Raw genomic sequence first — 71,381 nt, 5'->3', positions numbered from 1 at the left:
GCCTTCCTTTTAATCATTTGCAGGAGGGATCTGTGTCCATTCTTGCTGAAAACAAGATTTCAGCTGCTAACAGCCCTTGTTCATTGTTGTCTGATTCTGCTCTTTATGATGCTCTATTTATTTTCAATGGGAGACATATTTGAACAGCACTGACAGTACTTTCACACATATGCCAGTCACCCATGTTTGCACTTGTATCTTTCATATAAAAGTCTGTATGGTCTTTCTCATGCATGACATGTAGCACCCACATCGATTGATTCCCAACAGCAGATAAAACGTGGACTCATCTGACTACAGAACAATTGTCCACCATCTTTCGGCCCAGCTAAGATGAGCTCAAGCCGAAAGAACCCCACAGTGTTTTTGTACAAGGTTGAGGTATGGCTTCTACCATGTATGATGTTGTTTCAGGTAACATTTCAGGATGCAGTGGTAGACTGGGAGGGAAAATGTTTTTTTAAGGTACTCCCAAGCCTATGTGGCTATACTTATCATAGTGGTATGTTGCTATCTCAGGGAATCTGGATTTCCACAGACTCACAATATTACATACTGTAACTTCTAAACTGATCAACAGAGTTAGGCACAAAGTGGTGAGCAACAACTCATCAATAAGCCTTCAGTGGATGCTCCTTTTATACACAATCCGGACACCCTCACCTGTCACCAATCAATCTGCTGAATGTTTAGTCTTCTAGAACAAAGTTACTTTTAAATTCTATAAAGTACTCTTCTTTGCCCCTCTTCCAACTTTTCTGAATGTGTCACAAACATCAAATTCTATATTTGTTCATTTATTTCTAAATGCAATGACAAACTTCATACAAAAAAATAGAGAAAAGCAATGACTTCAAGTTATGTTTTTCCAGGGTGTTCCATGCTGTAATTATTTCTCAGCTAATAATAACTGGGTGCGGTGGGACCATCTGGAACATCCATGGTGCTCCAATGAGTATCAAATTTATCACAAATGCTATTCATTTGATTAAATGTCTGTAATTGTGCAGAGGATGCCTTATTCATACAACTGAGCATATGGAATGGGACCACAAAAACTCACTTGATAGGTAGTCATAACAACCTTACTTTTCTTTTAGTCAAAATAAGATTTTCATTATTTTACTCAGTAAGCCAAACAGCAGTTGTCGCTTAATCATTTGACAGCTAAGTGGTCTTCAGCCAGTCCTGCATTCATTCACTACTGTGAATGAACTTAATTCTTAACTAATACCATGAAGGGATCACACAAGTAGGTAAGACTGACCGATTAATACATCTACAGTTGAAAGATCTTTAAAGTGGATTTAAGCCAACTATTCTTTCACTGAACAGGAGTGCATGTAAACATTTGATCACAGTTCACAGCTCCACGGAGCCACAAACGCAGCACAGAGCATGACGGCTTTGCACTTGTACACCTTTGTCTTGGTTTGACAAGGCAGGCAGCACAAATCTTTAATCATCTTTGATATCCAAAATACACTACACTTAATGCACTGCACTTTCCATCATTATTATTTATCATTACTGTATTGTTTTTTTATGATCATGTCATTAGTGATTATATTATGCATGTTTATGGGAAGAAAAAGATGTTACTTGGAACCATAACCATTATTTGACTGGAGGTTGATGTTTGCCTCTTACTCACCGCTGCCCACCACCAGGCATCTGGTATGCTGCTAAATGGTGTCCCAGGCTGATCCACCTCCACAGAATGCATCAGGGCAGAGAAAGTGAAAATGCCCATAGCAATGAACAGAAACAAGCAGCAGACCTACAATGTTACAGAAGAGTACATGTTAACAGCAGTGCTTGCTGATATATGTATCTTAAATACATATATCAGCATGTATATATTTTTTACATTCAGGTTACAAAAAGAAGAGCTGTGTGTTTTTATATAGGTTATGATGATTATGATATTTTACAAGAAAAAAAGAGAAAACAGAATCTTGGAGTTTTTTCTTTTCTCCTCTCTTTACTTCTTCTTCTCTGGCTTCTTTTCACTTTCTTCACACAATGCTGAAAGGTGGCCAGAAATCTTTCCTTACTTTGGGATTTTTGCATACAAATTTCTTCGGACTTCTCCTCTGTATCTTAAGGACCACCGGGAAAATGTTTATATGATACAAAGTTTTTTAGAGCTTATGTCATGTAGGTCAAAGGTCCAGTGTATCAGATGAACTGACATCTTGTGGGAAGTTTAGTTAATGTAAATGACAAAACTGGAAAGGCCTACTCTGAAGCAAAGGTTTGGTTTGACCCCTCTAGGCTACTGTAGTAACATGATAGTGAGTGGTGGAAAGGGAATGAGAGGAACCTGCAACAGCTTTGAATATAAACTGGTGGAGCTAAGGTAATAAGAAGAATTTAAAAACTCCTATTTTTGTGATATTCTGCACGTGTAGTGAAAATTATTCCTGCCAATAAACTGTCATAAATGTGACACACTGAAACTCAGCAGATGTTGATAAGATCCTTTGATATTCCACCGTACCTGCTCAGAACATTGGCGGATGGTGAAACCAAATGCCCTCATGCCCGTGGAGTGACGGGCAAGCTTCAAGATACGAAAGATGCGCATCAACTTGACCACTTTGAGCACTTTGCTGACTTTACTGACTCTTGAAAAGGCCTTCAGATCGCCCTGTGCACTCATGTCTTCTGAATCTAAAACAAACGTCTCAAACATGATCTGGATGAAGTAGGGCATAACAGCCACCAAATCAACAAAATTTAGAGCACTCTTGACAAAATGTTTGATGTTGGATGTGGTGAGTAACCGCATAAAATATTCAAAAGTGAAGAAAAGGATGGAAGTAACCTCCACCCAATCCATATAGGTTTTTCCAGCAAGTTTATACTTCCTAAGCTCTTTGACTGTATTTAGTGTCATAGCGACAATAGAGATAAGAACAAAGAGACTGGAAAACACAGCAAAGCCTTTGGCTAGTAGAGATGAGTAAGGATTCTCCATCAAGTCCCAAAGGATTTTACGAACGCCTCCAAGAAACATGGACTTGTAAATGTTTTCATCATGGTGAGGTTTAATCTCGTCAATCAGCTCCTGGTTAACCTTCAGTTGGTCTTTGATTTCATCAAATTTCTCCTCAAACAGAATGCGGCAGCACCTATGATGGATAAAATAATTTGATAAGTGCTTTTCAGAACCATGTTTGAAACACAGAAAAAGCAACATATCATGGCCCAATACAGACAATGAGTATTAGGTATCAACAGCTTACCTTGGTGTGTCTTTCAATTTAAGCCCCCAGAATGACATCTCTTCCTCAAAGTTGACAGGGCAGAGACTGTCCATCACCCAAAGGACATTGCTGCAGTAGAAATGAAATATGTAATGGAAAAACAAAGGGTCCCTGTCGAAAAAGAACTCGTTGTTCTTAAAATTATAATCGTCACAGAGCGTCAGACGCTTAGTTGGATCATCACACAGAGCAAGGACTCCAATTCGGGTTTTTGGGTATCGGAGGACCAAATGTTTGGGAATGTGAAAAACCTTTCCACCAATATTCAGGTTGACAATGTTCAATTTCATTGGGTTTGGTGCATCTTTGATCAGATGTTTGATCTCTTCACAACTGTCAAGGTTGTCCATTGAAGTCCAAGGTTTTACTGAGCTGTCCTGCGAAAAAGGGAATTCATAATCTTCTTCCTCGGTGCTTTGTGTAAAGCTCATATCCCGCTTTATGCTCGCAAAAAGACTGGAGCGACGCTTTTTCAGCACTTTCACACTGGGCTTTATAGTCGTCATTGTGTCAGCCTCTTAGCAGACCTACCAGTAGGAAAAATTTAGTGCCAGGTTTAGATCAAGTCAGTAAAAAACAATAAGACCAAGAATATTCCGCAAGAATTCCATTTGCGCAAATATGTTCCTCTGAAAAGATCTTGAAATAAAGATGAAGAAAGTGATACCAAGCTTTTCAGTCAGAGTGCAAGAAGATAAACTGCGTGAGTTAGGAAGTCAGTCTCTTCTCTGATTCTCTAATCCTATTGCTGTTCTTCTGTCCCAGTGGAAGTTAAAAATACTGTTCACAAGGATTAGTGCTGTGATTTAGGCTTTGAGTTCTCAGAGAGCAAGTAAAGGCATGACAGTATTGCACTGCAATGGAGACGACAGAGAACTTCCAAACAAGATCACAAGATGTTTTTTTATGATTGCTGCAGGTAGATTACACAATATTTTCCCAGCTGTTGTCCATTTCAACTATTAAAAGAAAGTTTAACTTTTTTTTTTTTTAAACACATACTTTTTTTTCTTCGTTACAAAGGGCAACGTCCTTTCTGTAATGTGAAGAAAATATTTTCCTCTTTTTTATGTTTAAATCCCTGGACCTCTTTAAAATAACCAAAATAAGTGAGTTCATTTTAAAATGAAGTCAAACTTGGTCAAAATAAAATTGTAATTATTACAACTTTGAAGAAGGCTATAAAAGTGCATTTAATAAAATTGGCAAAACTAAGTTAAACATTTCAAATTTACACAATAAATAGTGCAACAATAAAAAAGACAATACTCAGATTTATATAGTGATTTGTATGTAGGAAAGTTGTAGGAATCTAGGGGGGAGGCGCGTAACAAAGGAGGGGAGGGCTTATAAAATGAGTAAACACTGTTAGCTCACTTTAGTGCTCCACTTATGCACACTGATGCTGATAAACAGAAACTACTAACTCTGCAAACAAAACTTGATGGGATTTATCTTAAAAAAGCAGAAGGAGCTTACATACGATCCAGAGCTAAACTCATTTAAAACCTTATTGATTCTAAACCAACTATGTACAGATTCAACCTTGATTACTAAGGAAATAACTTACTTTTATAATAAATTATACTTGTCTACCTTTTCTGTAACTGATACAGATTTTTTTCAGCCATATCAAAGATCTTATCCCCTGGATAGATGAGGAGTTTGCAAGGCTGTGCGAAGCTGACATTTCTATTTTTGAACTAGACAAAGCTGTAGATAGTTTGTCTTTAAATAAATCGCCTGGCTGTGATGGCCTTACATGTAATTTCTACCGTCACTTTTGGGAACTATTAAAAAATCCTTTTGCTCTCATATTGAAGAAGGCGACTGATAATCATTTCCTCCCACTATGAAACAAGGTATAATTACTTTAATCCCCAAATCGGGTAAAGACTCCAAAATTTTGGATAATCTTAGACCTATTATGTTGTTGAACACTGATTATAAGATTGTAACCCTTGTTTATGCCAATAGATTAAAAAGTAACCTACACAAAATTATAAGTGACTCCCAATCTGGATTTATGAAAATAGATCCATTCACAACAACATTTGTTTGATAATTGATCTCCTTGATTACAATCATTTAATAGAAGATGATGGCTCTATTTTGTTTCTTGACTTTTATAAAGCCTTTGACTCAATTGACCATTGGTTTATTTTTCAGTGCATTTAGGCTTTAGACTTTAGGAATAAATTTCAAGCCATTATAGAATCTCTTTATGATGATGCAAACAGCTCTATTTCACTACCAGGAGGCACATCACCAAGATTTCCTATCAAACGTGGAGTCAAACAATGAATGCTGTCCCATTTCTCCATTTCTCTTTAGAATTGCCACAGAAATGCTTTTTATTCTTATTAAAAATTCAAACACTGCTCCTTTAAACATTATGGGGTTACCTGTTGTCATCAGCCGGCTTGCATTGAGTTTTTGTTAAAATGTGATTTTAATATTCTGAAACTATCCCTGTTTCACCTGCAAGTCCTTCTATATTGTAAACGCCCATATGGAGCAATAGATACAGTACAAGGTAAAAAAGTTGCTGTATATCAAGGATTGGATGGATAAAGGTATTTGGTCTGTAAATAATTTAGTTGATGGTTAAGGGTGACATATGAAAATATTTGCCTCAAATATAATCTGATTATCAATCGTAATTCCTTTGCATCCATAATGAAAGCCAGCCTAAACCTACTTTACATTTAATTCAAGGGATTGTTTCCGACTCGACTCACATCACTCCTTATTTTCCACTTCTTCTCATTTGAAATTGTGATTTTGAAGGTATTAAAATTCCTAATAAAACAATTAGAAAAATGTTTGATGACATCACCCACTCTTTATTGTCATTTCGTAACTCCATTAAACAAATTTTCTCCAAAGAAGACATATATTCGTTGCTTTCTAAATATTTAAAATTCCCCATTAATCCCAAAGTAAAAGAAATTCACTTTAAAATCCTAAATGGTGTATTTCCACCCGGAGAGCTATTGAAACGGAGGTTTGGTTTGAATCGGATGGATGTGTGTTTTGTGGAGAGGATGAAACTTCTGTGTGTGCCTCCGGGGCATTCTGGATTGACGTACATGACTGGCTGCACATCGGAATCCGTCTCAAACCCTTTTCCCTAAAAGACATTGTTTCTGGTATTATTATGCTTAACAGTGAATGGGACTTTCTGGTGAATAACATTATTATTTGGTAAATTTTTTATACATGAATGTAAATATATGAATGTAAAAGCCAGTTTTTTTGTATTCCATAAAGATTTTCTTTCCTTTACCAAAGCCCTTAATATGAAACTTTTTACTTGGCTTGAAAAATACGATTTGCGACAAAAGCCCGAGCTTTTATTTTATTTTACTTTATTTTACAAAAAATATTTTATTTTACACAGTAAGAATTGGTTTGATCCAAGTTTTCACGATGATAGCCTGGCTGAATGGTATTTCCCAAGTTATCGGAAAGGGAAGTTGAACGTAAGATAAAGTATCAGGTTTTTTTTAAACGTTTGTGTTATATGTGATTATTTCTATTAACTATTTATATTTTAGGGCTTGCATTTTTATTTTATTTTAAGAAACGGGATCAAATTGTGTTAATCACCAAGATCACAGTTGCAATATTTCCGGTCGGTGCACGACGTAACTTCCTTTCTGGTCTAACCCGACAACATGGACGCCAGCCGCGTGCAGCCGATCAAGCTTGCAAGAGTAAGAAAACATATAAGCCTGTGAAAATAATCTTTTTTTTTATTACGTACTGTTAGTTTATTGAATATGTTTCCTAATGGTGATATATTTTTTAAGCTAAATTAACGTGTTTGTAAGTTCATGGAAGACATCTCTTCTGTTCTCGCGCCTCCATCATGGAGGCCCGGCTATGCTACAGTTTTTGCTAGCTGCTTAGTGGCATTTTGTGTATCTTTGCACTGTTCTTAGCTATGTGTGGGATCATCAGATATTAAGCTGTAATATTCATGTGGCCATTGTTTTCTCTTCAGGTCACTAAGGTGCTCGGCAGAACTGGTTCCCAGGGACAATGTACACAGGTATGGTAAAATGGTTAATCTCGAAGCTTTTAGTAAGCATGGGTCCATTTATCATCTGTAATAGTTGATGCAAGCTAACCGAGCCAATGTAGCCTCCAGATTCCTTCCAACTATGGCATAAGTGTCGGCTGTTGGTAAATACCCGAAAAGCAACTCATTTTGTGGATCGATTGAACTTCATTCAGATGCATCAGACTTTCAAATCAATTCCGCTTTATATGGCGCCAAATAACAACAAATATAATCTCTTGGCACTTGAGGGTATCGGTTCTGTTGTAAAGACAAACCCAGGGATCCTTTGGAAGTTTCTGAACGTTCTGTCTATCACATTTTTGTAATTTAATGTAAGAGAGTGCTGCGGTTCTTTGGAATGTCTATATATATATATATGACAAATTAGGCAGATTATCTCTAAATTGTCAACTACAGAAAGATTTACTATCAATGTGTGATTAAAATTAAACAGCCACTTTTTCATCTTAGCGTAGGCTATAGTATAAACATTTTACTTATATTAATATGAATGTTAAATAGTCTTTATTATTATGACCTATAAACCTATCATACCGATACATAGCATGATGAACTATTTGTCCCTGAATAGATCCTTTGTTGTGATCTCTTCTCACATGCTTAAAAAAAATTGTAGGAAGTTTAATCTGTTGTTACAGTTTGATGTATGTTAAAGCAACTGTTTATACATTTATCATATTTCTAAAGTACATTAGTTTTATTCTTAATCTCTGTTAAGTCAACATTTACAGAACTTCTAAACTTGGTTGATGCTAATAGTTTACTAATTTTTAAACTGGGCTGTTGAGTGGCGGTATTTTGGTTTGATATTGACATTTGAAGTTTGCATGGTTTTCATTGGACAACTGCCTCCTTTTTTTCTTTTATCCCATCTGCTTGTTAGTCTGTTTTAAATGGTATTTTTATATTTATCAGTTGAGTTTTAGGTGCTTTTCTGTTTTGTTTTTTAAATTTATTTTTATTTAATAAAAGAGAATTTGTCAGTTCTTCCTCATATATCATGTCACCAGAGCTGAACCCATCAGTTTTGTCATTATTGTATGTCATAAGTGTTGGTGGACTTTCAGGTCTGGAGAAAATTATTTAAACTTTTATAATAAAAGACGTTGGTTCTTTTGCTTTCCCTACCTCCAGGTCCGTGTTGAGTTCATGGACGACAGCAACCGCTCCATCATCAGGAATGTCAAGGGCCCAGTAAGAGAAGGAGATGTGCTGACACTTCTGGAGTCTGAAAGAGAAGCCAGGAGGCTGCGATAGGTGAGATTGAGGGGGGAACAAGCTGTTTGACATCTTTTAATTTTTTTGAATAGTGTGGTCACTGTAATATAAGTTATTACAGCCAAAAATGTAGAATCTGATCATCAAAAAAAGAAACCTACATTGAAAATTCTATTAAAACTACATTTGGAAGGTACGGCAGGACCCTGGCATTGGAATGCAACATATCAAAAATGGAGTATCCACAAGTTCCTTTCAAATAAATATACAATGTACATTGCAGTACAGTACAAAACAAAAACTAATGAAGTCTCTCAAAGACAGTAAATTTTGCAGGTGTGATAATGTATTCTTTATCAGAGTTTCCCATTAGTCTTATCGTTTAGTGAATCTTCATCGCAGTCCTAAGTAGACTTGTTGCCCACTGCTGATCCAGACCGCTGGTGGTTAGCAGGTTACAGTATCGTCTTTGAAATGTAAAAGGTGTACGTCACAATCTAAGCTGCTTTCACTTTATTCTGGTCCCTGATGAAACCAGAACCAATTTTTACAATTTATGAACAGCAGAACACCTCTGATATTTTCACTTTATTTTCTAATCTTGTCGAGTTTTTAAAAAAAAAATTAAAAGCATCAGGTGACTGACATTAGGCTAATTTGTGCTCCCATTTCATGCGTAAATCGGCACGTTCGTTTCAACCTGCAAGCATCACTGCGGGTTGTAGGTAATACATCCACCAGAGGGCAGGTCTGAGTTCCGCCATCCGTTTGAGGGAACGTGGAGATCATGATAATGCACCTTTTACAGAAAGGGACAGCACAGTCAGCCTCTCTTCAAAAGGTTCCACCATTTAGTTTTTTATCTTGTTTTTTTCCCTTTTCGCTGGTCACACGTGAGCTACACTGCAACACTGCGGTTTCTGGTGGTCCTTCACGGTTTTCTGCATTTGGCTACGCATCCCAAATGTACCGAAATGTGCACAAAATGAATGCAGAGGATGGACAGCAGTCTCTGTTCGTATGCGTCTGCATATTTAACGTCGAGCATAAACGAGCCTTTTGTAGAGTGTTGTCATTTTTGAGCTGGTGTGTGACTGAGCTCTTGTCTTCACAGTGCCTGTTGAAGCTGAGGTGCCAATCCAGTGCTATGGAGCTGTGGATGGTGTCCATTTCACTCGCAGTGGACTACATCTGTTAAAATGTTTTGAAATAAATTTGGGTATCAGCTTGAGCAGCAGTCCTGTGTTTATTATTTAATCAAATGAACTTGCTTGTTCCCTCACATCACTGTTAAAATAAATGTATTGCACCAGTAAAAGTGAAGTGACTTGTATGATGCAAGTAAACTACTTTTAGTTTCTCTGGTAGTCAGTACAAGCATTTATGATATTCAGGAAACATTCTAACCCCAGTTGCAATGAAGTTGGGACATTGTCTATATAATTGAATACACTACAAATACATTTAATGTTCAAACTCATAAACATTGTTATCTTTAGCATTCTCATTTTTTTTTTTATTTGCCTGCAACACATTCCAATAAAGTTTGGGCCAGTTGATCTCAAACACCTGAATGTTTGGAACATTCTACAAGCAAACAGGTGAATGTCATGATTGGGTATAAAAGGCGCTTCATTCACAAGCAAGGATGAGGTGAGGTTCACCACTGAGTAAATAGTCAGATGGTTTAAGAAGAATGTCCTGGATGTACAATTGCCAGGAATTTAGGGACGTCATCATCTACAGTCCAGAAGATGTAGAGAATCTGGAGAAATTTCTGCACGAAGGAGCCAGGTCAAAAACCATGGGGTGTTGCCAGACTTACTAGGGCACAGGACCCCATTACTCATCACAATTTCTTTTGTAAAGACTGGCTATGTTTACAAAATGTGCAATGCAATATGTTCCATGAACTTCCCTTGCTAAACTCTTATCACTGCTACTGAGCTTCCTGCTTCTGAAGAGTGCAGACGTGTCTCTGCATCCTCCTGCTGCTTATTGCTTTATTTGCTGTTAAATCATTTTATTTCTTTCCACAAGTCTTGGATATAATTTTATTATTTTTCTTTTAAGTGAACCAAGACTATTTTTATTCTTTTTTACAACTTATCTGATGAGCCAGCGACAACAATCCTTCCAACATGCCCTGTGAAAGCTGTCGGATATATCAACAAGAAATTTGTGCGCTACAAGAAAGGATTTTTGCCTTAGAAACTGAAATGGGACTTCATGAAACGCTCCCAATGGAATCCAGTGGTAAGAAGTCCACATTTACTTCCAAAGGAAAGGGTGAAAAAAATTGCTACTTACAACTTATAGCTAAATGAGACTGTCTTTTCCAAGACTCTGCAAAGACACTTATAATGTACTTGGTGCTAAGCCAAAGAATCATCAAACTGTTGGTATCAACAGAGGATATGTAACATCACCCGGAATAAAGTTAAACAGATTTTTACCACTGTCAGAGCCAAATGTGACCGAGTGTAAAAGACAGAGTGATGGAGCAAAGCAGCAGATGGACAGAGAAACTGTGCCGAGTGTCAAGATCAAAGATACTCTTGTGCTTGGAGACGGAGCCATATCTAATATAAACATAAACAGAATGGTTACATGCAGCTATCCAAGTGCCACTGTCTCTGACATCACAAGATTACTACCTGAGGTACTGGCAAAACACCAAGGGGTGAAACAGCTGATTGTGCACATGGGTGCAGTGGACAGCAGAGAGAATCAGTCTGAAATGTTAAAAAAAGACTTTGATAAAGTAGCGACACCAACATTCATAAGTGGACCTCTCCCAAACATCGACAGGAGGACAAACAAATTCACCCGGCTGCTTCAGTTGAACACATGGCTGTCCAAAAGTCTGCGAGTCCAGAGGACTGCATTTCATTGAGAACTTTAATCTTTTCTGGCAAAGAGATAATCTGTTTCAAGGAAAAGGCCCACACCTGAACAGAGGTGGGGTAAGACGACTGACTGATAACCTCCTCCACGCTCTGAGGCATCAGAAGGGGCCAGGACCAGGGCCAGGACCGGTTCCTGTGCTGTCCCCGAGAGAGAAGAGGAGCGAGAGAAGAGCTCCTGCCTCGCCACCCAAGGACCCAGCAAAGGATTCAACCTCTGCAGCCACAGCAGCTCCTCCAGCATCCCGAACACAGGATCCAGACACAGCAGCACCTCTAGCATTAGGATCCAGGCACAGCAGCACCTCTAGCATTAGGATCCAGGCACAGCAGCTCCTCCAGCATCAGGATCCAGGCACAGCAGCACCTCCAGCATCAGGATCCAGGCACAGCAGCACCTCCAGCATCAGGATCCAGGCACAGCAGCACCTCCAGCATCAGGATCCAGACACAGCAGCTCCTCCAGCATCCCAAACACAGGATCCAGACACAGCAGCTCCTCCAGCATCCCGAACACAGGATCCAGACACAGCAGCTCCTCCAGCATCAGGATCCAGACACAGCAGCTCCTCCAGCATCAGGATCCAGACACAGCAGCTCCTCCAGCATCAGGATCCAGACACAGCAGCTCCTCCAGCATCCCAAACACAGGATCCAGACACAGCAGCTCCTCCAGCATCCCGAACACAGGATCCAGACACAGCAGCTCCTCCAGCATCCCGAACACAGGATCCAGACACAGCAGCTCATCCAGCATCAGGATCCAGGCACAGCAGCTCCTCCAGCATCCCGAACACAGGATCCAGGCACAGCAGCAGCTCCAGCATCCCGAACACAGGATCCAGGCACAGCAGCACCTCCAGCATCAGGATCCAGACACAGCAGCTCCTCCAGCATCCCAACCCACAGGATCCAGCAGCTCCAGCATCCCAACACATGATCCAGCAGCTCCAGCATCCCAACACAGGATCCAGACACAGCAGCACCTCCAGCATCAGGATCCAGGCACAGCAGCACCTCCAGCATCCCAAACACAGGATCCAGACACAGCAGCACCTCCAGCATCAGGATCCAGGCACAGCAGCACCTCCAGCATCCCAAACCACAGGATCCAGCAGCTCCAGCATCCCGAACACAGGATCCATCAGCTCCAGCATCCAGAACACAGGATCCAGACACAGCAGCACCTCCAGCATCAGGATCCAGACACAGCAGCTCCTCCAGCATCCAGAACACAGGATCCAGACACAGCAGCACCTCCAGCATCAGGATCCAGGCACAGCAGCAGCTCCAGCATCCCGAACACAGGATCCAGCGGCTCCAGCATCCCGAACACAGGATCCAGCAGCTCCAGCATCCCGAACACAGGATCCAGCAGCTCCAGCATCCAGAACACAGGATCCAGACACAGCAGCACTTCCAGCATCAGGATCCAGACACAGCAGCTCCTCCAGCATCCCGAACACGGGTGGGAATCTCAGGTTGTGCTTTAAACTGGTTCAAGTCCTATCTGGAGGACAGGAAATATTTTGTTGAAATTGGTAACTGTGTCTCAGACCAAATGGCTATGACCTGTGTGGATGCAAAACAATTTTCTCCAGCTGAACTCAGACAAAACTGAAATCATTGTCTGTGGCCCACAGAAACAAAGAGAAAGTGTTATCAGTCACCTCGAGACTCTTACTCTAAAACTTAATAATCAAGTTAGAAATCTCAGGGTAATATTGGACTCAGATCTGAATTTTAACAGCCACATTAAATCGATAACATCAGCAGCTTTTTACCATCTAAAAAACATTGCCAGAATCAAAGAGATCCATGCGTTTGTCTCCAGCAGGTTAGACTGCTGTAACGGCCTGCTCACTGGGCTCTAAGCGGGCTGCAAGACAGCTGCAGTACATCCAGAACGCTGCTGCTCGAGTCCTGACTAGAACCAGGAAATACAACCATATTAGTCTAGTGCTCAGGTCCCTGCACTGGCGTCCTGTCGCTCAGAGAATAGACTCTAAGTGTAAGTGTAACAGCTCTGCTCGTGTACAAGTCTCTTCATGGTCGAGCGCCAAAGTACATCTCTGACATGTTAAAGCCATATGAACCAACTCGGGCTCTGAGAACCTCAGGGAGGGGTCTCCTGCTGGTGCCCAGAGTCAGGACTAAACAAGGTGAGGCTGCGTTTCACTTTTATGCTCCTAAAATCTGGAACAGTCTTCCAGAAGATGTGAGACAGGCCTCAACTCTGACAATGTTTAAATCCAGGCTAAAAACAGTTCTATTTAGCTGTGCATATGACAACTAAAAGTATTTTATCTGCACTCTTCGCTTTTAATTTCATTAATTAATCATTATTTTTTATGCTTTATTTGCCTTCTTGTGATTTGATGTAGCTGTAAAGCACTTTGAATGGTCTTGTGCTCCACAAATAAACTTGCCTTGCCTTACTGCAAAGCAACTGCTGCTGAAATTGAAATTCCAATTGCTTTATATATAAATAGAAAAAAATTAGGCTTTGGATATTGATGTTTTTAAAAAGAAATTACACACTTAAAACATTGATAAACATTTTTAGACATAGAATACTCAAACAAAACCGTAGTCAAATCGTAAAATGTTTTCATCAAAAACCAACATTGAAAGTCTGTGACCTTTGTGACCTTCCTCAGGCGGAGCTGCATTAAAAAACGACATCATTCTGTAAAAGATATTGCCGTGTGAGCTCAGAAACACACCGGAAAGCTATTGTCTGTTCGTCGCTACATCTACAATTGTAAGTTAAAACTCGACCATGCAAAGCGAAAGCCACATATCAACAACACCCAGAAACGCCACCGGTTATTCTGGGTCTCATCTGAGATAGAGTTAGGCAAAGCTGAAAAGTGTGATGTGGTTTGTTTTTGGAAATAATGGACATTGTGTCCTCCAGGCTGAAGAGGACAAGAACTATCCAGATTGTTCGCGTAAAGTTCAAAAGTCAGCATCTGTGATGCTATGGAGTTGTATTGGTGCCTGTGGCATGGGTAACTTCTGTGAAAGCACCATTAATGCTGAAAGGTATATCCTGGTTTTGGAGCGACATTTGCTGCCATCCAAGCAACAAAAGTCTTTTTTTAGGGATGTTCTTGAATATTTCAGTAACAAGGTGATTCAAAGTGCTTTACAGAGACATTAAAACAGTAGAAATAAAAAGCATGATTTAAATTTTAAACAAAAAAGAAAGAAATAAGAACAATAGATAAAATCAGTAGTTAAAATGTGATTAAGTTTTGAAACTCAAGCTTCAGATTTGGAGCTTTATTCAAATGCAGCTGAAAATAGGTGTGTCTTCAGCCTGGACTTAAATACACTGAGTGTTTCAGCTGATCTGAGGCTTTCTGGGAGTTTGCTCCAGACATGTGGAGCATAGAAGGTGAATGCAGCTTCTCCATGTCTGGTTCTGACTCTGGGAACTGATAGAAGACCGGACCCAGATGACCTGAGGGGTCTGGAAGGTTCATACTGGGTCAGGAGCTCATTGATGTATTCTGGTCCTAGACCATTCAGAGCTTTATAGACCAGCATCAGAACTTTAAAGTCTATCCTCTGATGGACAGGCAGAAGGTGTAAATACCTCAGAGCTGGACTGATGTGGTCCACTTTTCTGGTCTTAGTGAGGACTCGAGCAGCAGAGTTCTGAATAAGCTGCAGGTGTCTAACTGACTTTTTAGGTAGACCTGTAAAGATGCTGTTACAGTAGTCAAGCCTTCTAAAGATGAATGCATGGACTAGTTTTTCCAGGTCCTTCTGAGAATCAGATATTTAACCTTGATATATTCTTAAGGTGATAGTAGGCTGACTTTGTTACTGCCTTCATGTGTTTTTCCAAATTTAGGTCTGAGTCCATCACTACACCCAGATTTCTGGCCTGGTTGGTAGTTTCTAGGTGTATAAATTGAAGCTCTTTGGTGACCTGTAATCATTTGTTTTTGGCTCCAAAGACAATTATCTCAGTTTTGTTTTTGTTTAGCTGGAGAAAGTTGTAGCACATCCAGTCATTAATCTCTTCAATGCATTTATCAAGAGCCTGTACAGGGCCTCGGCCTCCTGGTGACATTGTAATATATATCTGAGTGTCATCTGCATAGCTATGGTAGTTTACTTTGTTGTTTTTTATCATCTGTGCCAGTGGGAGCATGTAGATGTTAAACAGAAGAGGTCCCAGGATGGAACCTTGGGAAACTCCACACGTGAGTCTTGTCTGCTCAGATGTAAAGTTACCTATTGATACAAAGTACTTCCTGTTCTCTAAGTATGTTTTGAACCAGTGTAGTACAGTTCCAGGAAGACCCGCCCAGTTCTCCAGTAGTTTGAGTAATATATTGTGGTCAACTGTATGAAATGCAGCACTGACAACCAGTAAAACTAAGACTGACATTTTTCCATCATCTGTATTCAGACATGTGTCATTAAACACTTTGGTCAGAGCAGTCTCAGTGCTGTGGTGCCATCTAAAACCTGACTGGAAGGTGTCATAGCAGTTATTTTGTGTTAAAAAGTAATTGAGCTGTTGAAAAACCACTTTTTCAATTATCTTACTTAAAAATGGGAGACTTGAGATGGGCCTGCAGGTGTTCATTTGTGTCTGGTCAAAATTATCCTTTTTCAGCAGAGGTTTGATTACAGCTGTTTTTAGTGGCTCTGGTAACACACCTGACATTAAAGACAAGTTCACGATCGGTAACAGGTCTGACTCCAAAATCTTTGAGACCCTTTTGAAAATTCCTGTTGGCAGGATGTCTAAACAGCAAGAGGAGGAGTTCAGCTGACGTAAGATGTCCTCCAGGTCTTTGCTGTTAATGGGTTGGAACTGTGTCATTGTGTTTAAACGGGTTTTCAGTGGACACAGTACATATGTTGAACCTGCTGCTGATGTACCAACTGCTTGTCTAAATAGCCTATAATGAGTGTCTGGATTCTGGATGAAGGTATTTTGGACCATTCTTCCTGACAAAACATCTCCAGTTTAGTTAGGCTTGATGGTTTCCGAACATGGACAGCCCGCTTCAAATCATCCCACCGATTTTCAATGATATTCAAGTCTGGGGACTGGGATGGCCATTCCAGAACATTATACTTGTTCCTCTGCATTAATGCCTGAGAAGATTTTGAGCGGTGTTTTGGGTCGTTGTCTTGTTGAAATATCCAGCCCCGGCGTCACTTCAACCTTCAACTTTGTGACAGATTGTTGAACATTATTCTCAAGAATTTGCTGATATTAAGTAGAATCCATGCGACCCTCAACTTTAACAAGATTCCCAGTACCAGCACCAGCACCAGCCACACAGCACCTCCACCAATTTTTACTGTGGGCAGTAAGTGTTTTTCATGCAATGCTGGGCTCTTTTGCCGCCAGTCCACAACACCTTACTCCAAATTGAAGCTGGCATGTCTAAATGTGCTTTTGCATACCTCAAGCGACTGTTTGTGGCGTGTGATCAGAAATGTCTTCTTCCGCATGACTCCCCCGCACAGCTTTTCCTTATGCAAAGTACCCTGGATTGTTGAAAGGTCTGTGGGTTGTTTTTGACCATCCTCACCATCTTTCGCCTTTGCCTCTATAGCCCTGCCACTTCTGGCCTTAAAGATGAACTGAAACGAATGTTCATCTATCATTCAAATGAAATTTTTGTCTTTTTCTAAAACCATCAATCCAACTTGAACTAAATTTTCCGGGCATAACTGGTTAAAACGGCCATTTAAAAGTGTGAATTATGTGGCCTTTGGTGCGAAATTGGCCACATGACCGTGACGTCATAGGGTTGACTCCTTTATTTGCTAGTATGGCTGGCTGCGATAATAACATACATTTGATGGACTTATATCTCATAAAGGAACTAAAATTCTGATACAAACATCAGCAGGTCGAAAGAACACACCTCTAACATTATGTGGAAAAACTTTCGTTGAATTTAAGCCACACAAATCGATTTAATATCTATATTGTAGAGGCTCTCTGCACCTCCCGTATGGGTAATGGAAATTAAAGAAAGTTACCATTTTCGGCACAGGATCGGCAGGCACAAAACAGCCATCGCTCCTACTACTATTCCCAACCATTCCCGCGATCTCCACATTTTTAGTGAAACAGTTGTGATGGAAATGTACGGAGCACAACACGGATGTTGAGGACACTTCAAAATCACGACGATGCCTCCGTACAAACTGTATCCACCGTGCTCTCGTCTTTGCCTTCTCCTTGTCAGCCTCAGTTCCAGTAGGTTTTGGTTTGGGAAACATGTGCAGAGAGATGCCTTCAGTGAAGCTGCTATTTTTGCAACTAACACCATTTGTTCCTCCAGCAACACAATTTTTTCCACCGTGCTGTGATGTCTTAGCCATAGATGCCGCCATTACAGTTAGACTACCAGAACTTCTGTGTCAACCCTATGACGTCACGCATTAAAAAAAGAATTCGCACAAAAAGACAAAATGTGGCTCCTTTTGAGCCCGTTTTAACATGACTTCCCGGATAAATTATTATCCAGACAATATCTCATTTTAATCGCAAGGCTTGGAACCTTTAGAATCAGCAGCAAAAACTGTGAAATTCCAACAATTAAAATTCGTTTCATAAGCACTTTAACAAGAACTGTGTCTGTAGCCTTCCATTTCCTCACTATGGTCCTCACAGTAGAAACTGACAGCTGAAATCTCTGAGATAGCTTTTTGTAGCCTTCCCCTAAAACATAACGCTCAACAATCTTTGTTTTCAGGTCATTTGAGAGTTGATTTGAGGCCCCCAAGTTGCCACTCTTCAGAGGAGAGGCAAAGAGAAGAACAACTTGAAATTGGCCACCTTAAATACCTTCTCTCATGACTGGATGCACCTGTCATGAGGTTCAGCGCTTACTGAGCTCACCAAACCAATTTTGTGATCCAATTTATCAGTGTTAAGTAGTTACTTAGTAGGTCTTCAACACAATCACATGACAGGGGTGCCCAAATTTTTGCGTGGCATTATTTTTTAAATTTGATTTAATTTCATACAACTTGCTATTGCTACACTAAATGTCTTTGTCTGGAAAACACCCCAGTACTCAACTTTTATTAGAAAATTAATGACATTCCACTGTAATCATTTTCTGTGAAGACAGAGTCAGTTATTATGCAGCTTCAGAAGGGTGCCCAAACTTTTTCAAACGACTGTATTTAGTAAAAGCATTGTCTTGTAAAAAGTCATCTATTCTTTACTAAGGCACCGTTTAATGGTAAGAGTCAGTAATCTCTTGAAGGTATCAATTGTAATCAGAAGTTACACAGTGCTTGTAAGAAGGTATTCAAGAAAAAACTGCTAAAGCCCCCCACACACCCACCAGAGCAGATGGATTTATTTTCGTCTACTACATGTCAGAAGGGTTGAAGAAGCAAGAATTGGTCAGTGATTCAATAGTTGTGTTACACTGCTGTGTGAGTTACCAAATGCTGGTGATTCATTTCCAACATTTCAATTTATCTTTCATCAACAATACTTCTTGCAGCTAACATTTTTCCACTAGAGGGCAGCATCACTACATAAGCTCTTAGTCTAATGTGACATCATGGAGCTGTTACCCCACCTTTACACAATATCAGACTAATGCACATGCTTTCAGTCCGTTCAAACTTCAGTGTCATCCTGAGCATTTTTCAGATTTCACTGACCAGCATAGTGTGCGGTTAAAAACCCTTTCTATTCATATTTAGGGACAGTAACAGTTAATAATATAGAGGGAAATCTATAATTGCAAAAAGGGGCTGCATTTCTTAAGGTCTGAAATGTAATGCTGTTCTGAACTGCTCTTTTCCACTGTCTTGAGTTATTTCAGGGTTTTAATCCTAAACTATAAAAGACTTTATGACACTGATTCACTGCAAGTTTACAATATTTTGTTTTAATTTACAGATTATTCTTCATATTTAATGTATCTTGTGACGTGGCAGTGGCAATACATTGTTACAATTTGTTATTTGGTTTCCTCAGTCTGCTTTTCTTTGCTGCGGTACATGATGTTCAGTTTGCTCATAAATGCTTGTGATCTTGGCTCAGCATTGCTTTATTTAAATTCTGAAGATCAAAGACCTTTAAGTCCATTTCCTTTTGCACTAATGACCTCAGTGGATAAAAGTATTGGTACAATTATCCAGAGAATTACTTGAGTCTGTAAATCAGTCCCCTGGCCCATGCGAAATCCTAAAGTGATTTATCCCCTTCTGTAAATTTTCATGGGACAGTGATGTTTTTTGCATGAAGGCATTTGGTTCATTTCCAGCTTATGGTTTAAGAAAGGATCCAGTGGTTGTTGGAACAGAAAAAAAAGAGTTATTCTGTGTTGGGATGAGGCTTTGATGATTTTTAATTTCACCATAGCCTACTTTAAAAAGAACGTCTGAGTAAACATTAGTTTATCTTTAGGCTTTAAAAATTGATAAATGGAAGATAATTGGTGTGTAATCTAATAAGATTAAAGAAGTTTTTCAGGTCATGCTTCGTTTGCCAAAGTTGTGCCATAAACTAACGATGCCATGAAAGTACTGCCTTTGCATTTGCTGAGAAACTTTTGTAATTATTTTCAGCTATTAATATCACATACATGAATAAGCAAGCAAACACTGCTAAAGTTAAGAAAGCTTGTTTATATATTTTTTTTAAGTTATTTACCTCATTTATGTCATTTTGTTTTTTATTCATTTGTTTCTGTCAAACAGCATCACCTTTTGCACATCCAACAACAGTAAATCCTATGCGCATGGCACATAAAGCTGTTACTGCCTGCTTTTTCAATGGCATTTAAGATTCATTTATTGTTATTCCATCACAGGTTGTATAATGAAAGATAAAAAGTAGCTCCATGTGTCACACACAGAAAAAAAAACTTTTGAGTATGGCTAAAATTTTAAATTAAAAACATTCAATCAAGAGTTTAGTCATCTGAGGAAGGAAACTGCTTCTTGGTCTGCATATACATCAGCAGATGTTGTATGGTAAAATAAATAGATCAAACCTGACTGGGGTTAGGCAGAGCCCCCCTGTCCTGTCTGTGCTTATCCCATGTCATGTTTCAAGTCAGGATTCTTTTTATTGCTCTTTAATAGACCGTTACAAGCTTAGCTCAAGAGTTTCATCATCTTAAGTTTTCTGAGAAAACTACCTGTGCTCTACTATTGATCCCCAGGAGCCTCAAATAGACATGTTGCACATCTTCTTCACTGATGTAGACTGGAGTGTGCGTCATTGTCTGACAATGCATCAAACCAAACTAATAAAGTAAGTTCAAAGCCAATAATAATCAAGAGTTTCTTTGTGATAAAAAGTAGAGGTGAAATATTCTTCAAAAAAGGAAAAAAAATAACTTTTTTTTTTTTGATTGTCATAGTCAATACCTCTGAATATTACTGCCAAAATATGAACAACAGTCCCCATCGGCCTCTCACTTTAATATCGTATAAAGTAGAGCACTGCACACAGTATTTTAGCAACAGTTTATAAGGGCGTAAACTTTGAAGGATTCCTGTAGCTTCAACTTACACACAACCAAGAAGAATGTGAAACCAGAGAGGAAAACTGACACCGAGCTACAAATGAATTCCTGGAAGCTATTCAGTGTTTAAGTTCAAGAGTAAGAACAAGCCGTCACTTGCCAGTTGAACTCTGAGAGTGAACAAGAGGCAGATAAAATAGTGAAAGACTTAAGAAGGAATGATAAAAAATAAATATTTTTGTAATCTTAGAAGGAAATCACTGTATGCATCTGAATAAACTATTTATCTAACTGTGTTTCAGTTTTAGGATAAATGAGCAGTCATTGGTTATCATGCTGCACTCTGATGTAAATCAAAATACAGACCCCTCAGGTTTGTTTGGAGCAGTACTGGAATAATGCTCTGTTCTTTGACTACAGTTTGACCCAAATACAAAAAAGAACAAGAGTGTTCTTCAGTTCACTAATGTTTTTTCTGCTGACTTCACAGTCAACACCACCTCTGCGCATATAAACAAATCAGTGTCACCAAGGTCCCCTCCTGTCTAGACATTCCATTTCTCTCCCATCTCCCGTGCATAACCCACCCATCCAGGCCTGCGGTTGGCATGTGTTTACCAACCCCCCCCTCCGAAGCAAAAATAAACCAGGTTAGAACAAGATACATCCCAAAGCCAAACCATGTTGGTCTGCATGCCACCAAGGCCTAACTCGAGCAGTAGAAAACAACAACAGTGGAAACCAGTCTGTCTGCCTGCCTGCCTGCCTGCCTGCCTGCCTGCCTGCCTGTCTGTCTGCCTGTCTGTCTGCCTGCCTGCCTGCCTGCCTGCCTGCCTGCCTGCCTGCCTGCCTGCCTACCTGCCTGTCTGCCTGCCTGCCTGTCTGTCTGCCTGCCTGCCTACCTGCCTGTCTGCCTGCCTGCCTGTCTGTCTGTCTGCCTGCCTGCCTGCCTGTCTGTCTGCCTGCCTGCCTGCCTGCCTGCCTGCCTGCCTGCCTGCCTGCCTACCTGCCTGTCTGCCTGCCTGCCTGCCTGTCTGTCTGTCTGCCTGCCTGCCTGCCTACCTGCCTGCCTGCCTGCCTGTCTGTCTGCCTGCCTGCCTGTCTGTCTGCCTGCCTGCCTGCCTGCCTGCCTGCCTGCCTGCCTGCCTGCCTGAACTATGAACTAATGAAGAGTGAGTGGATAGACATACTGCATAGACATAGATACATAGAAAGGCAACAGGTTTCCAGACTGTCCAGTGTTTGTTTATTAGAAATTCCATGACTGGACTATTAGTACATAAGTGCAGACAGTATTTCACCTGCAAGCCGGACAAGCTTTCATATATATATGAAATGTTGAACAGTAGAGGCATAACACACACACAACACAGTACCTTTAAGAGCCCATCTGAATAAGATTACTTGCCACCACTTACAAAAAGTATGTTCAGTATACACTTTTTGTATATGAGCAGATGGACTCATTTTCATGGACCACATGTCAGAAGGGCAAGCAAGAATTGTTCAGTGATTCAACAGTTGTGTTGCGCTGCTGTGTGTGAGTTACCAAATGCTGGTGATTCATTTCCAACATTTCAACTTATCTTTGATCAGCTTACACGGGATGTGCAGCAGGGTGGGTCAGAAAGCCTCTAGGGAGAGTAAGCCTCTGATTTACACACTCTGAGCCTGAAGGCTTGGGTCACAGCCCAAAAAAATGTACAGATGGGGCCCATTGGACATAAAAGAAGAGAATAACCCCAGAGTTACTAGAGGGCATTCCCTGCCCCTCTCTTTCTGTCCCTCTGCTGGTTCCTGTCTGCTTTCTCTTGGTCAGTACATTTTTTTCCCTTTCTCTTCCTTTCTTCAATTTATCTGGCGATTTAACTTTAGTACACTGTCTTTGAACAGATTATCCTTGTGTCCTTTCACTAACTGCAGAGGGTAACATTACTGTAATTATGCCCTAATGTAAAAGCCACATTTTCACCTTTCACACCAATAAGAGCAGTTTTAGAAAGGGGAAAAATATTGAAACTAAAGATTAAAAACTTGCAAACATGCACAGCACTTTCCTCAGTCAATAATCTGCTCATCAAAGCACTAGTAAGCAATGCAATATTCATCCGATAGTTTTGAATGAAGACAAAAACAACATATTGCTGAAAAGATACACAGATATAACACAGGGTAAAGTGAGTATAGTTTGAATAGGGGCAACAAAAAATCAAACACAGTTTGGAAATACAGTACTTGATTCTCTTTAATGTAAGCTAAAGTGCAAAAGGGTTAGGCTACATTGTGTGAAGGTCGGAAAAACAAGCCATTCGTTTATTTTTCAAGGCAATGTCTCCTGCAATGCATATGACTTGTAAAATATCTCCTCTCACAATGCACTGCACAACAGCAGGTGCACAGTCTGGCAATGTGACTTGCTAAAGAATCACAGTATGAGACTCTGGGCAGACAGCTGATGATAATAAGGGTGTTGCGGACAGATGGTGAAAAAGCTGGGTGTGAAAATGATGTTGCACACAAAACCTTAAATAAACACTTGAATGAATGAAAAATTAAAATGGGCACTGTGCAGTGTGCACATCTTCCAGAGGTATCAATGTTTGTATGGTGCTGAGGGTAAATCTGATGGGATCAGGAATGTTTTAAGACTTTGATAGATGAGGCTCGGAATTTAAAGGTAGCTTCAGCCTAACCTTCATTTGATATCAAGGACACCAACTTTGTTGCAGTTTACAGTATAACAGTTAGCTATCACTACTGAGTAAGAAAGGCTGTTTGCAGTGGGATCAGTTTCCTTTTTTGTGCACACTAACACTTTCTCTCCATATCTTTCCATCAGATATGAAGTTTAACTGATAACACTTAATGACTAAGTGATATCAGTGTTATTAAAATAATTATGATTACAAATAATTTAATTCCAATTGGCTTGAATTGGACTCTTTTATTTAAGTGGCTTGAGATGACATTTGTTGTATTTGGCGCTATATAAATAAAACTGAATTGAATTGAACAAATCAAGGTAATAGTATAGAGTATAGATAAGTGACTTTGTGTAGCTGTGGTTTTAATTCATATTTATGAGACTAACAATCTAGGTGCTAAAAAACTGGAACATTCCCCGCAATACTGACTTACTCCTTTAAATGATTCTCAGTAAATATTAAAACAAGAGAGTCAGAGAATACCAGCTCATAACTTGATGTGAAATTACTGCATAACTGCTATTCTCATGACTGCAAAAATAATGAACAAAACATTTTAGCCAATGTGCTTGAACTGAACAAAATGTTCCTTTAAGAAGGGTATCCATGTAAGAGATTGATTCTCTGCTTACTCCTCAGGTTTGCTATCTAAGATACAGAAAGGGACAGATATTTTCCATTTGAGTGCATGAACAATAGGTCACATGCTAAAATGTTATAGAACTGATGGCAGAGTTAAGTTTCCGTGGTCTCCAACTTTGTTTCTTAGTACAGCTTGTAATAAGAAAATTGGAATGGTGTAGTAAATATCAAAAAAAGTGATTCTTACATTTATTTTGTCCATTATTCTGTTACAGATCAATCAATCAAACTTTATTTATATAGCCCTTTACAAATAGCCAACTGGTACTCAAAGTGCTTTACAACAGGATAAAAACAATACATAAAACAAAACGTAAAACACGATTCAGAAATGGTAAAAGTGCTGCAGGGCATTAAAAGCCTTCCACGAGTGCAATAAAATGAATTGAATAAAATTTGTCTAAAATTAAAATTATACAGATAAGAACTCAAGTTATTTCATGTTTCATCAACTCAACTATAATTTAAATAACTGATATACACTGCTAAAAAAATAAAGGGAACACTAAAATAACACTTCCTAGATCATCCTCTGATGCTCAAAACATAAAAATGATCAATGTAAATCAAAATGATTTATTTAGAATCATATTCAAATTAAAAGTTGGTAAGAAAAAAAAAGAAAAAAAAAATGTAATCACATTACAGGCTGATCCAACTTCAGTAAAAATTCCTCAAGACAAGTCAAAATGAGGCTCAGCGGTGTGGGTGGCCTCCATGTGCCTGTATGACCTCCCTACAACGCCTGGGCATGCTCCTGATGAGGCGGTGGATGTTCTCCTGATGGATCTCCTCTCAGACCTGGATTAAAGCATTAGTCAACTCCTGAACAGTCTGTGGTGCAACGTGGTGTTGGTGGATGGAACAAGACACAATGTCCCAGATGTGCTCGATTGGATTCAGGTCTGGGGAGCGGGCGGGCCGGTCCATAGCATTAATGCCTTCATCATGCAGGAACAGCTGACACACTTCAGCCACATGAGGCCTAGCATTGTCATGCATCAGAATGAACCCAGGGCCCACTGCACCAGCGTATGGTCTCACAATGGGTCTGAGGATCTCATCTCGGTACCTAATGGCAGTCAGAGTATCTCTGGCTGGCACATGGAGGGCTGTGCGGCCCTCCAAAGAAATGCCTCCCCACACCAATACTGACCCACCGCCAAACCGGTCCTGCTGGAGGATGCTGCAGGCAGCAGAACGTTCTCCACAGTGTGTGAACCTGCTCTCATCCGTGAAGAGCACAGGGCGCCAATAGCCAATCTTGATGGTCTCTGGCAAATGCCAATCACCCTGCACGGTGTTTGGCTGTAAGCACAAGCCCCACTTGTGGATATCGGGCCCTCATACCACCCTCATGGAGTCAGTTTCTGACAGTTTGAGCAGAAAAATGCATATTAGTGGCCTGCTGGAGGTCACTTTGCAGGGCTCTGGTAGTGCTCCTCCTATTGCACAAAGGAGGAGGTAGCGGTCCTGCTGCTGGGTTGTTGCCCACCTACGGCCCCCTCCACGTCTCCTGGTATCTCCTCCATGCTCTGCACACTGTGCTGAGAGACACAGCAAACCTTCTTGCCACAGCTCGCATTGATGTGCCATCCTGGATGAGCTGCACTACCTGAGCAACTTCTGTGAAACTACACCTGGAGTGGATAAACAATGTCAAGACAGCCACCAACTTTATGATAACATAGAAAAAATACCTGCTGAGGTTAAAGAAGATTCCACAAGCATAGATGTAGAAAAGGACATGATGATGATTCAGAGTGCCGCGCCATCAAACAGCCAAATCGAGATGGATATACAGACTTCTAATCTGGACTTTACAGCGAAAACACAAAGCCAGGATGCTCACAAATCTACTACGGCCCTATCTACAAATTTTCATGTTGGGAAAAATTGCAAAATAATGGAAAACGAAGAAACCGTTCATTTTAATTGTGATGGTGGAGCTGAGAGTACGAATAAAATTGAAACAGAGACTGTAGTGCCATTAGAAATCTCAAATCCAACACCTGTGATGCAAAATCAGGAAATCCAGAAGGTCAGTGAACCTATCACAGTCGTATCTACTGAAATGTATGATCATGTTAAAGTTGATAAATGTGAAAATATGGAAACCCTTGAATCTGCTTATAATACCAAGTGCTATGCTGATGATACTCAGCTGTACTTATCTATAAAACCAGATGAACCCAATAGGTTGGTCAGACTACAAGCATGTCTTAAAGACATAAAGACCTGGATGACTCAGAACTGTCTGCTGCTAAATTCAGACAAAACTGAAGTCGTTATCTTTGGACCTGAGCGTTTCAGGGAGAAATTGTCTAGCTATATAGTTACTCTAGATGGTATATCCTTGGCTTCTAGTTCTACAGTGAGGAACCTTGGAGTTATTTTTGACCAGAACTTATCATTTGACTCGCATATAAAACAGGTTTCTAGGACTGCCTTCTTTCATCTTCGTAATATTGTTAAAATCAGGAACATCTTGTCTCAGAGTGATGCAGAAAAACTAATTCATGCATTTGTTACTTCAAGATTGGACTACTGTAATTCTTTATTATTGGGCTGTCCCACATATTCTCTGAAAAGCCTTCAGCTGATCCAAAATGCTGCAGCCAGAGTTTTGACGAGAACTAACAGGAGAGATCATATTTCTCCAGTTTTAGCTTCTCTTCATTGGCTCCCTGTTAAATTCAGAATAGAATTTAAGATTCTTCTCCTCACATATAAAGCTCTTAATGACCGAGCTCCATCATATCTTAATGATCTCATTGTAAGATATTTTCCTAACAGAGCACTTCGTTCCCAAACTGCAGGTTTACTTGAGGTTCCCAGAGTTTCTAAAAGTAGAATGGGAGGCAGAGCCTTCAGTTATCAGGCCCCTCTCTTGTGGAATAAGCTGCCAGTAAATGTCCGGGAAGCAGACACCCTTTCCACTTTTAAGACCAGGCTTAAAACTTTCCTTTTTGATAAAGCTTATAGTTAGGGATGGCTCAGGTGATCCTGAAACATCCCATAGTTAAGCTGCTATAGGCCTAGACTGCTGGGGGGCCTCATCTGTCACACCTTTCCTCACTTTACTCTCTTTATGTACCGTATATGTGATATTATTGTGGTCATTAACTCGTGTTTCCCTGTTCCAACAGATATCCTTTGAATGGTGTTACAGTGCCGCCGCCGCGGCACCCCCCCTTTCTGTCTTCTCAAACCCCAGCTGGTCGAGGCGGATGGCCACCCTTCCTGAGTCTGGTTCTGCCAGAGGTTTCTTCCTGTTAAAAGGGAGTCGTTTCTCTCCACAGTCGCCTCAGGCACGCTCAGGCCGGGAGATTGGACTGAAAAACAAAAAGTTTTCAGTGCAATCTGTTGGTTTTCTTAGCTAGGAAATTGTTTTTGAATTGGCTCTATATGAACGAATTGGATTATTTTATGAATTATGATTATTATTAATTAATTGAATTCCAATTGGCTTGAATTGGACTTACTATCTAAGTGCCTTGAGATGACATTTGTTGTATTTGGCGCTATATAAATAAAAATTAATTGAATTGAATTGAATTGAATTGTGGGTCGTAGACACCGCCTCATGCTTCCTCTAGGGGTGAGAGCACTGACAAAATGCAGCAGTGACCAAAACATCAGCCAGAAAGGATGAGAACAGAGAAATGGTCTGTGGTCACCACCTCCAGAACCACTCCTTTATAGGGGTTGTCTTGCTAACTGCCTCTCATTTCCACCTGTTGTCTGTTCCATTTGCACATCAACAGGTGGAACTGATTCACAATCAGTGTTGCTTCCTAACCGGACAGGTTGATTTCACAGACGTGGGATTGACTTGGAGTTACATTGTGTTGTTTAGGTGTTCCCTTTATCTTTTTGAGCTGTGTACATCTATTTTTGCATTTCAGGACTGCAAGACATTCTAGAAAGATTAATGATGAGGGCATTTTAGGGCTAGTATTGAGGTAAATAATAATAACAATAACAATTTCAGTGGTATCCGATTCAGCTTTTTTTCAGCTTTGGTGCATTCTTGCTAGAAATGTCTTGTTTTTCAGCTTTATATCAAAATAATCATCAATAACCGAAAATACTGACAACAACTAATGGAAGATCAAATGGTAAAATAGACATATTGTATAGTGCTTTTCTATTCTACTTGACCACTTAAAGTGCTTGTTTACTACAAACCACGTTCACCCATTCACACACACAAAGAAAACACTGAAATGTTGTTAAAAAGAAAATGAAAAATTAAAGCAGTATGTTCATGTGTATTTACCCATTTTGCTATGAAGCTCCTAAATGGAATCTGGTGCTACATTAATGGCTCATGCAGGACAGTCACAAAATTGTTTTAAAAAGGGCCACCTGTGTTTAATATACCTGTCACATGACTTTTGTACACACACACACACACACACACACACACATAAACCTACACAGATCTGTTCAAAATGGGGCTAGAGTCTGGAACACTACTAATAGAGAGGCACCACCCAGCAAGTGACACCATGAAAACCAAGGCATTCTCTAAGTAAGTCAGGGACAAGGTTGTAGAGAAGTACAAATCAGCTATTGGATTGTCAAAAAATAAAAATATCCTAAACTTTGATAATCCTGTGGAGCACTTAAATCCATCATCAAAAAAAGAAAAAGGTATCTTACTAAAACTCACAGACAGAGCAAGGACAGCATCAATCAGAGAGGCAACAAAGAGACCAAAGGTACTTAAGAAGCTGGAAAAGCTGTGTATCTATGAGCTTTACACTTCATGAAGGTGGGCTTTACTAAAGAAAAGTTTTCCAAACACCATGAAGGAGGCTCGCCAAACATTTGGAAATATTTGGCCATAAAGGTGGCCACACTAAATCTGCTGAAAAACCAATACCTCTCATCACCCCAAAACATAATGCCCTCTGTGAAGCATGGCGGTGGCAGCTTCATGCTTTGGGGATATCTTCCAAGGAATGATGGATTGCACGAAATATAGGGAAATTCTTAAGGAGAACCTGTTTTTGTCTTCCTGAGATTTGAGATTCAGACGTTCACCTTCCAGCAGGCTAAAGCGACACTGGAGTGGTTTAAAAGAAAATGTCTAACAGTGTTGGAGCGGCCTTGTCAAAACCCAGACGCCAATCCAACTGATAATCTGTGGTATGACTTAAAGATTGCTGAATACCAGTGAAACCCATCTGACTTGAAGAATGCTAAGGCAGTTTTGCTTTTGCAAAATGGGCAAAAATAATAATGGTAAGATGTGCCATAAAGACACTCTGAGATGCTCCCAGCTGTAATTGCTGTACAGGACTTTGCAGAGCCACCTTGGGGCAAGGAGGGGAGCACCATTTTTGGTTACATTTTTTTCCATTCTACTTCACCAATTTGAAAAAAGATAGGAAAATTGTCAAGGGGAGAGAATACTTTTACAGGCTTGTAAAGTATTTCAGGATTTCCTATCATACACACCTACACACTAATGGATCAATCGGTGGAAACGTTCAGTGTTTTGCCAAAGGGCACTTCAACATGTGGTCCTGTTAGGCAAGGGACAAATAATCAATCCTCCAATTTGCAGCTGATTGCTCTTTATTCTGACAACAGCCAACCCACTCAGGGAAGAATTTAATAAGTTTAATAAGTTTAATAAGTTGAAATAAAAAGTTCTTTGGCAAAAACATTTACCAGTTACTATTTCTATTAAAATGAACTTTTACTCATTATTTATACCCGTTTTCTGTGAGTAAATATTAACGGTGGGCACAAATAAGGGGACAAATCTTTGTTCTGTTTTTGTGTGCTCAGAATTGTTCGGATTGACAGTAATCAACAAACTCAGATGCAAACAAATCAGCTTTGAGTTAAGGGGCTCATGTGAAATGTAATAACAGGTTATTTGAACTTGACTGAAAATACTCCCCATACTAAATCAATAATTGCAGTCAAACATTTGCTTCTTCTTCTTTCCAGAGCTCCAGCACAGCCCATAGCCACCCTTACTGTACATGAAACACAACACTAAAACTACTTTCAGAGGCCACTAAAATTCAGTTCTTAAATCTTAAATCAGATTAGAGATTCATGCTGATTGAGGTGCTCCTTTCATGTTATTGGAGTTTTAATGGATTGTCTCAACTTGAAAGGCAACAAATGTGCAAAAACATGCACGCATACTCTTTGTCTGCCTGTTCTTGTTTCATGCAGGACAGTCACAAGCGAACGAATTACAAGACTGTCTACGTGGATCAACATTTAAAGAATAATTTGACATTGAGAGAACTATGTTTATTTAACATTGTAATACAAATACTTTTTGACAGTCTTATTTCTGCTGCTGAATGGTTTCCAGACATACTGACAGCATATTATCCTTTTTACAAAAGTAGTGAAAGATGTAAAGGTATTGTTTCTGCAGAAATGTCAGTGAGAGCACAGCTGCTGTGTTACAGTTTTAGGTCAGGACCCCAACTGTTCTGGAAGAACACTTTTACAAAGTGTTCCTCCAGAATTGTTCTGTTTGCCTTTCCCTGTAGGGATTCTGGAACGCCTTTTTTCCTTTTACCTCTCCAAACCCCCAGCTGCTCAGCGCTCAGCAGAGGTTGTCTGCCAATTCCCAGAACAGGCCTCATTCACAGTTAGATCCCTCTTCAGTTCTCCTCAGTGTCTCCTGCATCTGAACAGCATCCACTTTCAAGCCATTCATTTGCATTGATTCAAATGAATGGCTCAATGAATTGTGATGGGTATCCCACAACCAGTGGCCTGAATTGCTTCTTACATTCTGGTAAACTCAGTTTTCGTGCCTTGATGTTTGACATTTGGCCAATTAGTTCATGGGAATCCGGCTTAACAACTGGGAAGCACACCAAGGGGCTCGTACTGTAGACAAAAAAAGAACAAAGCTGCATCCTCTGATGCTGTTGGGATACGTTCTAGATTCTCAAGTTGAATGGCTAGATTTAAGTCTCAGAGGTGGGTTCTGGGGAACCCATTTGGCACTCACAGCTGCCTCATTTGCTCAGAATCCCACGATGATAAAAGTATATGTTTGATTTATTTACAGCTGCTACACTCAGGGATTCAGTATTGACCTTTATAACATGTTTGGTCTCAAGTGGCCTTGAGTTTGTTTTTTATTTTTTTTGTCTTTGTTCATAGCGTTTCACAACAGGGCTTCTGTGGTGTTCAGATGAACACTGTTAAAGGTATTTACATTTTTTTTTAAAAATATATTTTAAAAGAAATACTGAAGTCTTACTCTAACCCACAGCTGAGCTATAGATCTATTCTGCAGCATCATCAGACAGAATAAATGCATATTAACTTCTCACACTGTAAAGGTAGAATCATCAGAATCTAAATCAGAATCTAATTCAAGAGATTGAAACAATTTCCAATCACTTGTTTTTGTTTTCATTAAATTCCACCTAAATCTATCAGTTAAAACACTAAAAGAAATCCTACCACATGTTCTCACATAACTAATTTCTTTTTTTAAAAGGGAGAAACTTTCATTTCTAATAGCAAGGCCATGGAATCTAGTGAGGTTTGGACCATTTTCCATCAAATGCCCAACAACTGTTGTACTGTAATTGTTGATATTAAGCATAACGTAGAACATTGCATTACCTCTTCTGGTAAATCAGGGAAACTGTTTCTACAAAAAGCACATCTCATTGGACACAACTTTCAAGGGAAACCCATCAGTCCAGCTTCCTGATGATGTCACAGTTTCACAAACAAATAACAAATACAACAAGTCATGTCGGTGCTTTCTTTTACAGCAGTTGTGTAACACTGGGATTCCTGTACGGAAGGGGAAAAAAAGCTTCGAGCCAGCAGGCAAAAATGAATCAAATTCAGCAAGCCGTCCCCAAATATCCCAACTTTATGTTAAAATTCCGGGGTGTTGTTTTTCCTAATATGTTGTTGCTGAATTTAGTCTGAGGATCTAGTTCAATACCAGTGTACAGTTTTATAGGTACACTGTTTGCTGGTTCAGTATAGAGGGACAGTGTCTACTTCAAACATTCTGTAAATCACTTTAAATTCCATGCAACATAAAGAAGTGATAGCATAGACAGCTGCTGAGGTGACCCACAGTCAATACATATCTCAATTTTCCATTCCGGAAACTGCACATTATGTACTCTTGTTTCCTGCCAGCTGCGACCCACAGTTATTCAATGAGCAGTAAAAGAACTCAGGGATATGTATGTGTATGTATGTGTCCGTGTATAAGATGCATCCATCTATCAGTGGGACTTTGTTCTTGACCAGAATGAGAGGTTTAAGTATTACATAGTAGTCAGTCAAGCAGAGGCAATGATGAGAACATTTTTTTAATCAAGCAGCACATGTCTGTGCAAGTGGAAGCTAAGCAGTTCATGTGAGGTATGTAAAGAGACAACTGTGTTGTCAGAATGCATCTGCGTCTCACAATGCAAGAAAAAGAATGACCTGCAATAATTCATTTTGTGTATATTTACTTTTCTGCAGCTGCACAAACAAGGCACTGGACCACATAGATAGTAATTATGCATTCTTTTCTATTATGTAACTAACTAGTCTTATGTCACAAGTTTTTTTTCCTATGTGAACAGATATTCCGAGTTCATTAACTCCGACATTCCTTAAAACCATGCTGATGCTAGCTCAGACAGCTTGGTTTGAACCACGTTGATGCAAAAATATTCAAATAAAATCTCCTTTCCTATCAACCTGCTCTCCCTAACGGGCTGTTTGCAGTGAACTAAGCTGGAGGTTGAACAAGCCACAGCTCATCTCAGAGGAGAACTGGAGGCTAAAAGAAATGCAGACTTTCATTTGTGTGGTTGCTATGTTGGGTTCAGTATGTAGGTCCTGAGGCAGCGATAGCAAAGCAGATACCTATAGGGCCCCCTCGGATAAATGAGCACAGGTCAGGCTGACCTCGTGGAAGTGCTGTGCCCTTGCTGAGAACCGCTGGGAGGCAGTAGTGTGTCTTCCTGGCTGGCTGCTGTCTTCGTATAGAATGGGAATTGGGAAACAAGATAAGGACAATTGTTCTTTTCAAGCAAGGGTGTGTATGAATCAAAGCAAGTGTACCTATCATGAACTTTTTGCTTGATTAAGTTGTAACCCTCTTTGTAATATGGTGAGTGTGGTGTAGATCATTTGTTAGAAACCTGAATGACATTTGGGAAGCAGATGTGTGAATAATGATTTTATCAATTATGTTTAAACCCCAAGGTGTTTAGGGCCCCTGATATTGTGTATTCTGGCATCCACTCATGGTTTACCATGACACTTTATAGAACCAAGCCAGTTGATAAAAACTTTTCAACTTTATATTCCTTACCACAGCAAAGAAGTCTACATCTCTTCATTATTACTGTAATTATGGCACACCTAATGAGCAATATCTATCCTTTTGTATCCATACGTACTTTTCTTCTAGACTTACCTGTCTTGTCGAACTCTGACTTTATGGCTGTTCTGTTTTGGTCCTAAGTGATGAAATCACAAGTGGCTATTGCTAAGTAAGACTGCCCACACTTGGCACTACCATGCATCCTTACATGGATACTCAGGGAAGACTTGTGATTGGATCTCAGTTACCTGCTCTATATGCTAATAAACACATAGCCCACTCTAATCTATCAGCTGAGCAACAAACAGAAGGTCTATCAGCAGGTCTGTTTCTGTAAAATCCAAAATAGACCTGCACAATATCATAGAATCTTTTGACTTTCCTACACAGTCAAAGAGTCATGCATTTCAATCAGTTGCTGTGAAGTCAGTTCAAAAGGCCAGAGATTGTCAACTCATCATGAATATCTTATACCAGAAATGAGGAAAGCGGGGTGTTTAAATTGGGTGTGTCAGTGTGATAAATGGACCAGATGTGATGTTGGATCTATCTTGAGTGTTCATGAGCTGAACTCCTAAAAATTTGAACAGGAACAAACAATGAGATTTTTTCCCAACATTTCCTTCTATAACTTTAATTTTCAAAATATATATACAGAAATCTATTTGTGGCAAACACAAATGGGGAAATCTTTGACTAAACCCATCCAAAACCTCATGAAATTGTCAAAAAAATGCAAAAGACCATAGATCACCATCTATCCATGGGAACCAGAGGCTTACTGTTCTAGAAGCCTCCGGCACCTGTTTTTTTTCGCCTCTTTCTTTCCATCCCCTCATACATGACTAAGTCTGTGGGCTGCACTGGGATTTACAGATGTTCTGTGTTTGGAATCTGGGCAAAAGGTCACCATGCTGGCTAGAGATGGGAGCAGCCATGTTAGGAAATCGAATAAGCAGCTGTGGCGAGGTGTGGATCCGGTGATGATCACTTACACACGTCTGTGTGGCTTGAGAATCTGGTTCAGAGGATACAGAATAGACAAATTCCCATAAGCCTCAGACATTATCACAGATATTAAATAGATTGAAGTGATGTTTATTCAGTCAACTTGTGTAATATGTTCTGAAGTATGTATAATGACTACTGAGAATGCTAATGGTCTGTCATTTGTTTTTTGTTTTAGAGCCCTTCTTTGGATTAAATCCATGTTGAAATGCGACAAAGTCCATTTACTTGAATGCTGCTACTTGCACTATTTGACGCACTTTTATTCACCTTAGTGTTCATTATTGAACTCCACTACAGTTTGAAAGAAAATGCGACCTCAAACTATTTTGGCAATTCTACTTTAAAGATTACATGTTAAATACAAAACATATTAAAAATGTGATACAATAGCAGAAACTTAACAAACAACAGCTTGTTATTACTGGTAAAAATTAATCATCACACATTGTTAATGCATCTGTTAGAATCACTAAATAAAACAAGAATAAATAACAAATACTCCTTTGAGTGAGTATTTGACAAGACTACAAGCACATTGTGCGCTACTTCAACAAAACACCTCAGTTCTTCAATCAATGATGAAATCTGAGAATCTCAAAAAAATGATAATTTCTTATACAATTTCCTGACTTGCCAACTGCAGAACCGTACTACAACAACTTCCCAATACATCAACCTGCCTACCAACTCGTTCTATAATTTACATTCTGCTGTCTTGTTTTCCACATCTTCATGTACATCTCCCACCAGAGGCCTTCCTTTGGCCTCCCTTCAAAAGAAAAAGAATAAAACCCTTTTAGAAATGAGTATGTTATCAAAAGTCCACCTCTCCTCATTTGCTCTCTTACTGTACATGCTCATATCTCTGTCAAGTTCTGTTTCTAAAGGGAGGTGCTTATTTTCAGATGTGCCTTCCCGAATAACCACTCAACAGTCATATAATACTACTACACAGTTTCTGAAGAAGGTACAATGATCCTGCTCCACACATATACCTCTAATTCACTTGGCCTTTCATTTCCCTGTGACTAAAACTTAAAAATAAGAATAAGATACTACTTACAACTGAATAAACAGATTATTAAGAGCAAACTCCCCTCCATATAAGGCTTTGGGGAAAGTCATGCCTGTTTGTTGCATTCTACACCTGAGTTTCCCATCTCAGTGCAGTCGTCCGTCCCCCAGTTACCTTTCACCTACTTAGCCCTGGCTGCAGACAGGAAAGGGTTAACTCAGCTCTTTCTTTGTGGTCTTGCCCCAGATCACACAGACTGTGGACTGCAAGCTGCCAGACAGAGGCTGTTAGAAAACCCTACTGCTGTAATATGGGCATTCTCTGCCATGTGAACTTTCCCCTAATTCTCACAGTTGTCCAGCCTGCCAGTAGCAGATCATTACAGAAAAGCACCTCAGGCCAAATCATATGTACAACCCTGTCCTGACGTTCATTCCTCACATTATCCAAGGAGAGATGATTAGGAAATCCTCACATACAGGCTTGTATAATCACTCTTTCTCTACATTTGAAGGAACCTGTTGTAATTATGGTATCTGTACTACAACATCCAGCTGATGTTTCAGCTTTAGAAATGTGATGAAATATTGATATTCAGTTTAATATGATTGGAAGATGTCGTCTCTGAGTTTAGTCAACCGTAAGATTTGTTTGTCAGAAAAAAAAAGACATTTCAAGACTTAAAGAAAATTCTATTTGTCATATGTATTTTGGACTTACTCAGAGGATTGAATGACTCACTTTGTGTGTACTGTAGAACAGTACAAGTTTTCATCTGGCTGATATAATTATCTACCAATTTCAGGGTGTTAATGATGCCTGCTTACAAATATTACACATATTACTCTTGGGATTGTTTCAACAGCACTAAAGCAATAAAGGATGTCATTTGTTTCAGAGCAAGGAATATCAGCTGGTTAGAGTCCATCAGCAGATGATGTGGTGATATAAGATTAAAAACTATTCTTTTTGTTATATCATATCCCTCCTTAGCCTCTAACGTGAATAGTTAACAGAGAAATGGAGGAGGAACAGAAACCTGAGAGTAACAGCACCCCTCCCTCTACTTGGCTGGCCAATGGCAGGCAGCTTACAGCTAAGACTTGAGGGCTGTGAAACTATATAATGGCAGAGCTGTGCCTGTTCATCCAGTAGCCTGAGCTTTCAGATCCAACTCAAGAGGACTGGACAGGACACTGCACACCTTTGCAACAAGAAAACGCATTAGCAAGATTTTAGCAGGTTAGGAAAACAGCAGCAATGAGGACATCACTAGCAACTCTGACCCTGTGCTTTGTGGTGCTGATGGCCACAGGTTTCCCTTTTGAGAAGAAAGGGGCCTCACCCTCTGCTGGTGCTGCCAAGGAGAAGCGTGTCCAGTATGCAGCATGGGATGACGTTAATGTCATTGCCCATGGCCTGCTGCAGCTGGGCCAGGGGCTCAAGGAGCATGTGGACAAAACCAAAGTTCAGATGCGGGACATTTTCAGCAAGCTGAAAGTCTTAAACCATACTGTAACCGAGCTGGGAAGGGAAAGTCAGAGGCTGCGAGTGGACGGAGAGGCCCTTAAGGCTCGGGCCCAGGGACTGGAGGACAGAGAGGGGCATCTGCTGAATGTCACTGCTGAGCTGAGGGAGAAGGCAGAGGAGATGCAGCAGGAGAAAAGGACAATGAGTGAGAGAATGATCAGGCTGGAGGAGAAGGTGGACAGCATGCTACAGGGCAACACTGCACTGCCTGATATGAATCCAGGTGCCAAGAACAACAGTGATGCAAGCAACATCCAGGTGAGCATGAAAGCTTTTCTGCGGGTTGACGATCAGAAAGATAAGGCATGTCAAGATAACGCGGTGAATTACCACTGTACATTTTATTTATTGCAAGGTGTTTACGTAAAGCTTTGAGAAGGTACGAAGTGCTGTTGCACTTGACAAAGGTACTCTTAAGAGGAGTTGCAGTTTGAATGGACACTAGCTTTTTATGCTGATTCTTTTCTGGGGACACTAAATCAACAAGCACAGTGGGTGAGCAGTGGGAGGAAGGGTGGGTGTCAACAGCTTTTATGAAAAGAGGGCGTGCAGTACGTGCAAGGAGACCCTAAAGGCAGCCAGACAAAGGGATCTGCAAGTATCCGTTGCAAGAATGCGTGCATAATTTTTCACAGCTGTGACATTTTACAAGCTGGATAATATAATAGGAAGGAAAGCCATATGACACAGTTGAAAGGGCCAATGGAAGCTGTACCTTTTAAGCAGGTCTCCCTTTATGAAACAGTTTGTGTGCATGAAAGGATTTATAGAAGGGTTGAAACTCCTGGGCTGTGAGGGAGTTACATAACTACATCACGGTTGGTTGGGAATGGCAGATGCTTGTCATTGTAGAATGAAAATGTGTTTGCACTCTGTATCTCAAGTCTTTTCAAAGTCTTTCTTTGGCGTCAATGGTTCATTTTATGTAAAGAAGCTGTACCTAATAAAGTGGACAAAAATCCTAACAGTGCCACCTGTGTGTTCTGTCAGCTCATGCTGGAGGCTCAGAGCCGACGCATTGATGATCTGATGGAGCGCATCAGACTTCAACAGGAGAAGCTCGACAAACAGAATGTGCGCATAAGGACACTGCAGAGTCAAGTAAGAGTTGCATTTACACACAGTTTGCAAGCAAACGTTTCTGCATTCCTTACCAGTGCAACTGTAATGTAATGAATGCTTATTTTGTTATATTTTCTGCAATCTCATCGCTGACTTTTGCATTCTTTTCAGATCCAGCATTCAAGGCAGATGTCCACTCCGCAGAGCAGCAGCACACAGGGCCCCGTGCAGAGGGGCGTCACCGAGCAACGCGACTCACCAGTCGGTAAGTAAAGCCGAACAGCGTCAAAAAATCCTCTCCTGACACTGACTTAAGTCGACTGAACAAACCCTGACGCCAAATGTGGTGAACCATCTGTTAGGTGAGGGCATAAAGAAGCTTAAATCAATAACAATTAAAGTCAAGCAATCTAATTATAAGAATTTCTCTGCGTGGTGCCAGAAATAGCATCAAGTGGAAGATGTGAAGGGCCTTTTAGTTTAATGATTGTCTATTCATCACTTAAGAGGCTACAAGGTAGCATGCACAAAGTGGCATGAATAACCGGAATATTCTCCTAAAACATCAAGTTTTTCATAACTAGATGCTAGAATGCCTTATCTACCATAAATCAGTGTTAAGAACTATCCATCCATCCATCCATCCATCCATTTTCTATACCCGCTTAATCCGTCAGTCGGGTCGCGGGGGGGCTGGATTCTATCCCAGCTGTCATTGGGCGAGAGGCGGGGTACACCCTGGACAGGCCGCCGCCTGCCAGTCCATCACAGGGCCACACAGAGACGAACCAGACAAACAACCACACACGCTCACACTCACTCCCAGGGACAATTTAGAGACACCAATTAACCTAACATGCATGGACATTTTGGATGGTTTGGAGGAAGCAGGATTACCCGGAGAGAACCCACGCACACACGGAGAGAACATGCAACCTCCACACAGAAAGGCCCCAGCCGGGAGTGTGTTGAGAACTGATTTCAAATAATGACCACAGAGAACAAAAAATGTTCTGAAGATGGGAGAGCAGTTAACATTGTTAAGAGTATGATTCAGCTTAGTCAGTGGTCCCAACAGTCACGACATACTGCTGCTGCCATCTGACCAGACTGAACCAGTTTGAATGACTGCTTTCATCCGGATTACACTGGACTGGATACAAACCAACTGGGGAAGACACAAGACTTTGTTGCAACCTTTCCTGTCTCATTTTGGCCTTATTTTGTGTAGTTTAGTCTTGAAAGGCTTTAATATGACCCTAATAACAAAAGCACATTAAGTTAATTCTAGAAATGAATAAATAGAATTATACTAAAAATGCATTTATTGCATTTAAAGACAAGCATCAGCTCCTAGATGTGAACTAGGTGAAAGGGGAATATGGCTGAGGCAACAATTGGGTTTAATCGCCCAGTAGAAATCCCAATAATACCACAATAATACTGACATTAACAAGTTTTGAGGAATGAGAGGGAAAAGAACCAATTTTTCTCTGGCAAGGTTTCAATAGGTAGAAAGTTCACTGGTTTCAGGGAGCATGTTTAGTCAGGGCCGTAACAGCTTAACTGGATTATTCATTCTGATAAAATTTTCTGTGTGAAAGGAGGACATCCTGGGAAACTAGGAAAATCTAAATTTATCTGTGAACTCTGTACATATATCTTCCACATTTTGAAAACACTTGCCTCCTCCCCCTTTTTACGACATCCCCCTTTTTTGTTTAAAACATTTAAACATCACTGATGAATGAGTAACTTTTCCCCTAGATCAGTCAGTCAGACATCCTCCTCCTCTTTATTGAACATCTTCTCCTCCCCCACCCCAAAACACAAACCTCTCCTCTGTCTTTGCCTTTGTAATGATTAAGAAGTGTGCCAAAGTTCAGGAGAACCCCTGACCACAAGGCAGACTGCAGCCATGACTTAAAGGGTCACTCCTCTGGCATAAAGGTCCTTACTCACAAACAAACCATTGTTGCTCTGTGATCAGCTGGCAAGCTTTCACTGACACAATAAGAAGGTGAATATTCAGCTAAAAAAAAAAGATAATCATTAACAACCCATTTTTTAAAGGTTTGTCTAGATATTGAATTGCACAACATTATGCCATCCTTCTTATAAGTAATAAAGGAGAGGTGCCATTAGACTCGTGCTCCATTAGACAAATGACAGCTCCAACTGGTTCCGGAGTCCCCTGGTATGTGTCACTGAGCACCCTTTAGAACAACACAACCCATCCCCCCCCTACACTACCATGTGATCACAGCCTATGCATGCGGCAGCCATGCACATCTACGTCACCAATTTGCTGCTGTGCACGTGAGGGAGGTGTGACAACCTAAATGGGAAGAGGATCAGAGACTTGGAGGGGTTGAGGAATGTAAAGGGTGGTGGAGTGTAACTCAATAGCTCAGAGAGGCAGTTCTGCTTGGGAACTGAGAGAAAGGTCATATTTATAACCAAGAAAGAATTTGTTTCCCACTCTGTCTTTTCAAAGCTAGGTCAAAGGCTTTATCGTGTACACATTTGTATCTCCTGAGTTAGTGTGAAAAGCTTTGCTTTGCTCTAACAGAACAATACTCTTACTTGCAAACACTGCTCTGGCAAAGCAAAGTGCTCTGTTTCAGAGAGGTTCCTACGCTCTGACTGACCTAGTTATGAAAGGTGGAGTAAACAAGATCAAATTCAGAAATACCACTTTAAATCAAGGCATCACAATACAGTATCTGCCATTACCTTAAAACAGGAAACAAACTATTACATCCCTAATTTTTGCAAAACAGGAGCACTTCATCTTTAGCCAGGCTACTTCATCTTTGGCCTTGACTCAAGAAACTTCCAGCTTTTTAGATTCGCAGAATTTCTGTAACCGTAAATGTGTCAAGCTTGAATAGCATTCCAGGGAAAAGCCATCACATTGTTCAAGCTGCTATGTACTGGTACTGTACTGACAGAGTTGTTTTTCTTCCTCTGTTCATCTTACAGAGATGGCAGCGGACTGTCATGAACTGTTTCTGCGAGGCGAGACCACCAGTGGGGTCTACAACATTCAGCCAGTAAACTCAGAGCCCTTTAATGTCTTCTGTGAGATGACTGCTGGTGAGTGGAGAAAACTTCTGATTCTGCTGTTTTCCCTGGTTGCAACACTTTCTGATCAACACTCTCTGTTTCTCTCAATCCAGATGGAGGATGGACAGTCATCCAAAGGCGCCAAGATGGCACAGTGGACTTTGACCAGCTGTGGGAGGCTTATGAGAAAGGCTTTGGCAACCTCAATGGTAAATACACTTTACGGAGTTTTATCTCATTCTCATTATCTGGTGCTAGCTGGGTCAGATACATTCTCACGGCATTGTCTTTTACTTCCACTGCACCGAAAGTCTCTTAAAAAATACATTTATACTGATAAGCATAAAATGAATCAAAGACAAGCTGAGGTCGAGACAGTCACAGAAGTCAGAATTCTGAACTCTGCATTGTTTTCTTATATATTTTTTTCTCTTTTCTCGTTTTCTTTTTGTCCAGGAGAGTTCTGGTTGGGTCTCGAAAACATCCACACAATTGCTAAAGAAGGCGATTACATTCTCAACATCAAGCTCTCTGACTGGGGAGATGACTCAGCTTCTGTCCGCTTTGTCTTCCAACTGGGTGGAAAAGACACCAAATATTCGCTCTTTATCCAGGAGAGTGGGACTTTCGGTACCTTGGAGAGCTCCTTGGGGACTGACGCCATTCCAGGTCTGCCTTTTTCCACCCTTGACCAAGACAATGACCGGAAGGTTGACACCAACTGTGCCAGACACCTCTCTGGTAAATATCAAGAATTAATTATCTCCAGACACAAATTTGTTATAGTGTTCATTTGCATTTGACAATATTGCAGCAATGAACCTAATTTTGTCATTATCTTTACAGGCGGTTGGTGGTTCAGTAACTGTGGTCGCTCCAACCTAAATGGTAGATATTACCAGAGCCCTCCACCTAAGCAGCGACACCAGAGGAAGCAAGGCATTTTCTGGAAGACCTGGAGGGGCCGCTATTACCCTCTGAAGTCCAGCATGATGATGATTGCCCCCGCCGCAATCAGCCAGTCATAAAGAGTAGACAGAGACTAAGAAAAAGAAGAAAAAAAAGAGGAGGAAGTAAGAAGCAGATTCTGGACTGTTCTTTCTTTTCTTGATGCTTGTTTCATGAGGTAGAATTGAATTTCCTTGATGGCCTCTCTATGAAGAAAAGAGCGCCTTGGGCCCTCATAAAGAAAAAAAGGAGCCTGATTAACTGAGTAGATTTCTTCTCTGTATCTAAAGCCACAAATGAAAATTGAGACAAAAGCAAAGTGTGCAGTGGAAATGTTGTTTTTTACGTTGTTTCCTTCTGCTGGCGTAAAGCAAGAGGCCATTCTCAAGAGAGCATCACAAAGCAAGTCCCAGCCTGTGTGCTTTTCCCAGAGCCATTAAGCATTTTCCAACAAGCTCAGACTTCTCATCAGGCATGAAGTGTTAATGCATGTGACACTGTAGTGAGTAAACAGCACTGTCAGCTCCAAAAAAGCTGAAAACTTGTTCTTGGAGAAAATGCATGCAGGCATGACATGCAGGCCAATTGATCTTTCTAAATCCAGAGCTGGGGACCAAATGACTTAATTAAAACAAAGATTTGTTTTCCTTATGATCGCCATGAGAGTAGTGTTTAAGAACTTCAGGTAAAGTTATGCATTGTTTTAAACTAGATGCAGATGCATGTTCAGATGCAGACACTGTGTAAACACTGATAGAGACCATTCCAACCTTTATTTTACTGTATTTTCTGAAAGTAAATTTGAATCAAACTATAGCTATTCTTCACTGATTTTAATTTTCCTGTGGAGATTTTGAAGATATTAAGTCACATTGACTATTTCTAAGTTGAAAGATATAGTTTTGTACAGTTTTTGAAAGAATGTTGTCTTCGTTCAGAGCTATAACTGTTACTGATTTGTTGTTATATGATTGTTGTTCTCTGACTTGAGTTTGTTGTTGTAGGTGTTCACTTATTTAAGAATCAATATATATATATATATATATTGCTGCTTTCTGTTTGTAATTTATATTGTTTTGTTTTTTTAAGAAGAAAAATGACCACATTTGGCTATAATGAGCCAATAAAACCAATTTAAACTTACATGTGTCTATATTTGTCCGTTTTATTTACTATTCAGAAAGCATCTACAAGTATGCAGACAAGACATAAATGATATAATCACCTGAAAACAGAGCAAAAGAAAATAAATCACAAAATGCTTGTATAGTAATACAAAAAATATGACTACATCCTTCACTTCGACACATTAAATAGAAGCTAAAAAAAAGGAAAATGTTGCAGTTGTCTTATCAGTTTGAAGGAATTCAGCTGAATACATAACATTTGCAAACCAACCCCAAATCAACAAATGGCAGAACACCATTTTCCAGATACACTAGCATAGGCTGTCATATTGTTATTGTTACAAGGAAAAGCATTGCTGATTTAAGTGATGCAGCTCCAAGTCAGATTGTGCACATATTACATTAACATGCCTCCGTTGTAAAAGAGTCCAGGTGCTGACGTAACCTGCCCTCAGTCCAGGCCTGTCACCCATTGAAAATATTTGATGCATTATGAAATGAAAACTACAGCAAAAAAAACCCCAAGAAACTGTTGAGCACATAACATTAGGCAAAACTCCATTAATTGCTCTCCTCAGCTCCTATACACAAAAATGTTGTTGAATGATTGGGTAACGCAAAACATACTCCTATCTCATGATTTTTAAAAACACACCAGTCATACTTTTTTTTTCTAACAATTAATGAAATTAATTAATTGTTTTCATCACTAATCTTTCCTTAAATACCAAAGAAACAATGATATGTGCATTATGAACAACAACTGGGCAGTTTTTTCAGCAGTTTATCACACAACCGTTGAATGAGCAAATTTATATGCATTTAGAAATGCATAAAGATAAATTAAACATCTGCAGCTCATCCAGAACGCTGCTGCTAGAGTTTTAACCCGGACTCAGAGATCTGAACACATCACAGCAGCTTTAAAATCTTTACACTGGCTTCCAGTCAGTCACAGAATAGATTTTAAAAGTCTGCTGATGGTTTACAAATCCCAGAACAGTTTAGGTCCAAAATACATCTGTGATATGTTCAGAGAATATAAAGCCAGCAGAGCTCTTAGATCCAAGGACTCAGGTCAGCTGGTCCAGTCCAGAGTCCAGACTAAACACGGAGAAGCAGCATTTAGCTGTTATGCTGCAAATAAGTGGAACAAACTGCCAGTGGAGATTAAACTTTCACCAAATGGAGACATTTTTAAATCCAGGTTAAAAACATTTATTTTCTCATGTGTCTATGCATGAAATATCTTTTAACTTATCTTGACTGTTGCTTGTTTTTAAATTCATTTAAATGATTTTATTTGTTTCTCTTTATATTCTTTTATGTATTTTAATGCTTCTTCCACTCCCTGCTGCAATGCTTTTATTTTATGTAAAGCACTTTGAACTGTTTGTACATGAAATGTGCTATATAAATAAATTTGATTTGAGATGGATAAAGAAAACATGTAATATAACCTTTTACATAGAAATATTATTTCTAAAAACTGAGGTATTAAAGGGACAACCGCTTGTTTTACAAGTGGTAAAGCTGTGGACTATTTAAGGAAGGGATGGTAAGTAAAACAGTGAGCTTGCATAATGCCCTTACACCTTCTTATGTCGAGGCAAGACAACCAGATTTAAAGAGATAAGAGCTCACACTTAGAGACATGTGAAGTCTTTGACTGTTCTCGTCCTGTTACCGTGCTTAGTTCTGCTGCGACATGAAAAAGATTTTTAGCAATTTTGTCTATTATATTGATTTAGCATTTCTATTTTTTTCTTTCTCTTTGCTCAGACTCATTTTGTAGTGGTACTAAATGAAATTACAGCCTCCTAGAGTCGTACTAAGTCTCTATGTAGTTCTAAGCAATTTGTCATCAGGGGTTGGGCCTCTCTGTGGTGGCTGTATGACTAATAAAAAAATGGTAGCTTATTTAATTTAGAAACTCTGGTTCATGAACCATGTTACATCTTTAACCCCCTGGGACAGTGCCTAGAATGCCCATCCAAAGATCCTTCTACAGTTGCAGGTGCATAAGACAACCGGCAGACTCCAGAAAACACCTGCCCTGCTCCGTCTAGAATCAGTCCAGGGTGCAGCCAGTAAAACCTCAAATTGTTGCTTGAGTATTTAATTTTTCCTAATAGAGATTTTTCCTTTTTCATATTTTCAAGCTCTAGTCTCCAATACAAAAATGTATATTCTCTCCAAGTCAGCAAATAAAACCTACAGTGACAAGTGGATCAGCAAGCACCTGATACTTCCTTTTGTTGGAGAGCTTGAAAAGTTTTTTTGTTTTTGTTAACTTGGATGTAGGTTGCAAAACAGAATCTGTAAAAGCTTCAATAAGAACAATGTAGGAAAAGGATGTGACTGATTCATACATTTATTCATTATCATGTACAAATTGTATTTCGGTGGTACAAAGCTGTTGTAAGACTCCAGTGCTCACCCTCCTGTTGTCTATATTGCAGTAAAAAAAGGAAATACCAGCATGATCAAGAGTCAAGAGGTACTTTGGCAAATATAAATTATATATTAAGAAGGCAAGCAGACATCTCGAGCAATGTAATGCGAGGGGAGAAAATGGCGCAATAATATCAATGAGCACCTTCCATTAGCACTCATTAAAAAAAGAATAAAAATCCATAAAAATAGTTTTATTCTAAACAACACACACTTAAAATAAGTGGACACAGGAAGAGCCTTGATTTTCTTCTTTTCTGCATTTTTTTCCACAAACTGCATGGTACAGACTCACAATAAATGTGGATTTTGCAATACTGAGCGAGTATAGTTGTATGTGTTCATGTGAAAGGTAAACTGTATTTTACATGTGTACATGTAGTGTCAAAACACATGTCTGCAAATGTATGTTTAGACTCCATTTCATATCCATGAACTGTAATCCTGTTCCTACCATGGACTAAAGTGAATAAAACATGTGGAAGGGGGGAAAACAACACAACGACATTTGGCAAAAAACATCAGAGATGAAGATGTGGGTGAGTCATGTGACAGAGCAGGCAGATATTTCTCCATACGTCCTCGTCTTTGTTCTGCTTTCAGGGTGAGCCACCAAATCTCTGTGCTTATAAAGCATACTCCAACTGTTATACAGGGGAGTCCACAGCAGAGACAGAAGGAGTAACAGAACAAGTCAAAGAGAGTGAAAAAGGAAAATATAGTGGTATGGTGGATTCAGGTTCATGAAAGTATAGTGGGTTCATATTTATAGGACAGTGTAGCATGTGGCTTTTGGACATCAGAATGAAGTGTCAAGAACAAAGACGGGCATTAGGTTGGAGGGGTAAGGGAGGACAGAGGAGAACTAGAATTCACATCTCCTCTATAGTTTCATTTCAGAGGTATTGTTGTAAAAAGTGCAGCAGCATTATCTCATAGTGCTCTCCAGACTCAGGGCAGCGAATACTGTGACGCTCATTGGGGTAGACCTGAAAAATTGAAACAGAGCAACCAATCAACTTTAATGAGGGGGTTTTCTTCTTTATTATTAGCTACCATTCATTTTATGGTAGCTTAATCCAATATAATGAATACATTTTCTCTGTAGGAAACAAAAAAAATGAAGACATTATAGCCATCAGAACTGAGCAGTTTCTTTTTTTGTAGTTTTATGCTCGTTAGATATAACAAACATGACTGTGACACTAACCTGAAGCTGGTAGGGCTTTCCAGCGCGGATTATCTGGGACACCAGGAAATTGGTGTGGAAAAAGTGCACATTCTCATCTAGAAATCCATGCAGAATGAGTAAACGGTTGGGCCTGCAATAACAATGGTTAACATGGTGAAAATACTATTCACAAGGAGGAAAAACCGATTAGTATCACAGCTAAGTCAGTTCTTAAAAACAACACAAAAATAATGCTGCCTAGCTGGTCCAAAGAATGTAGAAAATAGTTCAAATGATTTACTTTGACCTGAGCATTTGATGACATTGCTTCAACATGTCGTTTTTCTTTTAATAACAGTTAATCATGCTGCAGCCAGTGTTTTGACGAGAACTAACAGGAGAGATCATATTTCTCCAGTTTTAGCTTCTCTTCATTGGCTCCCTGTTAAATTCAGAATAGAATTTAAGATTCTTCTCCTTACATATAAAGCTCTTAATGACCGAGCTCCATCATATCTTAAAGATCTCATTGTAAGATATTTTCCTAACAGAGCACTTCGTTCCCAAACTGCAGGTTTACTTGAGGTTCCCAGAGTTTCTAAAAGTAGAATGGGAGGCAGAGCCTTCAGTTATCAGGCCCCTCTATTGTGGAATAAGCTGCCAGTAAATGTCCGGGAAGCAGACACCCTTTCCACTTTTAAGACCAGGCTTAAAACTTTCCTTTTTTATAAAGCTTATAGTTAGGGATGGCTCAGGTGATCCTGAAACATCCCATAGTCAAGCTGCTATAGGCCCAGACTGCTGGGGGGCCTCATCTGACACACCTTTCCTCACTTTACTCTCTTTATGTATATGTGACATTATTGTGGTCATTAACTCGTGTTTCCCTGTTCCAACAGATATCCTTTGAATGGTGTTACAAAATTCATTACAAAAATGAATTGAACAGTTATAGGAAATTTGAAAGTGCCAGCAAAAAAACTGCTGAAAACTTGACCAAACACTCAAGTTCAAGAGCAGAAAAGTATAATTAAGAATGTATGAAATACAAACAAAAGGTTAGAAAGTTTAAAGGCTCTTGTCCTGACCAAGCATGACTTGAACTCAAAGATTATATTTCAGTACACAGATTCTTTGTAGTGCCTTGAGATGAAATGGTCATGACAAGAGGATGTGTGCATAGTCTTGTCATGATCCAAGATTGCACAATATCTATGTACTCAGTACATGAAAACAGTACAGTATGAAAACAAATCCTACACAGACAGGCTTAACCGTTCATAAAGATATACATGTGTGTACTTACTCGCTAGGCAGCTTGTCCACATGGAGTGCCACAGATCCTTCCTCATAGCCCTGCTGGTTGTTCTCCGGCACATCCATGTAACGTTCTGTGTAGCCTGTGTCATAGGCCATCCACACAGTCACTGGGGCACCTGCAATGGCCAACTGGCAATAAAGCAGAAAAGAACACAGCGTCTCAGAGCTGGGAAGTGTCTTTTTGCTCAGAGAGCAGCTCAAAAAACATGGCAAAAGCAGGAGCAAATTGTTTAAATTTGCTGCATGCACAAGCTACAAAATGATGAATTAGTCTGAATAATTCTGAAAAATTTTCAAAGTATATTTTGATTTATGATTCAGCTAGACTAAAATTTTGACTAAACTAAAGAAAATCTCTCAAGTCTTATAGATGCCCCTACAATGATACATGCTAAAAACAGGCTGATAGCCAATACATCGTCCAACACAGACACCATGTGGTTAGAAGTGGCAACTGCATGACAAATTCAGTTTGGAGAATCAGCACTTCCGATATTTGTGTCAATTCAAAAAATATATTTCATTACGCAGATTGTTTATAGTGCCTTGAGATGACGTGTTGTGATTTGGCACTATATAAATAAAAATGTATTCAATTCAATTATTTCAATTCATTACCAACAACTGACTCCTAGTTCCTGGCTCGCTGACAATGTCAGATTTAATGATACAAGGAAAGCTGCAGGAAGAAAAAGGTCTGCTAACCTTGAATATGTTGGGTCGCTGGATGAGCCCCATGAGCGAAAGGAAACCACCGTAGGACCAGCCATGGATGGCAACACGGCTCAGGTCCACGAAGCTGAACTTCTCCGCCACATACTGCAGCCCCTCCACCTGGTCTTCGATCTCCACCTGACCCTGGAGAGTTAAAGGGGGGGTGATGCAGAATGATGGAACACATCTTTATTCAGCGCATCTATAAGTCTTTATTTTTTCACTGGATTTTTCTAGACTCGGACTCTACCATTTTGTTTTTCAGTGCTCCTTCGAATTCAAGGCCCCTCTGACAGGAACCCCTCCCATCAATGACAACCACAGCGTAGCCAAGAGAAGCAAGCGTGTTAAGACGGAGGTACTTCATCCCCTTAAAGGAGTTGTTAACCAGCTGCACCTGAAATTATATTGATATAAAATGTTACAAAAGAGAAAAAGAGAAGCAGGATCCTGTGACATGAATCACAATAAATACTGTAGCAGCTACAAACCTGTGGGCCTCCATACACAAAGAGAACAGTTGGGTGTTTCCTGCCAGCTTGCAGGTTGTGAGGCTTGTATACCATCCCATACAGCTGGAAGCCTGACTTCCCTGGAAAGTCAAAAATCTCAGGTGGGTTGTAATCTCCAGGGCAACCTGGAAGGCATAGGGTCGCTGGTTAAGCATATGTTGAAATGAAAAGTTAAAAGGAGCATATGCAAAAAAATAAATAAATTGTGAAAAGTTACTGATACTCTGGAGCTAATTCTGCAAATATCCCAGATACAAGTTTATTTGTCCTCCATTCTCTAATTTGAAAACTTTTCTTCTTTTCACTCTCTGAGCCTGATTTTTCTATTGTGCCATCCTTGTAGTTCCAAAACAGTGTTTAATCTATAGGTAACAATACTACCATAAAATAGTATCTGCAATTCCAAGGCAGTGATTTTCAAAAGTAGTACCTTTACAAGTCATCAACAACACACAACTATTGCACAAAAAGAGTGTTTGAGCTCCATACTATCTGACTGCTGTGAGGACAGTGTGGAGGACATGATTGTAGATCAAACAGACTGTCTTTGATCTGCTCAAAGCCAGATCACAACCTTCTCAAACAGACTACACTTGATTTTTTCTGAAAATAAAACTGCAGTAAGGGTTGACAACCTTTCCATATCCTTTGTGTGTTGTTTGAAACATGTAATAAATTGTTTTCAATCCATTGTTGTTGTTTAACCTCTGATGAGCTCAGATGTGCACCATAAGCAGGAACATTGGGCCTCGAGCATCAATCATTCGTACAAACAGATTTCCCCAATCTTTTCGTATTTTACGTTTTCTTTCAGGCACGAACAGAATTTACGAGTGATCCAGACGTGTTGTAGGACATTTGTAAAGTAGTCCGCTGTTATTCGAATCAAGTTTGTTTGACTAATGGATTGTACATTTAATTACTTTGAAGCAATCAGAAATGGATATATACATTATACCCCATAATGATGCGGACATTCTGTTTGACTTAAATGATGCTCTAATTGAAGGTTAATTTGACGGCTGACTTGCTACTTTTGGATGCCTTAGGCCCCATCCACACGTAGCCGGGTATCTGCTAAAACGAATATATTTTTCTACGTTTTGACCTGTCATCCACATGAAAACGCATGAAAACGCATCGTAAACAAATGTTTTTAAAAACTCCGGGCAAAGTGAAGATTTTTGAAAACTCCGTTTATGCAGCTGCGTGTAGACAGAGATAACCGGAGTTTTGCGTTTTCGAACGTCACAATATGCGCCAAAACAACAACAAATCTGCTTTAAAGTCTAAAGTGCGACCTTTGTTTACTGAAGAAGCATGGATGCCTTGAGAACTGTGGTGGTTGTTATTGTGCAGGCGCTGTTTACTGCCTTGATTTTACACGCCCAAGTCGTACTCCCAGAGGAATGGCGTGACAATTTCGCATGTCCCGGTCCTCACTCCTGACGCTGTCGGAATTATTACGTCCTCATATCGAGGGGCAGTCCACTGTCATGCGATCTGTCAGTGTGCTCAAATAAGTTGCGTGCACACTTTATTATTTAGCTGACGAGGGCAGATTGCGCAAAACAGCAAATGCATTTGGGTTGTCAAGACAGGTGAAAACGCAGATGTTCGGTTATGTGTGGAAGGTGTTTTTTTCGAAAACGAGGTAATGTGGATACAAATTATTTCATAAACGGAGGGGGGGAAATATTCGGTTTTAAAAATACCCGGCTACGTGTGTACATAGCCTTAGGCTGGCTGATGGAACGGCCTAAGGCTGTTGGAAGAGAGCGTGTGTTCCGAAACCGTGTAGATATCCTTGCGGAGACAGACGAATGGCTGACTTTAGGCCGATTTAGATTGCCAAGGACTGTGCTGCTGCAAATATGCAGCTTGCTAGAGCCACAACTCCAGAGAGAAACACGCCGATCAAACCCAATTCCACCACATGTCCAGGTCCTCACCACCCTTGGATTTTTGGCCACGGAAACCTTTCAGACGGAGATTGGAGACAGATCGGGTGTGTCCCAGTCCTCAGTGAGTCGAGCGCTCCCCTTGGTCATCAAAACTCTCATGATGGGTGATAAACCCATGGTACATCAAATACCCATACACCGCTGTTCAACAAGTACAAATTAAGAGCGACATTCATGCCTTGAGACCCACTTATTCTACTCTGCCCCTCTCTTTGGGTCTGAGTAATACTCAATAAACCTTCAGACAAATTATTTCCATATAACAGAGCATGTAGTAAAAAGCCTGAGAGCTAAACACTTGCACACACAGCAAACTCAGTTTACGTCACAGCAAATTTTATTTTCAAATACTTCCATTTCCTCCACAGATCAGTTGGCCCGGTTCCCTCTTTTAGTTTAAAACTTGTTGCATGAATTTTTAGAGGCTAACATTAAGAACTGATGCTTATATGGGCAACTTTACACCAAAGTTAACACATTCAATTTAGAAATAGAAAGCTAATGTGCATTCAATGACAAATGAGAAATATAATTTTCCCACTTTCAACTTGGGAAAAAAAAACAACAAACACCTATTAGAAGTGAAACGTTTTAAAGTCACACTTTTGAGGTACGATGAATGAAGCATGTTTTCAATTTGAAGCCGGGGGAGATGAAAAATTAGGTGTTATATAGAAATCTCCTGTAAAACTGACCCGCTCACTGATTTAAATAAATATATATATATATATATATATATATATTTTTTTTTTAAACAAGGGGGGCCCAAACAAAGAGACAGTTATTTGTTTTTTTTGGGGGTTTTTTGTATGAACAGTAACTTCAGACACCCAGATATCTGCTCGGAAGCACAGAAAAGGGATGGTTTTTTTATTCATAATATATCCCCTTTAATATTTTTTGTGATTACTTTTCTCCTCAATAATGTGGTGGTGGAGATCTGACATTATGAAAGCACTATCACAAAAGTTTATGAAATGAGTTGGAGTGCTCCTCTTTCAAGAGTAGCTCCAAAGCTAAAAGCAGAAGCATAAATGTGATGATGTCCACTGGGTAACAACATTTTCACTTCAAACTGCCTTCTTCAGAACTCAGAAAATGAATTGAGTTAAAGCTGTTCATTTAAGGTGTCAGTTCTAACAATGAGTTTGTAATTCATTATGAACAGCAACAAGAATAAAATCAGCTCATGTACAAAACGTTGATTAAAATCCACTGGAATTTGCAATACTTTATGAATTAATTTACAAATTAATCAACCTGTTGTTTAGAGGTTCTTTAATCTGCTGACTGCACGGTTAATACCGTATTTGAGTCCTTTCTGTTCCTTTACATATTTATCAGGAGTGTTTTGGTGAATGGGGTTGTTTATATTAGATTTTATTATTTACCTGGGGACTCCATCATGCTGGCCCAGAACTCTGGAACCATGTGTAGTGGGTCATCTTCTGAGTTGGTGAGTTTGTACAAGTGAACACAAGGAGGCGTGCTCACGTTACTGTAGTGGCTGACAAAAAAGTCAAAGTTCTGGAGAGTGAGAGAGGAAAAAAGATCAATTAATAACGCTAAAGGGGAAAAAATGAGCATCCAGGAATTCAGCTTGACGTCTCACAGTGAGTATTCAGATCCGCTGTACTTTAATGTTCAACAGGCTCTTGTCCAATGTTCCTCGTTTCTTGTAAAATTCCAGATTCCAGATTTCCAGACATGACATTAGATGGTGCTTTGCAAACCTTTTCATGCATTTGTTGTGAGACATGTTCATGTTTACCTTGCAAGCAAATACTCCACTTTTACCGCTGGATCATGTTCAGGGCATTCAGGGGCGAGACAGCAGATAGAGGGCATAATAACGGCACAGAACCGCTGCCTTAAAGCTGACATTGACGCAAGGTCTTCCTTTGATTCTTTGTAGAATTGACTTTAGTCAACCACAATACAACTGCAGCCATCAACTTATTACATTTTAATTTATCAAGGGGTCCGTGTACTAATGTAATTACATGTTAAACATTAAAATTGGGTTGGTCAGTCTTTCTACCCCTACTCGACACTGTTCATATATCCAGTGTGCATTAAAAATACACATTCTTAGTCAGATGAAGTGGTTTCTGTTTATTCAAAACTATTTTCCATCTTCTGTTTGCAGTATTGACACTAAACCACAATCTGTAAACAGTTGTTGTTTTCCCTGACAGAAACAACAGATTTAATTCATTTCTACTTTCAAGTAAGTCACAAATCCCTGACCGCCCTGCTGCTACACCCTGCAGCCATAAGTGTCATTTGAGATAAGAATATGGAGAAGATGAGATGCTAGACTGATAACATGTGCACAAAGGTAAGAAAACAAGGAGGTACACAAATAAATGCATATACCTGACTAACAGAGCAGCTATGAGAGAATCCTGGCTTTGTTAGTCTGACCACATCTCCTGGTGACTTATAGCTGACCACATACAGGTGGTGCTCCAGGGGAGTGTCCCTTGTGCCCTGGAAATACACCAACCTTGTTGAATCATTCACCCAGATCTAGTAAGGGAAAGAGGAGAGAGAAATTAGAGGACAATGAAAAGACAAGCTAGGAAGAGACTCATAGCATCAGGAACCACAAATCAGAATCAAGTTTTTTGCCAAGTAGGTTTGCACTTACAAGGAATTTGACATGGTGCAGACAAGACAATATAGATATACAAAGGGGAATAAACTTCACTGTGTGCCCAATTATTAGGCAAGGGAGAATGTTGACCAGTTCATCATTTTTATGCCTATTTTCTAACTCCAAGCTGTATAAGCTTGAATGCTTAATGGATTCAACCATAGCAGGTGATGTGTATCTGTGTAATGAGGGAGGGTGTGGCCTAAGATTGACCGAGAGTACTGAAGTTATTCAACACCCTATATCACGGTGTGCATAATTATTAGGCAGCTTCTTCTCACTTAAAAAGAGATTTAACTGACTCTGAAAAGTCAAAAAGTCGCTCAGAGGGATGCAGCACTCTTGCACTTTCTAAGATATCGGTGCGTGATCACAGAACCATCAAACGTTTTGTTACAAATAGTCAACAGGGTCATAAGAAACGTATTGAGAGAGAAAAAAAAAAAAAAAGATGCAAATTAACTGCCAAGGATTTGAGAAGAATCTTCCAGTGCTGTCATATTCCATAACTGCAACCTACTTGGAGTACCCAGAAAGTACAAGATGTTCAGTGCTCAGAGACATGGCCAAGGTAAGGAAGGCGGAAACCCGACCACCACTGAACAAGATACGCAAGCTGAAGCGTCAAGACTGGGTCAAGAAATATCCGAAGACAGATTTTTAATGGATTTCATGAAGGTTTTATGGACTGATGAAATGAGAGTGACTCTTGACAGACCAAATGGATAGGCCCGTGGCTGGATCAGTAACAGGCACAGAGCTCCACTTCGAGTCAGACGCCAGCAAGGTGGAGGTGGAGTAGTGGTATGGGCTGGTATTACTAAAGATGAGCTGGTTGGACCTTTTCGGGTTGAAGATGGACTCAAAATCAACTCCCAAACCTACTGCCAGTTTTAAGAAGACACTTTCTTCAAGCAGTGGTACAGGAAGAAGTCTGCATATTTAAAAAAAGACTGATTTTTATGCAGGACAATGCTCCATCACATGTATCCAAGTACTCCACTGCAAGACTAGCAAGTAAAGGCCTTTAAGATGAAAAAAGTATGACATGGCCCCCTTCCTCACGTGACCTGAACCCAATTGAGAACTTGTGGGCAGTTCTTAAACGGGACATTTCCATGGAAGGAAAACGGTGCGCCTCTCTGAGCAGTGTCTGGGGGACTGTGGTTGCTGCTGCTGCACAAAAAAGTTGATCAAGAAACTGACAGACTCCAAGAATGGAAGGCTCATCACTGTTATTGAAAAGAAGGGTGGCATTATTGGTCACTGATTTTTATTTAATTTTCTTAAAATGTCAGAAATGTTTATTTGAACATTGAGTTGTTTGTTTCTAATTCTCACTTAAAGGGGAAGTTCATAAAATACGTTCATCTACTCACCGATAACATTTTGGTGAAAGTCGATTGGTGAAATAAAGACAGATAATGCCTTATTTAGAGGCTGTATTGTCTCTGCCCTGTTCTCTCCCGTTATATGGATATACGCGGATCTCCAGGGATCTAAATAGTATTCGAAGGACGTCGACTTTCTACAAAATGTTATCGGTGAGTAGATGAATGTATTTTATACCAGAAATAAGGTCCAGGTTTAAAAAAAACTGAACTTCCCCTTTAAACACTAATAGTTTCCCAATAATTGTTCATATATAGATATTCTCCTAAGAAAGCCAAAACCTCACTTTTTCTTTCTTGAATATTCATGTTTGAGTTTCATTTACATTTTGGATTGACCGAGAGTACTGAAGTTAGTCATTAATACAAATAATCCTAAAATATGTCTTGCATAATAATTGTGCACACATTGTACATGCTTAACCCTAGTCTATGAATGGAAAAAAAACAAACAAAAAAAACAGATGCTCTTCGAACTAGTTAATGCTGAAAATATGTAGCAATGTCATTTTAATGATTTGGTTTGCATTTAGTTTATATGGATAAAAACAACTAAACTTTTGCATCTCTCAGCTTGAAAAGCCATTTAAGCATGTTCATACAAACACTGGTTGAGCAATGTCGGATCTCTCAAGACCTTATTGTAGTTAATCCACCAATTTTCTGTATGAATACAGAAAAAGAGTGTTCTAGAGTGAAGACGAAAATGAAATGAATGAAAAGAAACAATTTGTTGTGGACGGCCAGCATTGCAGCACAAGTCTTTCTTCCCAATTCTCAGACTGAAGCTGAGAATTAAGACTTCAAACTCATAAACATTGATTCATTTCAAAACTACAGTGTTAAAGTCAACACTTCGATCGTATCAAAATGCCTCCTCACTGCACTCCAACCATCTGTATCATCATCATCTGTTCTTAAGCACAGACGGTCTCCATCTTACCTTAGAGCCATGTCTTGCCAACACTTCCCATTCTCCACTGGTTAATGTAACTTCCTCTTTGATTGCACATTTGTAGTTTCCTACAAAAAATACATATACATGACAGACAAAAATAGATGGCAGACTCAAGATACTCCTTAAAATACTGATGTAAACCTTAACAGTTGACAGATTAAAATTATGTTAGATTGAAAAACACACCTTTTAAAACTTTATTTATTTTGATCTATCTGATTTCAAGTAAATGCAAAGTCAGCGCCTTATCTCTTACCCTCCATGTGATGGTAGTCCTCTGTCCAATCGTTGCAGCCTGGTTGTAACAGGGATGTGATCTTATACAGGTGGCTGAAACCTGTTTTAGACTCATTTACCCAAATGAAAGTGAACTCATCTTCTGTTGTTTGAATAAAGGGATAAAATATGTCATGAACCTGCATAAAGAGAAAAAAAAACACAATTATGGCTGCTGAGTACTGCCAGACGGAAAACATTACAAGCCTTAACCCAATTAAATGTAGTTTTTAAGGAAACAAAAAAGCATGACATGTAAAAAGTTTTACATTTATCCAGACATCAGTGGTCTCCTCGTAGATTATGTACGGCTGTGTGCTACTGGGAACAGCCTCCAGACTCTCCTGCCTCAGAGCTGGGTCTTCTGTGAGAGGAATGAAGAGGGCTGGAGGCAGCAGAGCGAGCTGTAGGTTCCTCTGACTGCGATCCAACAGCACTGCCCAGCCACTGGGAGAACACAAGGCAGACCAGACTAAAAAAAAAAGCTTTATGCTGCGAGATTAGCTGATTATCGAAGAAACTATAAAAGAGAAAAATCAAACTAAAAAAAAATGTATCCATCCAAAGTTAGTCCTTCAAACTAAGGATGTCACGAGAACCAATACTTCGGTACCAAGTCGATGCCACAATTCTAAAAATGGGACGGCACTCGTTATTCTACAGTACCGTTGGTACCGGGGAAGAAATTCCTCCGGAGGTAACGTGGGCACCGAATACACCTACTAGTGTTCTAGTGTGCCGTTAAATGCCAAATGAACACAGAAGATGGCAGCTGCAGCGACAGCGACAGCTCCGCCTCGACAAAAAGAAAAATAGAAAGAGTCGTGTCTGGAAGTACTTTGCATTTGAGGCGGATGATCAGGGATTAGTAATAGATTTGCAAAAATCTATATGCAAACGGTGCCAAAGAGCTTTTCAGACGAAAAGAGGAAATGATTCCAATTTAGCGAAGCAGCTCAAAGACAGACATCCAGATTTATTCACAGAATTCAAAGTGAGGGAGTTTCAAGTCATGTTAACGTTCACATGGTGGGCAAATTCACACCCATTGTTCTGCGTTTAACGAACTCCTGTTTAACGAACTCCCCATCACATATGATGATATGATATGATATGAAACGCATATCACAAGAAAGAGCGGAAACAAAGCTTTGCAAAGAGCATCTGTACATACCGAAATAATCACGTTATGAAGACAACAAACAAACAGAGCAAAGTTACGTCTTTGCAAAGTACGGCTGGATAAGTTGCCAAGTCCCCGTCACTACACAATGCCCCGTATATCAGAATAAACAGCAGAACCTACCCTTTCCGGAAGTATTCCTTGTTTTTCTGTGCCAACGCGAGTTATCCGGTTTTGAAATGGATCAAATAATGAATCTGCTTACACTGCACAGACTAAAGTTGTGTTCAAAAGACGTGCGCAGATCACCTGTGCGCCGGTAAGCTAAAGCTACAGTGTACATGCGCGACAGGCACCAAGCACGTATTTTTTTCAAATGACTCAGTCATAGAATATCCCACTGTTGGGGTTCTGATATTGCCTGATCCCAATTCAAATGGAGCAAATGTTTATAGTGGTTTATTCTTATTACCTCCGCCAAGGAGGTTATGTGATCGCCCGAGTTTGTCTGTTGGTTTGTCTGGATGTCTGGATCTTCGTTCGTTCGTCTGTTCGTGCTGCAATCTTGCGACCTGCCACAAGGTGGCGCGACCTCAAGGTGCCACAGCCAAACAGAGCCAAAGCCAGACAGAATGCATAGTGCGCGGATTGAATGCATATTGCGCAGATTTTCTGTCATTAGCACAACAAAAGATTGCAACGGCAAGCCAGTGTGCATAACTGCATACAGCGTGCCCAAAGCCAGACAGAATGCATAGTGCGCGGATTTACTTGCACGGCAAGCCAGTGTGCATAACTGCATATAGCGTAATAATAACGGCGAACACTGCTTCCCGACAGAACACTGCTTCCCGACAAAACATTATAACAATAATAATAATAATGTTAATAATAATTAATAACGGCGAACACTGCTGTTCAATAATGAATAGGGAGAAGGGAATGCCTCTTCTGCTGACGGCGCCAAAGAACAAGTAGCCCACATCAGGAACGTATGTCCATACATGGCTCGCTATCCACAGGTAGGTTGGCGGTTGGCGGAGGTCTGCACTCTCTGAGTGCATTTCTAGTTTATTACTTGAACGCTGCTCTTTTTTTGTAATGTTCATTGTGTATTATTTTTATTCATTACTAGAAGGATACATGCCACTGTTGTTTTTTGTAATGTTGAAATGTTTTTAAGAAATGAGTATGTTGAAGTTCATGGATTTTTTTTTTTTTTTAACCATAGTATTAGGTATAGAGAATCGTGGAATTTCCCTGGTATTGGACTACTAAATGTCTGGTATCGTGACATCCCTACTACAAACAAGCTCTATTTGCTTTCCTGGTTTATTTTCAGAATGAAAGTTTCATCACATAAACATAATCAAATTTGTTTTTTGTAGCATCACTCACTATTTTCCGTCACTCGTCCATCCTACTCTGGCAATATATTCTGTTCCAGGAAACAAGGAGGTAAAGGGGACCGCCAATTCTTTATCCTGCGTGCTCACAATCTGCAAGTACACAAACAAGTTAGCTCAATCAAATCATCGGGTCTAAGAGTTATCAGTTCGACTGGATAAGGAGAAGACTTACTCTTCCTTGATGGTCTGTCTTGATCTCCGCTAGTTTAAGGGTAGCCTGGGGATTTTTGCTACCTGTACAATAAAAAAATGTATTAAAAAAAAAATAGCATAATGGCTAAAGAAAAGAGTCACTACTCAAAAATGTCATTTCACAAGGCTGCACTGACCTGTGCGTGGATATCTGTACGCATCTGCTTTCCTCTCCTCCAATGCCGGAGATGGAACATGAATAATTTCTACTTCTGTCTCATCCACTTCTTCATACAGAAGGTACACCGTTTTACCTCCATCAAGGTCTGAAGAGTGAAAAATACTTTGTTTGAAAATACAGAGAGCAACACAGAATGTATGCACACCAAGATAACTTTTAGCATTGGCTTTTTCTTGAGAACAACTTTTGACCTTCTACTGCTGAGGGATTCCACCAATAACCAGTGAAACGGTCAAACTCTTCCTGGATGACGAATGTTGCGACACCTGCAGACTTGGGGTCTTCCTTAACATTGTCTAAACCTGGAAGGAATTTATTTAATACAAGCTTAGAGGGCTCCACGTACCACTGCAGTTAGAAGTCTTTAACAAACAGTTTGGTTATACTGAGTTAGAACATTTTCAAAGATGCAACAGAATGTGGCACCTCAGTATTTAGTTTTTATGCTGTGAGGTGGAATAAGAGGACTATTTAAAAAAAAAAAAAACCTGAAATTACCTTCCATCAAACCGATAACGTTTTTTTTCCAAGTCACACAAAAAGCCTTCAAACCTTTATGGCAGTATGTGAGTCTCCTCTCCTCGCCGGTCTTAATGTTGGCTATCCACAGATCATTGTTGTTGATGAAGGCTATAAAATCAGGATGTCCGGGGCAAATCTTTGGGTCCATACGAGTGCCTGAGCACTGGGTCTTGATCTCCACAGGCTTTACAGGAGAAGACTGCTAAAACCAACAAAAACACAATCTCAGTCAAAGACTAAATTATGAATTTAAGTACACACCTCATGCAAACATCATCCTAAATGCTGATGAACAAATCATGAAAAACCTTGAAACAGACAATTTCAAAGACATTCAGTAAGATATCTGCGAACTCCAAATTTTTGTAACTAACACTTGCATCATCTGATGTCTTAAAACAAAGGCCTGGATCTGTTGGCCTACACAACTAATTTGTACTCCAACTTAAAGTGTAAAACTAATAGCAAAAACCACACCAACCTCTACTATTTCAACAACAAATTAGGGGTGGGCGATATGGGCAAAAAAAAATATCTCGATATTTTTTAGGATTTTCACGATAAAGATATTTTGACGATATTTAAAAAAAAAAAATTAAAACTTGCTTTAAGATCACAATAAAATGAACACAAGCATGCAAGTCTAAGCACACACGGTACAGTGAAACTGCGAATGGCTCATTAAATCAGTTATGGTTCCTTTGATCGCTCTACCGTTACTTGGATAACTGTGGCAATTCTAGAGCTAATACATGCAAACTGACCTTCGGGGATGCGTGCATTTATCAGACCCAAAACCCATGCGGGTGCCTCTCGGGGTGCCGCGGCCGCTTTGGTGACTCTAGATAACCTCGAACCGTTTCTCAGGCTACTTCTCCCTCCGGAGAGGGAGCCTGAGAAACGGCTACCAACACCACATCCAAGGAAGGCAGCAGGCCGACTCGGGGAGGTAGTGACGAAAAATAACAATACAGGACTCTTTAAATCCTTTAACGGGGATCAATTGAAGGGCAAGTCTGGTGCCAGCAGCCGCGGTAATTCCAGCTCCAATAGCGTATCTTAAAGTTGCTGCAGTTAAAAAGCTCGTTGTTGGATCTCGGGATCGAGCTGACGGTCCGCCGCGAGGCGAGCTACCGTCTGTCCCAGCCCCGGCCTCTCGCTGTCCCAGCCCCTGCCTCTCGGCGCCCCCTCGATGCTCTTAGCTGAGTGTCCCGCGGGGTCCGAAGCGTTTACTTTGAAAAAATTAGAGTGTTCAAAGCAGGGCGTGGTGCTGTGGTAAGGGCAGAGGACCACTGGCGCCGCACTTTATTGATTTTTGGCGATTGAAAAAAAAAAAATATGTATATATATATATATATATATATATATATATATATCTCCTATATCTCGATATTGCAAAATTACTCATCGTCAAAACAACTTTCACGATAATTTCGCAAACGATACATATCGCCCACCCCTACAACAAATACAATAGTATATTTTCATATCAATTCTATTTACCCATCTCTATGTTTTTAAACCTACCCGACAGTGTAACACCAACCAGGTAAACAATATATTACACACAGTCCCCTTTATCCAACTTTCCAATCTGCAGTCACTCGATTCCTCACTTAGCATCTTAATCCCTTCCCATCAGAGAGGCGAGTAGAGGAGGTCAAATGACAGGACGTCCTTGTTTCACATCAATCATTTTAAATCGACCTCAGTTAAATATTATGTGTGACACAGCTGCATCATCTGAGGATTGCTTTGTGGCACCACACAGCTATATCTAATTATTTATGTCATTTATGTGAGATGAGCATTCATTTTGTCTGTGACAAGATACATATTTACTTTTGACTTGATCTAACGTCTAAGATTAATGAGTTACACTCCCTTCAGAAGTCGCAGAGTAAACTGGTGTATCCTCACTTATAGACCCTGCAAACCTCCTCTCTCCTTGATCCCCTCTTCCCCGGGGGCATTTTGAGAATGGAGACATCCTTTTACATTCTTGGCTCGGATTTCCAGTGTCATGTATTGATTCTTTAAAGCTTTGATGGCATCAGTTTTAAGGAAATTCAGAAGAAGAGATTAGTTGCACCAGACAGATGCTTCCAAATGTTCTTCTGCTCGACTACAAGTCATATCATTTGAAGACACAGACAAGTATATTCAATGTAAAATGTTAAACACTGTTTTTTTTTGTTTTTTATTTATTTATTTTTTATCTTTGAGACCTTTACCGTGCTCCAATCTAATTTGCCCCAATAATCTAATACTTCCAGAATCATGAAACAAACAGCAGTGTACTCACAATGAAGCCATTGTTGCCTCCGTCTTGACAGTAAAAGAGACTATTACTGGCTTGAAAGAGGAACAGGCCACTCTTAGAATGGTAGTCATAGGATGTGATACCAAATGCGCCCAAACGTTTACGCTCTCTCAGCAGTTCCTCCTCTCGAGAGTACGCCCCCTGGTGTGGTGTAGCCTTAGAGAAACAACAGGGAAACATATCCAACCAACATTATCACTGATAAAAGGGACGTTTAAAAATGGGATCTGTGAATAGGTTTTAGAGTGCAAACGCACTGCCCAGCAAAGATAGAACAAGTCTCACACTTATATTTTGTTGAACCACCTTTAGCTTTGATTAAAGCACAAATTCACCATGGCATACTTTCGATAAACTTATACAATGTCACAATATTTATTTCAATTTTTCACCAAGATCTTGTATTGATGGCAGGAGAGTTGGAAGACTGTGCAAAGTCTTCTCCAGCGCATCCCAAAGATTCTCAAAGAAGGAAAGGTCTGGTCAACACATTTAAAAAAAAATAAAAATAAAGTCTCATGCTCCCTTAACTCCTTACACAATACGAGGCCAATAAATCCTGGGACTCATCTTGGAATGTGCCTGTGCCACCTGTGCCAATAGAAGAATTCTATTGCTGAACCTGGTATTGCAGTATATTGATGTAGTCAGGTGACCTTATTTTTTCTGGCAGATAACAGTGCTTTACCTTGACATGACCAACTGAAGCAACCCCAATTAATGTGTTAAGTTAAATCTAGGTTTCTTGGTTCTAAATCTAGTTACAAGGTTCTACTAAATCTAGGATACCTCACTTAAATAAACTGTGCATGTGGCTACCTGGATATTCATATCCAGTCACTGGAACTGAAAAGTTAAAGCTTCGTAATATTGTTAAAATCAGGAACATCTTGTCTCAGAGTGATACAGAAAAACTAGTCCATGCATTTGTTACTTCAGGATTGGACTACTGTAATTCTTTATTATTGGGCTGTCCCACATATTCTCTGAAAAGCCTTCAGTTGATCCAAAATGCTGCAGCCAGAGTTCTGATGAGAACTAACAGCAGAGATCATATTTCTCCAGTTTTAGCTTCTCTTCATTGGCTCCCTGTTAAATTCAGAATAGAATTTAAGATTCTTCTCCTAACATTTAAAGCTCTTAATGACCAAGCTCCATCATATCTTAAAGATCTCATTGTAAGATATTTTCCTAACAGAGCACTTTGCTCCCAGACTGCAGGTTTACTTGAGGTTCCCAGAGTTTCTAAAAGTAGAAACTAGGCTTAAAACTTTCCTTTCTGATAAAGCTTATAGTTAGGGATGGCTCAGGTGATCCTGAAACATCCCATAGTTAAGCTGCTATAGGCCTAGACTGCTGGGGGGCCTCATCTGTCACACCTTTCCTCACTTTACTCTCTTTTTCCCCTGTTTAATTTCTCAAATGACATTATGTACATGTGACATCATTGTGGTCATTAACTCGTGTTTCCCTGTTCCAACAGGTATCCTTTGAATGGTGATACAGTGTTTGTTGTCCCCTCTTTTCTGTCTTCTCAAACCCCAGCTGGTCGAGGCGGATGGCCAGCCTTCCTGGTTCTGGTTCTGCCAGAGGTTTCTTCCTGTTCAAAGGGAGTCGTTTCTCTCCAAAGTCGCCTCAGGCACGCTCAGGACGGGAGATTGGACTGAAGACAATTCGGTGCAATCTGTTGGTTTCCTTAGCTAGGAAATTGTTTTTGAATTGGCTCTATATAAATGAATTGGATGGATGGATGGATGGATGGACTATATTATCTAAGTGCCTTGAGATTACATTTTTTTGGCGCTATATAAATAAACTGAATTGAAAAATCAATACGCAATTCACAGTAACCGTATTTAGTGGTGAAAATGTCAAAAACTAAAATACTCAGAAAGGGAACATTAGATTCACACTTACTTAGGTTTCAGCATTCATTGAGAAACTGACAATGTTCTGCTAAGCATTCATAAACTGCACATTTTCTATGCACAGTCCTAATCAACCCCCCACATTACAACAAAGGCAACTCTATCAACAATGACAACATGAAACACACTATCCTGGCTTAATAAATGATTGTGTATACAAAGTGAAACTTAAACATATTAATGTTTATGGTTGTATTTATGCATTTGACAGACGCTTTTATCCCAAGCGACTTACAGGTAAGGGGGTCTTGCCTGAAGACCCCTACTGGAGGTATTACCTTTCATGCTGGGGATTTGAACCCAGGTCACCTACACGAGAGGTGGCAATCTTACCACTACACTATCCATATTAACTGGAAAAATCCTTAAAAAACACAGATGACTGACAGTGTCTCTGACTTCTGCATAGGCAGCCACCAATAATTCATTCCAGGGATTAAAGTTAATGCCCACATGACAACGGAAACATAGCTCACTTAACTCACTTACATAACAAGCTCAAACAGCAACTACCTACATTTACAGTGGACACTAAAGGGGAATTTTCTTTTCAGTGTGTTGGTCTGTCATGCTGTTTATTTTATTTTGTTATTAAAGTAAGCTACAACCCCAAATGGTGCGTTGCATCCTGTGAAGCTCATCCTGATTGAGTCTCCCCGCTGACATTTTCTTTGTTCATGTGTAGTAACAAAGTCTGGAGATCACTTAATAATATATGTAAGGATGCAATTGGAGTGATTCCTCTGAAAATTACATACTATGTAAAACTAAGATCCCTAAACCCGAGAGGGGAATTCACCTGGAAGTGATCCAGCATCTGTTTCCATGACAACACTAAGAGGGCCTCTTTCCGAATCTTCTTGGGGATTTCTGAGTAGAGTAATGAGTTCTCTCTGCTTCCATAAGGCATTCCTGTTAAGTACATAGAAAAAAAAAAGCCTCAAAAACAACAAACATAAAGGCATGGACTGGGTGGAAAAGATCATCTTTAACACAGTGTTATTATTTTCGTGTCAAGAGGCAATCATATTCTGCTACCTAAAGTAGAAAAACTCCACAGGAATTTCATGGTAACCAAATATAGAAAACGCTAATTAGAAGTTGATATGTTTGTACATCGCCATCCGGCTTCAGTCAACTTACCAAGATAGTACAACCGGTGGGAGTGCGGCCCACTCTCATCAGTCTTCTGCACAAACTGGAAGTCATGGGGAGCCTTGTTGGCAATCATACCCGAGTACTTCCTGCTACAGTGGATAATATCACGGAGTCCCTCCCAAGAGTGTTTCTCCACAAAGAACTGAGATGGTACATCTTCCATCTCCACTACCTCTGTGCTCTCCGAAAGGCCGTCCACAGCCGTCATGCTCATTGTCACACAACTGGATGTACACATTACAAAGAACTGATGAGTGGTGAAAAAAAAATGGTACAGCTGTACAAGTGCATTCCTGTAGTGCAATTTTTTTTAAATTTAAGTTGCCAAACCAATTGAGCATCAAACCAGCTAAATGTTATGTAACACGAGTACTCTACCTTTTCCAGATACCCTCTTTTTTGTCACAAAGTTTGACCTTCTTTACTCTATGCATTCACTGGTCAGCACACCTGACTCCAATTATGTAACCTACAGACAAAGCACAGCAAAGAGACCAGATCCATTTGATTTAAAAAAAAAAAAAAGTTAGTTGTGTATAACACATTTCCACTTTTTTTTACGTCAGGCCTTGGACTAGAATACAAGCAATCAAATTGTGCTTCAGAGAGAGAGCGGATATTTTATGGTGACCTACACACATTTCGTACTTAAGTGACAAGAGACCAGAATTCCCATTAAACCTGCAGACAATTGTACAACAAGGCTTTGGTGAATACCCCACATTCTTTCTACTATAATATTATGTGACCAGAGATTAGTGTGACGCAAACAGTTGTGGGGGAACTAAAAAAATCTAATGCTCAAAACATCCTAGGAGCCACTCTTACGTTACGGCGTTGGTAATTATTGTTGACTGGTCTGAATCTGCGGTGAAGCACCTTAAGCTATGCTTCAGAAACACTGAGCTCACGACAGATACACCAGCCAACACAAACAGGAGCTTATGTCACCAGTATTCCAAAGAGACGATTAAATACCTACACCGTACCAGGGGTAAAAATGAGCAGAAATTAACGTCATATTCCTGAATAGAGATTAGCCATGTAGATTACTTTTCATCTGTCTGTGCAAGAGGAAGTGCATCTGCAACGTTACTACTGGTTGTATTTAGCTGTAGACCCGCTCCTGATCATGGAAATTTCACTTAACGCGTCTCGCTATATTCGAGCCGAGGCTATTTGGTTCTATTGCACTCTTAATAGATTCTATCAAGCTAATCTTGAGGATTGAGGAAAAGTCGGGTTAAAAAGTAATATGCCACGGATGTTAACAGTCACACGTTAGCTAACCTACAATGGATCTTTGTTCTCCGGTTGCAACTCTTCAGTAACACCGGCATATTCATTTGGATAATCGCTTTCAAAGGAACCACTGTTACTTACAGTTGACAATGACTTGCGAAAGCCCAAAACTGTAAGAAACTTGTAGCTATTATACCATTTATCTTTATATGATCTTGTTTCTCTATATTTTGACAGGACAGCCCTCCTCTGTCATTTTCGCTCTGTAGCTAAATAGCTAGCTTCCAAAGCTATATAGCCGCTAAGTAGCGTTAGCGGTAGCTGGCTTTCTGTAAAAAAAAAAACTAAAAACAACCACAGGTTTGAAAGGACGAGGTATAAGCAAAAAATACAGCACTTACCGATCGGGCCACTCCGTCTTTAATCAAATTACAGATGTTATTAGCTTGGTGTCAAACAGTTTTCGCGATTGCTAAAGGTTGAATCCATGGCCCAGAACGGCCACACAAGATGCAACTGGCTTTCGGATAGGGAAGAGGCGGAACCATTGTCCTGATGGAGTACACACCGGTACGTTTACCCTGACGTACTGCTAAAATAGTGCGAGGCGCAGTGCCTGTACGCGTGATGGCAGCTCTTGTTTTCAGAATTCCTTCTGAATATTTGCATATCATTTGTAAGCATGTTAGACATGTTACATCTAATTCAGATCAACTGTGGGGAATATCAAAAGGATTGCTCAGTGAACATCTTTTAAAACTGGTTTAAATAAACTTTTCCTTATTTATAAAATCTAAAAAAATGGTTCAATCATGGTCATTATTATAGAACTTATTCTTGTATTCCTGTCATTTAACACCATTGTTTAAAAAACTAAAAGTAAAATATTAGGTTTCCATTGAAATATTGTCCTTAAAAAGGTTAACTTAATTTTTCCATTTCTCAAAAAGAAAATCAGACAATTTGTTTGGGAAAAACCCAGTTCATTTTTTTATTTTCATTTATACAAAGAATACAGCCATTCTACTTCAGAGGGATGAAACGGGAAGAGTGTGTGGCTCCAATACCAGGGCGACCGTGCTTGACTGGCTTGTAGGTGATGGAGAACTCTCCCAAGTAGTGACCACACATCTCAGGCTGTGGAGAGCAAATCATTTTGTTAGTAATGAAACTGGACACAGGAGTAGATGTGATGAGGATTAAAAAGAAAAAAAACATTTGGCAATGACTGCCTATTTAATATAAACTCTAAACTCCAAGGACAGAAAATAATTCATTTTAAACCTATGAGTGACAACACTGTGATGCAATCTGCTCACCAATACAAACATTAAGCCTTTAATAGACAGTTGTAAAGGTAAGGGACGCTGAAAACTATGTTTCATTAACTTGAAAGCTTTAATAGTTTAACTTTCATAGTGGGCACAAAAAATTAAATTAGGTATTTTACAACATTTGGTGTTGCATTATTTAGATGATACTAAAATGATGAGCATCTCAAGCTCAAAGTAAGTAAGGAGTTTAGACAGAGTGTGTTGCAAAAGCTGCATTAAACAAGCTTTATTTCAGCATAGGCTTCTGTAGACGGCGTTTATGATTAGATATTTTGCTGCATCATTAATTCACAATGAACAGTAATACTAGTATCACTGGTCTATTTTTTACGTTCTTAAGCTGCACATCATGAAATTCCTGAATGTGTGAAAAACAAGAAAGAAAAAAAAAAAAAAAAAAAAAAAAAAAAAAAAAAAAAAAAAAATCAACTTTTTTCAGTAATTACACTTTAAAGGATCTAACTGGTGTGTGAACTAATATTTGTGTATACACATGGCCATGTCTTTATGATAGAACTTCTGAACTACCCTACGTTCAGCGCACAAAAATTGAATGTACTATAATTCGCCTCTCTAATTGCCTGTAGATGTATCCTCCTACATTGGAAGTCACCAATTGCTCCAGGACTGCATACCTGGATAGAGGATGTGATGTTATTGTTAAAACTGGAAAAAAAATCAAATTTTCTTTGAGAGGATCAGTTGAGAATTTTTTCACTACATGGCGGCATTTTTAATTTAATTTAATTTTTAGCTAGACTTGTAAAGTACTAGCCATAGATTAGAGCACATTATATAGACTATGAAATGCTTAGGTTTGCTTTGGTAAAATTATAAGTACAGCCCAATGGGGTGGGGAGGGTGCATGAGGTTTCTTTTCTTTTGTTCTTGTTTTGTGTGTGTAGGAAAAAGAAATGGATATTGTAATTCCTTCTCCTGTGACACTGATTTTGGGTTTACTGATAATGTCCTAATAAACAAACAAAAAAAAAAAGATAGAACTTTGGCAATAATAAACTATCTCAGATAATGAAAAAGTTCAATGGAATCATAAAAAAAAAAGTATTTACAGTAGCCATTGTAGCTTTTTGTTACTGTCAGATGAGACAATAATCAGATCCGTCTGAGCACAAGTTTACCAAAATGATTCTTGCCGATCATATATTTGTAGTAAAATAGGTGGCAGCTCATTTTCATATCCATCTTTATCAAATTTTTTCATGATGATACAATTTCAGAAATCTAAACCACAGCCCACAAAACCTTGAGTTTCAAAACAAACAATGACCTCCCTTCCAGTTAGCTCCTCACCTTGATTTCAACCTGGTTGAAAGTCTTGCCATTGTACACTCCAACCATTGAGCCAACCATCTCAGGCAGGATGACCATGTCCCTCAGGTGGGTCTTCACCACCTCTGGTTTCTCCATGGGAGGAGCCTCCTTCTTTGCTTTGCGCAGGCGCTTTAGGAGAGTCTGCTGCTTGCGGCGAAGGCCACGGTTGAGCCTCCTCCTCTGGCGGGCGCAGTACAGCTGCATCAGCTGCTCACTACAGAGGGAAGATGGGAGGAAAGTGACGTGACTCAAACTCCTGATCATTGGTCAGATAAAGAAAGTAATGCAAGAAAAATGCTCCAACTGCAAACATCTCGTCAACACTGACCACAACAGCATTTTTTTTTACAAATACTTGGGAGTATATACCCAAGACAAATTTGACAAAGCAATTCCTACACTTTTGCAAGAGCTGCAGCCCAACATCAGTTGACAGCAACTCAATAACGGAAGGCAGTTACACAGTGACAGAAAAAAGCTCTGGTCACACACTGTTAAACCAAATGTTGCCACCACTTACTAATGCATGTCAGTACCTGTAGAGCCAGATTTCAATTTACAGAAATAAGGCATGCCCCAACTCTTAAGGCATGAGCATTTTTGGACAAAAATAGATGTGTGGTGAATGTAAACTACACATTTTCTTAATATTTTAAAGATTTTTGTAACTCATCAGATAAAATGTCAACTTCAGATGACAAATCCACTTTACTGCGACTCCCAGGTGGAGCAAACAATGATGAGTCACTCACTAAGACATGTCCAGCAGCTGGTCCAGGTCCACACCTCTGTAGGTGAACTTCCTGAAGGTACGCTTCTTCTTGATCTCGGTATCTGCCTGGATGAAACAAGCATCACTCCCGGTCAGCACACAATTACAGTGGTTATCATTCACTTTGAGCTGCTGTAGTTCAACCAACTCCAAGTCCGCAGTCACATTCAAATAAAAAAAAAACAACTTCTACATATTATTTAATTCGGCCGTGAGATTTATTGTACAGTAGCAGCTACTGACTTTAGTGACCAGCAGTTTAGCTTAGCCACAGACGGCCTTTACCCAGGCTAATACAGAGCAAATAAACAACATAATCTGTTACTCTGAGCAATCATTTCCAACTAAACGGTCAGCGAACAGTTTTTGCTGCCGGATGATAAAACTAAGTGTCTTGGGCAGTAACATATAACCCCAGATGCCTGAAGATTAGAGTTTGAAAAGCATTGAGCTCGGAACAACACCTACCATCTTGCCTGATGATCCGGCGGAAAAGAACGGTCAGAAGTATCGTGAGACCTGATACCGCGAGACAAGCAAGTGCGGAGCCTTCCGGTATTAGTACATTCTATGAACAGCAGGGGGCGCAGTTGAACTATAGAACCAACCAGTCCCTTCCCAGTGAGCCCATTTTTATTCCATATTCTCATTTATTTTTCATGACCTGATTGTGGCCACTCAAGGTTTTCTTCACCCTAGTGCTGGAGAGCGATTATGTAATAATCACCATCAATATATAATTTCCCTTTGGAATAATTAAGTATTCTTTCATTCAATTTCATTCATTTAAAAAAATTAGTTGAAAGCAGTGATAAAAGTATAATCTTAAGTTGACTTTTTCCATTCTTACAATGCTTATCACCTCATTCACTATGACTTTTTCATTGCAAGACCATTTGAACCCAAGATATCTAATGTTTTATCTAATAAACTTAATTATTTAATTAATGTACATTCATTTTTGCATCTCTGGCCTGCAATCGTTTCCAATCAAACGTTGGTAAGCAT

The 71,381-nt window shown here is 39.7% G+C and overlaps 5 protein-coding genes across 7 annotated transcripts in view; 2 read left to right on the top strand and 3 right to left on the bottom strand.

The window, feature by feature from the left end:
* The window catches only part of LOC142399557 (potassium voltage-gated channel subfamily V member 2), a 4,750-nt gene extending 972 nt beyond the window's left edge, over window positions 1-3,778 (bottom strand). The window contains exons 1-3 of the mRNA XM_075484279.1: window positions 3,252-3,778; window positions 2,504-3,137; window positions 1,655-1,780 (exon numbers count right to left, since the gene is read on the bottom strand). Of these exons, the coding sequence (XP_075340394.1) occupies window positions 1,655-1,780; window positions 2,504-3,137; window positions 3,252-3,778 (1,287 nt within the window). The remainder of the gene's footprint in view (window positions 1-1,654; window positions 1,781-2,503; window positions 3,138-3,251) is intronic.
* A 3,124-nt stretch (window positions 3,779-6,902) lies between these two features.
* Window positions 6,903-9,811, top strand: rps28 (ribosomal protein S28). Its single transcript, XM_075482418.1, has 4 exons — window positions 6,903-6,991; window positions 7,282-7,329; window positions 8,497-8,619; window positions 9,695-9,811. The coding sequence occupies exons 1-3, from the start codon at window positions 6,953-6,955 to the stop codon at window positions 8,617-8,619; spliced, it is 210 nt and encodes a 69-aa protein (XP_075338533.1). The 5' UTR covers window positions 6,903-6,952; the 3' UTR covers window positions 9,695-9,811.
* A 27,021-nt stretch (window positions 9,812-36,832) lies between these two features.
* Window positions 36,833-43,454, top strand: angptl4 (angiopoietin-like 4). The gene is made up of 7 exons (XM_075484148.1): window positions 36,833-37,490; window positions 38,223-38,333; window positions 38,466-38,559; window positions 41,280-41,393; window positions 41,477-41,572; window positions 41,820-42,104; window positions 42,210-43,454. Exons 1-7 carry the CDS (start codon window positions 36,963-36,965, stop codon window positions 42,389-42,391), a joined length of 1,410 nt encoding a protein of 469 aa, XP_075340263.1. The 5' UTR covers window positions 36,833-36,962; the 3' UTR covers window positions 42,392-43,454.
* Window positions 43,455-45,796: 2,342 nt separating this feature from the next.
* LOC142399453 (dipeptidyl peptidase 9-like) lies at window positions 45,797-67,500 on the bottom strand. 3 transcript variants are annotated; one of them, XM_075484137.1, is made up of 21 exons: window positions 67,337-67,500; window positions 66,072-66,162; window positions 65,679-65,917; window positions 65,335-65,447; window positions 62,590-62,763; window positions 60,315-60,483; window positions 59,954-60,064; window positions 59,719-59,847; window positions 59,562-59,623; window positions 59,379-59,479; window positions 57,127-57,304; window positions 56,838-56,997; window positions 56,567-56,646; window positions 53,953-54,105; window positions 52,965-53,100; window positions 49,589-49,734; window positions 49,348-49,494; window positions 49,089-49,241; window positions 48,370-48,512; window positions 47,103-47,214; window positions 45,797-46,881 (listed from the first exon to the last, which is right to left on the bottom strand). In XM_075484137.1, exons 2-21 carry the CDS (start codon window positions 66,125-66,127, stop codon window positions 46,789-46,791), a joined length of 2,655 nt encoding a protein of 884 aa, XP_075340252.1. In that variant the 5' UTR covers window positions 66,128-66,162; window positions 67,337-67,500; the 3' UTR covers window positions 45,797-46,788. The 3 variants fall into 3 exon arrangements, with proteins under 3 accessions (XP_075340252.1, XP_075340250.1, XP_075340253.1); XM_075484135.1 differs by having other exon boundaries at window positions 60,315-60,486; window positions 67,337-67,499; XM_075484138.1 differs by lacking the exon at window positions 66,072-66,162 and having other exon boundaries at window positions 60,315-60,486.
* A 397-nt stretch (window positions 67,501-67,897) lies between these two features.
* rps15 (ribosomal protein S15) lies at window positions 67,898-70,898 on the bottom strand. Its single transcript, XM_075484152.1, has 4 exons — window positions 70,842-70,898; window positions 70,354-70,439; window positions 69,581-69,815; window positions 67,898-68,072 (listed from the first exon to the last, which is right to left on the bottom strand). Exons 1-4 carry the CDS (start codon window positions 70,842-70,844, stop codon window positions 67,959-67,961), a joined length of 438 nt encoding a protein of 145 aa, XP_075340267.1. The 5' UTR covers window positions 70,845-70,898; the 3' UTR covers window positions 67,898-67,958.
* Between the last annotated feature and the right edge of the window lie 483 nt (window positions 70,899-71,381).

Source organism: Odontesthes bonariensis, chromosome 14 (genome assembly GCF_027942865.1).
Source record: "Odontesthes bonariensis isolate fOdoBon6 chromosome 14, fOdoBon6.hap1, whole genome shotgun sequence".
In the NCBI taxonomy this organism is placed as follows: Eukaryota; Metazoa; Chordata; class Actinopteri; order Atheriniformes; family Atherinopsidae; genus Odontesthes; species Odontesthes bonariensis.
Note: the sequence above shows the minus strand (reverse complement) of the source record. Positions and strands in the feature narration are given on the sequence as shown.

Bases quoted from the DNA above. Each gene is read 5' to 3' on its own strand.
- rps28 (XM_075482418.1), top strand. From the start codon at position 6,953: ATGGACGCCAGCCGCGTGCAGCCGATCAAGCTTGCAAGA. The intron at 6,992-7,281 runs GTAAGAAAACAT...TTTTCTCTTCAG, and splicing joins AGCCGATCAAGCTTGCAAGA to GTCACTAAGGTGCTCGGCAG. The intron at 7,330-8,496 runs GTATGGTAAAAT...CCCTACCTCCAG, and splicing joins CCCAGGGACAATGTACACAG to GTCCGTGTTGAGTTCATGGA.
- angptl4 (XM_075484148.1), top strand. From the start codon at position 36,963: ATGAGGACATCACTAGCAACTCTGACCCTGTGCTTTGTGGTGCTGATG. The intron at 38,334-38,465 runs GTAAGAGTTGCA...CATTCTTTTCAG, and splicing joins TAAGGACACTGCAGAGTCAA to ATCCAGCATTCAAGGCAGAT. The intron at 42,105-42,209 runs GTAAATATCAAG...TTATCTTTACAG, and splicing joins CTGTGCCAGACACCTCTCTG to GCGGTTGGTGGTTCAGTAAC.
- LOC142399453 (XM_075484135.1), bottom strand. From the start codon at position 66,127: ATGCATAGAGTAAAGAAGGTCAAACTTTGTGACAAAAAAGAGGGTATC. The intron at 57,305-59,378 runs GTGAGTGATGCT...GTGTTCTCCCAG, and splicing joins TGGACGAGTGACGGAAAATA to TGGCTGGGCAGTGCTGTTGG. The intron at 49,495-49,588 runs GTTTGTAGCTGC...ATATAATTTCAG, and splicing joins TTGTGTATGGAGGCCCACAG to GTGCAGCTGGTTAACAACTC.
- rps15 (XM_075484152.1), bottom strand. The intron at 69,816-70,353 runs GTGAGTGACTCA...TTCCCTCTGTAG, and splicing joins CAGCTGCTGGACATGTCTTA to TGAGCAGCTGATGCAGCTGT. The intron at 68,073-69,580 runs GTGAGGAGCTAA...TGCTCTCCACAG, and splicing joins TCAACCAGGTTGAAATCAAG to CCTGAGATGTGTGGTCACTA.